At 46.6% G+C, this 71,059-nt stretch overlaps 5 protein-coding genes across 5 annotated transcripts in view; 2 read left to right on the plus strand and 3 right to left on the minus strand.

Moving 5' to 3' along the window:
• LOC117855655 (acyl transferase 9) overlaps window positions 1-52 on the minus strand; it is a 2,606-nt gene extending 2,554 nt beyond the window's left edge. Inside the window, exon 1 of the mRNA XM_034738038.2 lies at window positions 1-52. This exon is cut by the window's left edge and continues 507 nt beyond it. The gene's annotated coding sequence lies outside the window, so the exon portion shown is untranslated.
• A 6,652-nt stretch (window positions 53-6,704) lies between these two features.
• LOC117855480 (ABC transporter G family member 10) lies at window positions 6,705-9,127 on the minus strand. Its single transcript, XM_034737848.2, has one exon. The coding sequence runs from the start codon at window positions 8,898-8,900 to the stop codon at window positions 7,059-7,061; it is 1,842 nt and encodes a 613-aa protein (XP_034593739.1). The 5' UTR covers window positions 8,901-9,127; the 3' UTR covers window positions 6,705-7,058.
• A 7,375-nt stretch (window positions 9,128-16,502) lies between these two features.
• Window positions 16,503-18,504, minus strand: LOC140222871 (protein ALP1-like). The gene is made up of 3 exons (XM_072293997.1): window positions 18,227-18,504; window positions 17,016-17,806; window positions 16,503-16,936 (listed from the first exon to the last, which is right to left on the minus strand). The coding sequence occupies exons 1-3, from the start codon at window positions 18,502-18,504 to the stop codon at window positions 16,503-16,505; spliced, it is 1,503 nt and encodes a 500-aa protein (XP_072150098.1).
• Window positions 18,505-32,233: 13,729 nt separating this feature from the next.
• On the plus strand, window positions 32,234-40,200 carry LOC117857038 (SCY1-like protein 2 A). The gene is made up of 14 exons (XM_034739509.2): window positions 32,234-32,880; window positions 33,653-33,757; window positions 34,045-34,155; window positions 34,715-34,897; window positions 35,067-35,193; window positions 35,326-35,387; window positions 35,633-35,719; window positions 36,480-36,566; window positions 36,909-37,022; window positions 37,190-37,318; window positions 37,514-37,576; window positions 38,121-38,282; window positions 38,395-38,513; window positions 38,590-40,200. The coding sequence occupies exons 1-14, from the start codon at window positions 32,389-32,391 to the stop codon at window positions 39,629-39,631; spliced, it is 2,883 nt and encodes a 960-aa protein (XP_034595400.1). The 5' UTR covers window positions 32,234-32,388; the 3' UTR covers window positions 39,632-40,200.
• A 17,581-nt stretch (window positions 40,201-57,781) lies between these two features.
• On the plus strand, window positions 57,782-62,272 carry LOC117857635 (TPR repeat-containing thioredoxin TTL1). Its single transcript, XM_034740410.2, has 7 exons — window positions 57,782-58,932; window positions 59,700-59,901; window positions 60,007-60,194; window positions 60,286-60,619; window positions 60,703-60,907; window positions 61,090-61,196; window positions 61,306-62,272. The coding sequence occupies exons 1-7, from the start codon at window positions 58,076-58,078 to the stop codon at window positions 61,465-61,467; spliced, it is 2,055 nt and encodes a 684-aa protein (XP_034596301.1). The 5' UTR covers window positions 57,782-58,075; the 3' UTR covers window positions 61,468-62,272.
• The last annotated feature ends 8,787 nt before the right edge of the window (window positions 62,273-71,059 follow it).

Consider the following 71,059-nt stretch of genomic DNA (forward strand, 5'->3'; position numbering starts at 1 on the left):
AGGGATTAGTTTGGTTTGGTGCGGGAGTGGTGGCGGTGTCCCAGTTTATTTCTCGCTTGACTTTGAGCTGGTTGATCAGCAGCAGCAGCCAGCAGGTTGGTAGCTGACAACAACCGACGACTACGTTAGTTGGGCTTGGGCTTTGCTTGCCTGTTGCCTGATTGCCTCTCTACCTCCCACTCCTCGAGTTAACGTTACCGTTGTTTACTCGAGGTGATTCGGAAGCGGCTAAATTCTGATGTTGCTGTTTGCAACGCGCGAAAATTTTCCACTTAGTACTGTACTGTACAGGACAAGAGTTAATTAAACGGAAAAAACTAAAGCGTTGTTTAGGTGTTTTAGCCTTTCACCAGCGTCTCATGTTCGACTTCGACAGGTCACACGCTTGACGCTCATCCTCTCTTCTGCATCCTCCGTCCCAAATTGTACGTGTATATATATCAAGGTGCGTACAAACATTTATAAATTTAGAAAGTAAAAATGACTTAAAATTTGAAAATTTGAAATAGAGGAAGTAGCTCCGAAGACCTGGTTAGAATTTGGGTACCAAAAAGTTAAGATGGCAATGATGCCACCGGCCGGAGTGGTGGTGGATGTCGATTGAATAGCTGGAATTGCACTACCAAAAAATCAGGTGTTTTTTCTTATAAAAAAGTGATGTGCATCCAAGACAGCTACAAATTCTACTTAAACGCTTTACTAAACTCTTGTAACATTAAAAAAGTATTATCAGAGTTTTCGTGGACTAATATGATATTTTTTTTATGGTTTCGGTCACGTCAGTAATCTTGAACTATGAAGAATTCGTGATGCTCTCGCAACTTGCAAGCTTCAACCCTGGAATTTGGGTCAAAATCGGCCCAAAACAGATCGATCAAACGGGCTGATCCACGAAATCGGTGTATATAAAAAAAAAAAATCGACTGGGTTCACAGGCCCGATTTTGTATGAAATTGACTCGCACTCGCGGTGGTGGTGAGTGGTGACTGCCGCTGGTTGGGGGCGGGCGGGCACGACTGCACGAGCAGAGCATTCCAGCGTTTCCAGTTTCGCTAGTGTTACCGATGCGATGCGTATGAACGCACGCCACTATTTTAAGATGTTTGATACAGAACTAATTTGAGATACGGCGCAGGTACCAGTATGTATCATTATCTTCTTTCCCTGTCAGTGTCAGGGTTTCACGGTCGTCAGGTCGTTTTCCGGCCAGATAAATGTACGTAGCTCGATGACTGGTTTTGTGGGCTGGTAATTAGTACCAATTACATACTGTACTGCCAAGCTAACCATGCATAAATACTAGTGAGGAGCAGTGCCGAAGATTCTGATCATGTAGATACGTTTTCCCTTCTGCAAATGCACTGGCAGCAGCATGACCTCCATTAACCTGGCGGGTAGCTCTGCTAATTGGTTTGAGTTTAATGGTTTTAATGGATTAGATTTCTTTTGAAAATTGTTTAGCTTTGTTATTAATAGTCTGATTCATCAAATGGTTGTTTGGTTTGGATTTCTCATAAGAGAAAATAGTTTGGGAGTGGTTTAGAGTGGGTTGCATTAATTTGATTCACAAAACAATTTAAGGATTAGATTCTCGATGTGGGTCCATGTATAAGTCCAACGATACTTTTTCGCATGAAGTAGCTAATTATTAAACTAAATCATCTCCAACAATTTCGATCAATTTCGTTAAATTTTAAAGTGTGAAAGGGAGGTTTTAGTTTGAGGGTTTAACTCTTGACGTGGGGCCCATATATATGTCCAGCTATACTATTTTGCACAAAGTAGCAGACACTTAAATTGAGTCATCTCCAACAAATTTCGATCAATTTTGCTAAAAATTTAAAGTGTGAATGCGAGATTTTAATCCTAGGGTCCGGCTCTTGATGCGGGATCCACATGTATGTTTAGCCAAACTATTTTACACAAAATAGTGGGTAGTCAAATTGAGTCATCTCCAATAAAATTTTGATGAATTTCGCTAAAATTTTAAGGTGTGAACACGATGTTTTAATTCTAGTGTCCAACTCTTGACGCAGGGCTCACATGTATGTTTAACCATATTAATTTGCACAAAGTAGTGGGCAGTCAAATTGAGTCATTCCAACAAATTTCGATCAATTTTGTTAAAATTTTATGGTGTGAACGCGGGGTTTTAATTCTAGGGTTCGGCCCAAATGTATGTTTAGCCATACTATTTAGCACAAAGTAGCGGGCAGTCAGACTCTGTCATCTCCAACAAATTTTGATCAATTTCACTAAAATTTTAAGGTGTGAACACGAAGTTTTAGTTTTAGAGTTCGGCTCTTGACGTAGGACCCACATGTCAGACTCACGTTTATTTCAAATATATAAGAGTTTTTTATACGAGCCCATAGGTTTATATAGCAAACTCATATGTTCTATCAACTAGTAGATTATCTTGGGTTTAGATAATATAAATATGAGGTGCGTTGGGTTGAAAAAATAAATTAACTTGATATGGATTGGTGTCCAATTAGCATGCTACTGGCGAGCGCGCAGTCCGGCAGAACTTTTGACCTCCACATGATGCGTGCACTCATCGCGCTCTGCTGACTGACCGGTACGTAGCGCACTCGCTCATTGCGCGGCACTACGCAGTGATCTGCCCAAGGAGTGAAGGATCTAGCCAATCAGATTATATTTAGATGGGTCGGGCCGGCGTCGTGATCAGAGGAAGAAGGATGCTGGCCAATCAGATTTACCAGTTCCCGTCCCAATTATCTCCCGGCCATCGTTCGCTCATCATGCCGACCCGGCGAAAAAAGAGGAGATACGCGCCGCCGCAAGCGCAACGTACCGCATCCAGCCCACGAAAAAGCGAAGAGAAACCGGCCAATCGGCAAGCTCGACAGCAACGTATGTGTATCGCTGATTCGCTCCTCGACCGGTCCTCATCACTAGCCTAGTGATTAGCATCGGCCTCCGTCGCGTACGTCCACTCCACTCCCCTGCTGCGCGCACGCCGGCCGGCCGCTGCCGTGCATGCATGGCGATGGTGGTCACCGAACCGACCTGGCCTGCGCGGGCGCAGGCGCAGCAGCTAGTGGCGGACACGGCCGGACGGGGCACCGCCGCAAAGCCAAAGCGCTCCGCTGCTCTTTATCCCTTTTTCCCCTGTCCAGATCGCAGCCGACGTACAGGGTGCGTTTAGTAGTGCTCCCACCGCTCCGCTCCGCCCGCCCGATTCTCAAGTCAATCGAGTCGGAGCGCTCCGTTGGCTTCCACATCGAGGAGGGAGTGGAAAAGACATGCTCCTCCGATTCCTTTCCGTTCATATTCATATATGATTTTGAACTCAAAAAATAGATAGAGCTGAGTTGTATTGTGAAGAAGCCATGAGGATCACGATCCATTATCACCCCTACGTGTGTCCGCCGCCGGTAGCTTGCCCCCATCGACATGTCGGTTCGCTGGCAGTCGCCCCCATCCGCCCGCCGTCAGCTTACCCCCGTTCACCCTTCCGTTTGCCGGCAGCTCGCCCCCGTCCGCCCGTCCACACGCCGGTCGCCTGTCCACGCTCTCCCGTTCGTCCCCGGCCGCTCCTCCCCACCCGTCCGTCCCTTAGCCGCTCCTCTCCGCCCGCACGCCGAAGTTTGATTGAAGGTCGGTTCACACGATTCGTGGCCGTCGGAGCTCGGCCGGAGGTCCATTCGCGACTGCTGGTAGGAATGGCAATGGGGCGGGTCGGGGCCGGGTGAAGCTTCCATGGACCCGCCCCCGAAACCCGAACAGTAAACCCGCCCTGAATCCGAAACCCTATTCGGGAGGAAATCCTACCCCAATCCCGAAACCTGACGGGTCCCCCGACACCCGAGCCATCGGCCCGTGGGGGCCACACCACCGCCGCCGCGCCCCATCACAGGCGTTGCCCCCCAAGCACTGCCGGCTGCCGCCCGTGGCCGTGGGGTTCGCTCTCGGGCGGCCGGCGGCGCTCGGGGTCGGGGTCGAGGGCGAGGGGCTCGGGCGGCTGGCGGTCGGAGGGGCGGCGGGGGTGGTCAGCGACGCTCGCGGGCAGCGGTGGGGGCGACCGGCGGCGCACTCAAGGGTGACGGGGAGAGTGGAAGACTCACTGAGATGAGATTCGGAGTTATATACCTAGGGTTGTTGTTGTTGTTGTTGGGCTGGGTAGTTTTTGGGCCGAATTGTGTACTTCAGGGTCCCGTGGGTCACCCGCGGGGGGAGTATAAACCCGCCCCCGCACCCGTCATGTGTCGGGTCCCCGAACCCGAGATCCACGGGGGGGATTCCGGACCCGCTCCCACCCCCGTTGGGTCTGAAACCCGCGGGTCTCGGGTCTAGACCCGCCCGATTGCCATCCCTAACTGCTGGAGGTCGCTGCCCTTCTTGATTCGTGGCCGCGCTCGCTGCATGGTCGCTGGAGCTCGATGGTACTACCGGAGGTTGATTCGCTACACTGAAGCTCAATTCGCATCACCAGAGGTTGATTTGTGGTGTCGGACTATGTATCACCGATATGGCGATACAATACGGCGATACAGCGATACACGATTTTGGAAAACAACACAGTGGTGATACAGAGAGAGTATCAGAGTATCGAAGTATAAGATACGCAAGTATTGGATACCGGTACGGCAGGGTCAGTGAAGTATCGATGATTCATAAGTGTCGGAGCTCGATTCGTGGCCGCGGATCAAACGAGCATCCTCGTCGCTAGGAGCCGGAGCTTGGGGGGCAGGGGCAGCGGAGTGCAAGGTGCTAAGCATTCATACCCGCAATAGCGGCAGGTACCGCTACAAGGTAGCGGATCTAAGATAGCATGTTTGGACTTAGCAGCCGCTATTGACTGCTATTGTGGCCGCTATTACTAATGTTAAACCGCCATTCACTACATTTATGGTTGACATATATTTATGGTTGACATATGAATATGAATCAAATGGTAATAATAATGTTTAAAATGATTATTTAGATAATGATGAAGAATTATGGGATGACAAATGAATTTTTTAGTCATTCATATAAGAATTTAATGGTAATATATATCCATACATCTTAATTATATCTATTTATTTATGATTCTTATCATGAAATGTAATGGCTAACTTAAATACTTTAACTTTTTTAAGTAAACTAAAAAAGTGTAAACTAGATGTTAATATTCATATATGCTCTAAATTTGTCATTATTTTTTTGAATTCCACGATTTGAATATAGCGTCCGCTATAGCATCCACTGTCCGCGATCCGCTATATCAGCACTAATCCGCTACCATACCGCTAAACGCTATTTAGTACTCGACGGAGTATTATTTGAAGCGCCACCAAACGCACCCTACGAAATATCTCCCAGTCCACGCGAGCTATCCGCCCGGCGGGTGGGCGGGGGCGCACGCACGGACGGCATCGTCTACAGCCGGGGTGCGACTAGGGTCGCCGATCAGTGGAGTGGAGCACGACTGCTGTGTCGCGTCCGCGCGCCTGCTCCGCGATCGGGCGTGCCGCTGCACGGCGAGCCGACGGGCTCCGCGCGCGACCGAGAGGAGCGAGTGACCACTGGCCACACTGGCCAGTCATCAGCTGATCCGCGAACGGACCGGAGCTTTGGGGGCCCCGGACCATCATCTGCCGACTTCGGTAGACAGGTTTTCCTTTGCATCGAAAGCGACCGGCACTTGCGGTGATTGTGCCGCTCCGGGAGGCACGCGCGGGGCGGTGCCTGATCCAAGCAAAGCTTTCCTCCCCCGTCGGAAGGGCATGGACATGGCCCCCATAGCCCCATGGATGAAGTCATGATACCTAAGGTCTGAGGCTCAGTAGCCACTAGCCAGGATCAGGAGGACGTGATTCATGACATTATACCTGGGAAAATGCTGACTGGGCCTTTTTTCTCTCTCCCGTTTCCTTCATCGTACCAGGATGGGCATTAGGTTACCGAGCTGTAATCCGCTTTCACTAACATATATAATACATCGATTAATCTATACTTTGCGCTCGTTCTATTCCAAATTATAAGTCGTTTTAACTTTTTCTAGAATTATAGATTTTATAAATAGTAAAACTATGACATTAGAAAAGACAAAACGGTCTACAATTTGAAAAGTTATATGCAGAATGCGGTTGCATGTTGCCAAATGCCTAACCCAAAGATCATGCGCAGATATCGCACCTATTTGTGGCAAATGAAAGTGCCTTTTGGTACTGGAGGAAGGGTACCTCTCCTCCCGTGCGTGAAGTGCTTTTTGCAAAAATAAAATTGGACTTTTGCCGACTGAATTCACCCGACAGCCGGGCTGAGATTTTAGCAATGGTTGTTACACGGATGCAGATTTTAGAAACCAGCGGCTCCACCTTCTTTTCCACTGTTTCCAGATTATTCAAGCCAACGCTCGAAATTTCTCAACTTTGCGAAGGTCTTGACCATAGTCATATCTTGCTCAACTAATGGTCCTATATGGCAATGAACAAAACGATCATCTTCGTCTTTAGCATAAAAAAGGATGGTCAACTTACAGTTGAATTTGTGGTGAAAAAAGTACAATTTTTTTCTTGCCTATAAACTGGTGCAAATTAGGCAAGTTTCCCAGCTGTTGCCCGTACTTTATCGCTTTTGTCTCACCCTCACCTCAGATGATTGGCAACTTAATCCTGTCTTTCTCAACCACCTCATTCCGGCAAAGGCGAGGCCTACCAAATGGCAAATCCGGCACGAATGCGACACCTCCCTGGAACTGGCAAAGGAGCAGAAACCCCCTGTCATCAATCTTTTATTCTCCATTAGTATCATCCATCAACGGATCAACCCCACTGTTTGTTGATACAAGAAGAACATCACCATCCACTGACCACTACAACTCGATCCCAAACATATACATATATTCGTATCCACCCTAATCGAGATCAAGACTAGAATGTCTTGTGAAGTAAAATCACAACAAAAAGAAGAAGAAGAAGAAGAAAATGAGAAGAAGGTGATGAGATGAAATTTAAACGAGCGATTAATATTTGCAGTTGCTTTGCTTGCCAATGGCCAAATGCCCGCCATTGGCGTCGCTTACCGCCTTTCCCTGTACGTCGTCCTCACCTCCTCATGCGGTGGCACCTGAACCAGAGGAAGGCGAAGCAGAGCACCCTGTAGCCGACGACGAACCCCAGCATGACGCCGAGGTTGCTCCACCGCATGCCCTCCCGCATCCCCTGCTGCCGCAGCAGCCCCGCGCCGTCGAGCACGCAGATGCCCCCCGCGCCGCCGGCCGAGGCGAGGCACTCCCTGGCGCCGCGCGCGCCGCCGTACTCGTTCACCACTAGTGCCTCGAACGGGTACTTGAACAGGCTCGCGTAGTGCATGAACACCCAGTAGCGCGGGATGTTCTTGCTGGCCACGAAGTAGCCGGAGAATAGGAAGAAGCAGCCGATGAGCCCCGCCACGACGGAGTTGCCGACGATGTAGTTGGGCGCTAGCGCGCTGAGGCACGCCACGAAGGAGTTGGCGGTGAGCATGACGAGCCAGACGACGAGGGCGAAGTAGGCGAAGGCGGCGGGCTCGCGCGCCAGGCCGACGAGCCAGTACACGGGCGCCGCGTAGAGGAGCGCGGCGGCGAGGAGGAACGGGAGGAAGACGGCGGCGTTGGAGGCTACGTAGGAGGAGACGCGGTAGGCGCCGCGGGAGGTCTCGCGCTCCAGGATGCGGCGCTCGTGGAGGAATACGGGTAGGGCCTCGGTGGTGGAGGAGAGCAGGTAGGTGAGGTTGAAGGCGAAGAAGCCCAGGCGGGACTGCAGGTCGGTGGCGCCCAGGAAGATGCTGCCGAGGAACGCGCCGGCCAGCACCGACTGCGCCATCCTCGCCGCGAACAGCTGCGGCGACCGGAGCACCGTCTTCGTGAACCGCCCCGCCAGGATGCGCACCTCGGCCGCCGGCGCGTTCGCGTACCCCGCGCGCCGCGCGGACGCCAGCCCCGGGCCGACCGGCGCGACGTTGTTCTCTCGGTTTGCCGACGCGGTGGTGATCGTGGTGGCGACGGCGACGTCGGGCTTGAGGGAGTCGATGGTCTCCATGGCGTACTCGAGGACGTTGACGTGGGCGGGGATGGCGTGGCCGGTGGCGATGAGGCGCGACTGGAGGAAGTCGAGGGAGCCGTGGTGGCGGACGGCGCCGTCGGCGAGGAGCACGGCGCGGTCGATGAGCTCGAGGATGCGGAATCCGGGCTGGTGGATGGTGAGCACGACGGTCTTGCCGTGCGCGGCGGCCATGTCCCTGAGCATCTTGACAATGTGGAGCGCGGAGCCGGAGTCGAGGCCGGACGTGGGCTCGTCCAGAAGCAGCACGGCCGGGTCGTGCACGAGGTCCATTCCGATGGACACCCGCCGCCGCTCGCCGCCGGACACGTCGGCGACGCGGGACGCCGCGACGTGACGCAGGCCGAGCTCTACCATCAGCTCCCGCGCCCGCTCCGCGGCGGCCGCCCCGCCGGCAGCGCGCAGGCGCAGGCGCGCGCTGTACACGAGCGACTCCTCGACGGTGAGCGCCGGGAACAGCGCGTCGTCCTGCGGCACGTACCCGGACGCCCGGCGGAAGCGCGCGGCGTCCATGGGGAGGCCGTTCACGAGCACCTCCCCGGCCGCCACCCGCGCCGGGTCCGCCGACCCGGCCAGCACCGTCAGCAGCGTGGTCTTGCCCGCCCCGCTCGGCCCCACGATCGCCACCAGCTCCCCCGGCGGCGCCTCGCACGTGACGCCCCGCAGCAGCAGCCGCCCCTCCTCCGCCTTCGTCTTGGCACCGCCCCACAGGAACGAGGCGCCGCGCGGAGGGAGCACGTACGAGAGGGCCCTGGTCTCGATACGGTACCGCGGCCTGATCCGGCGCCCGCCGCCACCGCCATTGGTGTCCACCTTGCTGCCCTGCGACATCACCGTCGCCTCCATCGGAGACGCCGCGGCGCGCGCGAGTGGTATAAGGCCGCGCGGGGGTGGTACGTGCGTGCGTGGTCGGGGAGAGAGGATTACTCTAGAGACAGAGAGGGAGGGAGAGCAGGAGCTAGCGCTCGCAGTCGCAGAGGAGGGTGAGTGAGGTGAGGAGGGTTGAGCTACCGGCACCAACCTCGCCGCGGCTTATGTACTCGGGCGGCCGCGTGGTGCGCGTCTGTGTGTGTGCGCGCTCGTTGGCGGCTTGGCGCGGACGCGCGCACGCTCTTAACACTGGGCGGGGCGTGCGGGGCCGGGCGACGCTGTCGGGGTGGCCACCGCACGGGCGTTGTTTAGGGGGTGGGTTGCTTGTGTCCCGGGCGGACGTGCCGGTTTGGGGGCGGAACGAACGACCATGCTTGCGCCACTGGTGTACCGAGACTGTTCAACTCGCGTGCATTTTTTCTCTCTCGATTCTGTGTGTTTTTCGCAAGGAAATGGGTGTTCGCGCGGGTCACGAAACTGGCTGGACTGGGGATCTTTGCTCGATGTCGTGTGGGGAAGTTAGTTGGGTTGATACACTTGTTTATCTTCTTCTGCTACTACCAATCAGCATACGACTATCTACTAACTGGGAGAAAAACAATGGAACTCCTGTTGAAGGCATCATCGGGCCTGTTTGAATCAGCCATAATAAAAGCAGTAGCAGCTGTTCAGCGAGCTTTTTTTTTTATTTCTCTCTGTTTTTACTGTTCAAATAAGCGGCGCAGCCGAACACCCCATCATCATCGGATCATCGTCTCCTTTTCTTGCGAGGAGGGGAGTGGTGCACAGAACGAATTTCGATGTCGGTATAGTCTGGAAAAGGAAGAGAGGTCATGGAAATCAAATTCTTTCTCGTCGATCAAGACTCACTAACCTCAACGGTAATCACTGGATCATGGACTCACTAACCTCAACTAGTCGTCCTCAGTCTGAAACCTGCATGGTTGGAAAACTTGCTGGAACCCGGAGTCTGGCCGCGGTCGTCCAAGCCGCGAGCACCCGGCGTGGCCGTCGGACCAGGCCGGACCCGGCGGATCCACCACGGATCACCTAACGCAGCAGTAACGCCACGCCCGGCGGCCCGGGTGTTCTCCCGTAGGCGTAGCTAGGGCGGTTGGTGCGTTCCTGGCTCGTGACTTGCGTGGCAGGCGAAGCAACCATCATCGCGGTCGCACAGCCTCCTCCTGCTGCTGCTGCTGGGTCTCAGGGTCTGGGTGGTAACAGCAGCAAAAGCAGCATGCCTACGGAGGGGAGACGTGGGAGGCTGGGAGCCGAGCACGACGGATCACAGGTGAAGCGACGAAGGCGTTTCTGAATTCTGATGACCTGCACCGTTGACCGGGGATCGTCTCGTCCGTCGCACCCGGTTGGTTGGGGTTTGCCGGTTTGGCCTGGCTACCCATGGCATGACGCGCGCAGCCGTACGAGTTCGGAGCTCTAAAACCGACCAAAGGACACGGAGATGCGTGTGCTTTTCCAGCTAGTTCTCTCCTACTCCATTTCCACTTCGCACATTAAGAGTAGCATGCATCTTCTCTTGTAAGAACTGGTTTACGAGTTACGACCGCTTCACGCAGTTTCTTGACCTATCTGAATCTTGAGATGTTTGAGCTCCAGGCTCCAGCTGATCTGAGGGAGCGCCGCGCTGCGTCATGCATCATGCGTGTGCGGTCAAAGCAGCCGTTCTTTTTGTTCAAAAAGAGAGCAGAGACCGGAGGAGCAGAGAGAGCAGTCGCTCGATCGAGCTGCTGCAACCTGCAGGCCACTTGAGCCGGCGACTGAGGGGGTGTTTTGATCTTTAGTCCTGATTAAAATTTATGTCACATCGAATATTTAGAGGCTAATTAGGAGGACTAAACATGAGCTAATTATAAAACTAATTACACAGATGGAGGCTAATTCACGAGACGAATCTATTAAGCCTAATTAATCCATCATTAGCACATGTTTACTGTAGCATCACATTGTCAAATCATGGACTAATTAGACTTAATAGATTCATCTCGCAAATTAGTCTCCATCTGTGCAATTAGTTTTATAGTTAGTCTATGTTTAATACTCCTAATTAGTATCTAAACATTCGATGTGACAGAAATTTTAGGAGACGCTAAAGAAACAAACACCCCCTGACTGCGATAGGATGCCTGCGCAGCTGCGCTGCATGATGTATTTCCGAACAGCACGACAGTACATGGTACATGCTCCTGCACTCTGCAGGTCGAATTGGCTTGCTTTGTTTCCCAAACCATACACCTGGTCAGCACTCAGCACAGCACCCCGCCCCCGCAGCCCTGCAGGGATCCTGACAAACGTACAGCATCAAGAATCTCTGACACTTCAGTGAGAAGGGACAAGGTAGATAGTTAGATCTGTTTAGTTGTCAAAATTAGAAGTGTCAAAATTACTGTGCCGGCACTGTAGCACACTGTAGCGTTTCGTTTGTATTTGTGAATTATTGTCCAAACATTGACTAATTAGGCTCAAAAGATTCGTCTCGCAAAGTACAACAAAACTGTGCAATTAATTTTTAATTTCATCTACATTTAGTACTCCATGCATGTACCGCAAGTTTGATGTGATGAGGAATCTTCTTTTTGCATAGTGCCAAAGTTAGGAGTTGGGGATGAAGTAAACATGCCATTAGTCACAGCGAGACGCATTGCGTATCTCAACAAGCACCACGGGAAACCGATGCCAGAAGGTGCTAACAACTGTCAGTAGTTGCAGAGAGTCGCATGCAGCCCCAAAACAGCTGCCTTTTGAGCTTTCAACAAGCTAGTTGCCACTAGTACACTGTTCTTTTTTTTTGTTTAATGTAAACTGCTGGTACATGATTCAGCCGGAGTAGGCTTCTCAGAAGCGTGTCACGAGACCGTAGGTAGCATTTGGTACTCCGCAAGACCGATCGAGCAAGAGTGGTGCAGTGCACGGCGATGCAAGCAACAACCGCGCCTTGTTAAAACGCATGGTGGTTTTGCCGATCGGTTGTTCCGGCAGCGGCCAGCCATTTTGCTCGACATTTTCACCTGCGCTGCAAGGCCGAGAGCCACTAAAAGGCGTAGCAGGTGTGAGTTAGTTCGATGCTTGGATGATGCATGTTGCCCCAGGCAAGCTCTAACTGCCACTTTGTGTGCTGCCGCGCATGCTAAGACTTGCAGGTAATCTCTGGTGCAGCTGGAGCTGGATGGCCGGGCTTCAGATCCGGAGGCAGAGGAGTATAATGCGAGCGGGTGACTGGCGTGCACCGAGCACCGGGTTTCAACTTTCATCCACCAAAGGCTCCGCCGGATTTTATTTCGTCCAAGGAAAGAAACACCCTCGGTTTCTTGGGCCAGTCACGGATGCCAAAGGTTTGTCAATCTTTTTATAGCCTGCGGTTGCATTTGCAGTTATTGGAATCAAGCAACGTGAGATCGATCGACCAGGTCGTACTGAAACTGGTTCTGGACGATGCACATGATGCTACTATTTCCCAATGGGTTAAACCACACCTCATCAATGCTCTTGTTCATACTCTTGTTGCACAGATAGAATGGTTCAACAGGTTGTTTGAAGCAAGATTGGACCGTATACCATGCGGTTTACTACTCAAAATTGACTTTTGCGGCACCATTTGTAGCGTGTGATTTGTAGTAAGAGTCATTTTGCAGTACCTTGTACTAGACTCTATTGTTTTAAAAAAATAGTATAAAAAATAAGGGTACTATGGGAAAATAATATAAACGACATCACTGTATTTATTTTGACAATAAGGATCAATCATGTAAATGAATCAACTGATAACTAGATAATAACTAATCCATCAACTCTATCTAATCCATCAACTCGTGGTCCCGCACGAGCTAATATTTTTAAAAACTATTATATTTAAAAATTAAACTTCTAGCTAATAATCAAAATCTTTTACTACTGCTCTCTTATTTTTTTTCAATATTTCAACATAATACTCATATAGATATGTACTTATCTTTGTCCAGTTATGATTGATTTTGAATTAGTAATTACTCTATACACCTTTTTATCCACATTCATACTTTTTTATCATTTTGTATCACACCTCCATAGCATAAAAATTAATATTTTTAACACTTCCTCACATACATGTATAAATATTCTACATGATGACACTCATCATGCGTATATATCTTAACTTATTATTTCTACATTAACAATAAAATCATACTTTTAACATTTATATATGATGCAGATAATTAGATTAAGATTTATGTTTCTACTTAAGGTAATGTTTAATAATGACAAACGTGGGTAACTTAGATACAAATTTAGAATGGTATTTTAAGTATACTTTTTATAATGATATGCATGGGTAAATTGGATGAAAATTATGGGATTACTTTAGATTATTTTTTATAATAGTAGAGCTCGGTAATTTAGATATAGGTTTAAGGTTTATTTTACAATTTTTCATAATGATAGTGGTGAGTAACTTTTTAGAAAATATAATAGATAAATGAATATGATTATAGAGTTTACACGATTGATGTTTGATGTTTCTTATTTTTTGTGAGAATTTCTAGAATTTGTATTTTTTTAGCATGCCTTGTGAGAACTAATGCGGAGCCTCCAATGAAAAAAAATAAGGTCACATTGCTACAAAACTATTACCTTGAGGTACCTCTCATTTGTTAAATATTCGAACACAATACTTATATAGATATATACTTATTATCTTCATCCGTTTGTGATAGATTTTAGGTAGTAATTACTATGTAACATTTTGATCCACATTTATGATCTTTTACCTTTCACTTTGTATCACGGGTATGTGCTTGAATTTGTTTAATATAACCTAAGTTAGAGCTATAATTTGAACATAGGAATCTATATTATCATCACTTCCTCTATATCTTCATAAATGGTGACACACATCATGCATATATACCCTTAATTATTATATTATATACCGGTAGTGTAGTAAGAAATAGAAGATTTAGAATCATATATTGGTGTATATTTTTAATTAAGGTGATTTGGATTAAAACTAGGGTTACGTGATGTTATTTTTAATAATAGCATATGTGGGTAATATAAATGAAAATTTAAGGGTTACTTTAAGTTATATTTTAAGTTTTAGTGGTGAGTAATTTAGTTGCAAATTTAGGGGGGGTTTAAATTATTTTTATAATGAAGCGGGTAATTTCGATGAAGATTAGGTGGTTACTTTATTTTATTTAATACAACAACATAGGTGGGTAATTTAGATATAGATTTATGGGTTACTTTAGGCTATTTTCATAATGACATAGGTGGGTAATTTTTTAGAATAGATAATAGATCCAATGGCTACGATGATTTGAGTCTACCAATAAATGACCAGATGTTTTGCTTTTTGGTGAGAATTTCTAGGATTTCTCTCTTCTTATAGAGTGTCCACCTAGGATCCTTGGTGGCTTCACCTGGAGACTTTAAAAGGAGCCTCCAATCCTCCAATTAGTAATAGTAAGATATAAATGCGTGGGGACTATACTTTTATAACCGTTGAGTATGAATTCCCATATGTCACATATGTCGCTGCAATTGTAGGTCTTTCAATATCCCTTGATAACTATTTTTCTCTAGGTCTATCTACTCGGCTCACTTTTTCTTGTTTTTTCAGCTAGCGTTGGGATGACAATGGAGCGAGGGCCTGGTCCTACCAAAGATCATGCTCGTGTGCTAGTAGATTTTGATGAGACCACTTTATGTCCTCATCCTTCTCCCAAATAAGAATCAGTTGCCTTTATCAAAAAAAGAAGAAAGAAAAATCATTTGCATGTTTAAGGGAGCTCTCGTGTTCGTAGCCTTTCGCACGTCTGCCTGTTCTTCAAGTTTTAGAGCAATCCTATGAGAGAGGCAGAAACTTAGTTGCACTATTTTTTTCACACCTTATGATTTCTGTTTTAGAGAAATTTAATGATAGGGACAAAAAATGGTAGTTAGGGGCGGATCCAGCTCCATAAAATAGGGGGGCTCAGCTACCCTTTCTTCTTCCTCCCTTCTCTCTTTCCCTTCTTCTTCATCATTTTCTTTTTCTCCTCTTCATCTATGGCTAGGGGGCTTTGAGGGGGGTGTTGACGCTAGTTATTGACATACTTTTAGTGCCATTTAACTAGTGTTTTCATTCATATTCTTATACTAACCCGTCACTTGGCACTTGAAATAACTCCATTTTCGCATACGCAAGATATTTTTGAGGATATTCTGTTTTCGCAAGAAATTGGCCTAAATACACATGATGGTGATGTCAATCTAATATTGTATTTACTTTGATCTACTATGATGCATACTTATTCTCATATGTTCAGCTGGCATATGTTCTTAGTAGGAATAGATGGAATCACCATAGATGTAATCTTGGTGATTAGTCTATGTCTTGCGGATACATCTTAGTAGTGCGTAGGAAGTCGGTGTGATTACTCCTGTATGGTGATGGCATGCAGCAAGAAAAGGTCGAACGATTGTCTAATGTTGAGTAGGATCGATGGCGAGTATTGTGGGAGTCATTGCAGCAGCTATCAAGAAGGAGCGCTTCGGATAAGAGCACTTGATGGTTGTTTGAGATGAGCTTTGGGAAATCGGAGGCGTCAACACGCACCTCGCAGTGGCGTTCATAAGAAAGTAGGCCGCTTGCGAGCCACCTTTCTGAGAGATGACTCTTCATCAAGGTACGAGATAGATTGGTTACCACTTTGGCTGGAGCTACAACAACAAGACGATAGGCACATCCTACCCTTGGTTGTATTACCACATATATACATGGATGCGATCTATTTACCCTATCTATAATGCTTATCTCATGATTGGGTTACCTTTATATGCAATTCGTGCTTCTTGATAGGATTAGATCCGTTTAGCTGGATAGAGAACCCTAGTTAGTTCATTGTCGATCCACGGATTGATAAACCTTGGATGGAATACTCTAAGAGAAAAGCTACAACTGATTCGTGCGCTTGCGGTTCAAACTGGCGTGCTAACCTCGGGCGATCTATCTAATTTTTCAGACTAACCCTAATTTTTATTGTTGCATATATCCTATTTTTCTTATTTGCATCTTTCAAAGCTGGAAAATACTAGACACCAGATAATGGAGGAAGTGGATTAAACTTCAAGTTCATCAAATCCGAAATCACTCCAACACGAAGATTATGACATCAAGATCAGCTCTGTAGTAGTAGGTGCTAACTTTGTTAGTGGTCCAGCATCTACTATCAAGTCCACACTAATGAAGACAATACAACTGATGATAAACAAGGGCCCTGTTTGTATACGCTTTTCTGGAACTCGCTTATCTGGCAAGCAAGCTTATCTGATAAGCCTGCTGCCTGGAGAATCTGCTGTCTGAATAAACAGGGTGTTTGGCAATCCTAATTATTTTGTGTCGATTGTCTGTCCAGGTTGGTAAATTGACCTGAATGCCCCTAAGGCTGATAATAGCTCATTTTTATTGTGAATCTGAGGAGAAGGCAATAATTCTAATGCCTTTGGAGTATGTTAAATAGAAATTACATTACAATAATATGAAATTCATATGATAGATCGGTCTAGTATGGAAACATCCATCATGGGTACAACAACGAATCATGAAACCATAGCGACAGCAATAGCATCACGCAATTCAGCCATATCAATGTCGTCTCCTAAAGCACCACCACCACCATCTATGCTAGGTTGGGTTGGATTACCATCATCTTCCTCAAAATCCTCTTCAAAATGCACGTCATGTACGGCACTATCTCTGATGAAATTGTGAAGGGCCATACAAGCAACTATAATTTTCGACTGTTTGTTAACCGGATAACTGGGCAAATTCAAGAGAATGCGCCACTTCATCTTTAGAACTCCAAATTGTTCAATCACATTTCTAAGGGATGAATGTGCATGATTAAACACTTCTTTCAATCCTACTGGATGCTGACCATGCTGCCATTCAGAAACATGATACCTCTGTCCCTTGTAGGGTGCAAGAAATCCTTTTCTATTAGGATATCCAGAGTCAACAAGATAGTACTTACCTGCATGTTATATTTATATGTTATATCACAATGAGCAAATATTTCTTGAAAAATAAATTGCAACATAACTCGTCCTTACCATCGGGAGGATGTGGAAATTGATCCTTGTATTTGAGAAGCGTGTCCAATAATACACGAGTATCATGAACAGAACCAGGCCAACCAGTGATAGCAAATGTGAACCGCATATCAAAGTCACATACCACCATGAAATTTTGTGAAGGATACCCATGCCGACCAATGTATTTCGGTTGATCAGCTAATGGCACAGTTACGGGTATATGGGTACCATCTATTGCTCCTATGCAATCTTTGAAATGAGGCCAAAACCTTGGTTCTTGTAGTTTAGGATGAATAGTAGAAAATTGTGGATCCTTAGGCCTCACAATGTCAACAGCTAATCTCATGATAGATTCAAGAAGCTTTTCAAATTTTCTACTCACAGTTTCTAATGAGCGATGGAAATTATTCTTGCATTGCCTAAAAGATTGAGGTGCACCACAAGCCCATAGAAATATTCCTAGTGCTTCCTTACTACAAAATTGTCTACTTGATCTCAATCCATAATCTTGCACCAAAGTGTCATGAAGGCTTAAGAAAACTGACCTCCTCATTCTAAACATGTTAAAGCACTCCACTGGATCTTGTAGTTGCAACTCAACCCACTGTATTCCAGTCATCCTTGCTATCGTAGTAGTAATCTTCTTCTTGTTTATACCAGATGATGCCATGTAGTCCAGACCAAGCATTGCCACTATGTAATCATCATCAGTGTCATCAGATTCATCAACATCCATGGTATGAATAGAATCACTATTGCCTTCACATTCACTAGTTGCACTAGAGGTACTCATCAAAACAAATGCAAGCCTGTCAAAAAGCACTAACCAAGTCATCAGATGAATTTTTATTGTTACAACACAACTAATAAAAGGTTCATAGTCTCACACAGCATACTTAGAATAGTGAAATTATGTCTCACACAACATAAGAGAAATGAAAGAGAAATGGCACACTAATGCAACACCCAATGCTTCTTCCTTATCTCCTAAGCCCTCCTCAGCCAATTCAACCTCCCATTTGGTGTCTTCAATGTAATGAACACATCACGGTTTTCCTTTTTTTTGAAGAAGTTGTGTGGCATAGAAGCGTTCATCACTCCCCTCCTCAACCCCATCCTTAGTGACTTGCTCCAACACACTTCCAATCTCATCTCTAACATGATCAACAACTTGTGAAGTAGCTGAATGTTTACTACTTTGAGCTTTCAACTCATATGCATCGACCAACCGCTTCATGCACTGGTCTCTAAAAGTCTTCTTCTTTCCCTTAGGGGAACTAGGAGCTGGCCTTTTTGAAGCCCTCCGCTCAGAACTGGATGGGGCCTTATGTGCCTCCCTATCATTGTTGCCCTCAACATCAACAACATCATGTTCATCAACATCAACGTTTCCATCACCACTTGGAACATATGAAGTTTCATTTGTAACAATGACCAATTCAAACATGATTCGCATCTGATCCTCATATTCAAGCGGAGCTGTTCTGAACCGGATACAACCTGGCATAGCCTGTAAAATATCATCAAAACAGCATGCTATTATACTCCAATTCAAAAAAAAAAAACAACGTGTATATGAACTATATCTCTAGTATGATTGTTAGTGGGCTCACCATATTTTGTTCTTCCCACCATTCATCGTCAGCCACAATACAACCAGTAACAGGATCTCTTCTCAATCCGGTTGATCTCAAGTTCAAAGTCTTCCATTGGGTATACATTTTTTTCAATATATCCCACCTATTCTTCATTTGACTCTCACCGTATGGCCCCTTGGTACGCTCATAAAACTTTCAAAGAAGGTTTGCATATCCCACCGCATTCAAACATTGCTGCTGCCGATTGAAAGCAAGTACTTCTTCCACACAAATGTCATTGAAAGCTTTCGCGGCAAATGAATCCCATTTTGCCACAATCTTTGACGACTTTTCCATCTAAAATTTGATTACAGTATTGTAGAATTAAATACAAATCTACGAGCTTGTTCACTAATCATACAACCCACAATCTATCATTTTAGCAATCCATCAAGAAGTGACACAAATTTTACCTTGCTATTTGTTGGCGGCCTTGCAGTCGTAACAGCTACAGCTGTCCAGATCCTTCGCAGCAACTGCACGCATGCATAAAATTGTTATGAGCTACTCCATCATCATATAGCTCCAAAGAGACTCCAATGCAAAATGAAAAAAGAATTAATGACTTTATTTAAACCACCGAGTAGAAAGGTTACGCATAAGTCGTGAAAAAGAAATGTAGTTAATTGAATTAATGGACAGGTTTGGCAAATTGCAAGTACTCTAACTTTGATATGCCATTGAGCAGAGTTGGTTGCCATTAGGTGGTTAACAGAGTCAACTTTGCACCCTCTATGATACTCCATATTTAATTATACCCCATAGTTGTGACTTCATGCAATAACCGTGATGGTTTTATCACCGTATATGTACAGGATCCTGCACAACCCCTGTCAAGGGACAAAAGGAAGCTACATTGGGGGTATGTTTTCATTATTGTATCATACTGTGTAATAACTTCTATTTTTTTGCACCCTTATGTTATTCTTAACTTGTTTAGTATTCAGTATTAACTCCATCGCTTTACCTTTCATTATTCAAAAGATTGTTTTTAAATTGCACAACTCCTTGTGGTAATGGAAACCTTTCTTATTTTTCAAAAACAGCGCCCAACTTCTGAATTTTGCTATGTGGGAAAAGTAGTACACAAAGGCTTTAAGCTGCAATTTGGTAATAGATAGTCTGAATTTTGCCCAACTTCTGAATGTTGCTAACCTTTGCTTTCTATCAACTTTCACAAGGCTCCAGGAGAGGCGGCTCTGGCGTCCGGCGGCGGGGGCGTCCGGCGGCGGGGGCAGCGCCCAGGCGGCCCGCGGCGGGGGCGTCCGGCGGCGGGGCGGCCCGCGGCGGGGGCCTGGCACGGGCGGCTGGCGGAGGTAGGAAGGCAGGCCGGCCAACCCCAGGGGCGGCACCGGGATCTGCAGGGGGGCGGCGCCGGGATCTGCAGGAGAGGCGACGGTGGGATCTGCAAGAGAGGCGACGGCGGTTGCGGGAGGCGCGGTGGGGGCCAAGCCCGGCGAAGGTAGGGAGGCGGGCCGGGCGACCCGAGCGGCGGCGGCGGGATCTGGAGCGGCGGCGGTTGCGGGAGGAGCGGCGGCGGTCGCCTGGAGGCGTCATTGCCCGAGGGTACCCGGGGGAAAAATGCTCCGCTTGCCCCAGAAGCGTCTCCAGACCCGCGTACGAGATAAGCTGGGTGCTAGTTCTATTCCAGATTTTCCACTAAGCGGCTTACGTGACAAGCGGGGAATAAGCAAGGCGTTTGGGTGGGTTTATGGCTTATTTTCACCAATAAGCGGGAAATAAGCGACTCCAAACAGGCCCAAGGTATGCCGCTGTGTCAATTATTTTTTAGACTAATGTTTCTTGGAGATTTTGTTTGTTTAAGTAACAGGTGTTGGAAGCAACCGTGTCAAGCAAAGAGGAACAATTGGATGGCCTCTCTATGCAGAAGGCGGCGATTTGGAGATGATCAAGTCTGGAGGTGAGAATATTCATAGCACCATGACACCACCAAACTTATATAGTGAGATACTCAAGACGATCTATGATGATTGAGTGATGCAACCAAGGAAGACAACCGCTCAGATCGTCGATACAAAGCGCAGGAGCATCCTCTAATCCCGTCACTTTGGGTAAAGCAAAAATTATGGAGAAGATGCATCATTGCCACCATGCTACTCGCTGGTGTAGCAATGGTGATGACCTTGAAGCTAAATGATGTGTGACATCATGCCCCAAAGACCACAAGATCAAGATCATCAACATCTCCAGATCAATTTACGAGAAGCTACTATTGTCATCAAGATTTTGCACAACCTCAAATGAAAACAACAGAATATGTTTTGAATATTTAGAAGCCCCATGAAATCTACGTTCCAACGAATCAAGAAGCAAGGCAATCGGAGGTTACAAGCAATTATGGCCAAATCATCGAACGTCGCGCGTCCTGAAATCAGTTCTGGACAGCACACAGTGCTAAATTAAAACGGGCATAACTCTCTTATTTGAACTCCATTTTAGATGAATAACCACTCATCGGAAACGTAGTTACATAAACTTTTCAATATAACTATATTTCAGTATATGTTCTATTCTGTACACAGGGGAAAATTCATGAAGAAGAGGCAGTAGCAAGATGATGAGAACAAGACGGAGAAGATGAAGATGGCAACAATGAAGAGGAGCTTGTGCAATACTTTCATTGAGCGTACATAGTCAAATTTAGAGACTTTGAACAGAAGAAAAACTTCTGGAGCATTGGCACATGAAGACACAAGTAGGCATCATTCAACACATGAAGATGTTAGAAGCGAACCACGAAAGATTACAAAAGATGACATCAAGCTGCATGGACACTTTGAATTCTCGCACAAAGGACCATGGCTTCACATAAACATGAGCAAGATGAGGAGTCTATGAAGCGTCCCCACATAAGTAGAGACTAAATGTGATACAAATATCAGTCCCAGGAGGCTGATAACACATTTATTCGACAGATAATTCAGTTACCATACAACTCCCGAGGGAGTGGGCGTGAGAGCCACGCAGCGATAAGAAGTAAATAAACAACAGCGGCTAACCAAGCGACTGCCAAAAGACAGCACTCGGGACTACACGGCAGCGGCAGCATCCTGGAAAGGTCAACACCACAGGCAGCGTTGGGTGCGAACACAACCTCTACTCAAGGTCTTCGGCGATGAAGTCGGGGTTTTCCTCTGTAGTAACGAAGCAAGGGTGAGTACGAACGTACTCAACAAGTCCAACCCCATCCACGGAGGGGGATACAATCAAGTATATGCACAGGATATATCAAGGATAGGCTAGGGTTTATTTGCGGTAAAGCTAAATTTCCAACACATGCATAGGCTCGTTTTCAAACAAGTTTTCGCAAAGCTTTTCTTTAGTAATCGAATCATTGAGTGGGGTTGATCCTACACCAAGGATCCAAGTTTTATTGCTATCGGACTCCCCGTCCGTCATAGCTCACGGTACAACCGCCGAACTCTTCCAAAATCCAATACACACACACACACACACACCCAAACATGCCCATGTGCTAGTTATGTGACCAAGCCGTAACTCGTCCAATGCCGTGCACACGGCTACCCGGATAGGTTTTAACTCTGCAGAGGTTGTACACTTTTCCCACAAGTAGGGTACCGCAGCACGATCACCTTAATGCCGGTGTGGATCCTAACAAAGCCATTACCCACCTTAGCTAAGACTGGCTAGTCCTCACGGAAGCACCCAAGGGGTTCATGGCTCATCCACGAGACTGTAACCGGGACCTAAGTCACCAAAATCTTACTCCTTTTTCATGGGCTCCTGTTGCTCACCAGCACCCCTGAAGACTAACAGTTTAGCTAGTGGGATTTATGCTAAGCTGTTGCCCATACAACGGTCGAGTGGTTGCACGATGGTGGAATTAGGCAAGATGACACATCAACTCGGTCCTTAATCATGACAAGATGGATATCTCCCGACATTGCTCAACCACTAAGGTACGAGCACAACATCCTGGCATTTCACACAAGAAACACCCATCCATCTCGTCTACACATTCCTTTCCTTTGAACCCGAAAAACCATTTTCCCAATTGCACACACACACACATTTATTTTCCAAATAAACTATTGTAATAATGATTGTAGTCGAGTAGCTATTTCCTAAGCATTCTAGCAGTGGTTATCGCCTAAATAGAGCGGGTCATATTTAGAGACAACCATAGGACAACAAGGAACGTTCATAACAATCAAGGGGTGGCTATCCAACCATGTCTTGCAATAAAACAATATGCATTTTACAAAACAGGCCAATAGGTTGTGTTTGAAAAACTAGGTATTAAGTATGCATCAAAGGGTGAGATTGGACTTGCCGTCTTCAAAGCCTTACGGGAGTTTCGGCTTGTGCTGTTGGTCCTCGGGCTCGGGCTCGCGGTCAAACTCCTCCTCGGGCTCCTCCTCGGGTAATCCGTGATCTACGGCACACACAAACGGGCACACAAATAAATAAAAGAAAATCGGTTTTTATCTGTTGAGCTCCGAACAGAAAACGCGAACGGAAAATAGGTAGAAAGATTATTTTTGGGAAATTTGGATATGGATCGGTGGAAGTATTCTGGAGGATGACGTGGTAAAATTTGGGATTAATTGGAGGAAGTTTGGCGCATGAAATGACGAGTTAAACATGGATTAAGGGCTTAAAAAGGAGGTTTAGGACTGTTCAGCGATAAACCAGGGACCTTTTCGTAATTATTTCTGGAGGTGGAGGGGCTTATCCGTGAGGTTTCTTTTGAGAGAGGTGGAGGGACTATTTCGCGAATAGTGGATTTTAGGGGGTTAGATCGAAATTTGGGCTTTCTTCTTCCTCTTGTGCGCACAGTACACAGGGAGAGAGAGGGAGGGGCACGGCCGGCCTAGGGGTGGCGGCCTAGGCTCGCCGGCGGCGAGGGGAGGCAGCGGGAGAAGGCGGAGGGGTTCGTGGAGGCCTCATTTTGCTACTCACCTTGGGGATTTGGATAGGGAAGGGGTGCGGCCGGTGGTGGATCTTGGCGGCGGCGGTGGCGGCGGCTCGGCACGGGTGGCACACGGGTGGCGGCGGTGGTGGTTAGCGCAGGAGGATGGGGTGGGCGTGGAGGAGGTGGCCGGGGCGTCACCCTTTTATAGGCCGGCGAGGGAACTGGGCCGGCGACGTGGAAGGCAGGGGCCGGGACCGGCGGGCGGCGGTGGGGGTCTGGCAGGAGGTGGCGCCGACAGTATGGGACGGAGGCTGGGTCCGGCAGGCGCGGCGGTCTCGGGGTTGCGTGCAGCTTGGGGGCCGGCGAGCGGCGGTGGCCGGCACGGCACCGGTGGCGTGGCCAGGCCGGAGGCGGCGCAAGGGAGGTAGGGGGGCCGGCGGCGGGGTCCTGGCGCGGGGCTGGTCGACAGGCGACGCGCCTCCTAAGGGCGCCGGTGCGGCCGGTGGGGCCGGGTCGAGCGGCGCGGGCCCGAGTGTGCAGGGGCCGGGGGTATGGTGCCAGGAGGCCGGGCGCCTGGAGTAAATGCGCCAGGCACCAGGAGGAAGAAGGAGGAGGAGAGAGAAGGAGGAAGGAGGAAGGAGGAAGAAGAAAGAAGAAGAAGAAATGAAGATGGGAAAAGAAAAAGAAAAGAGGAGGGGAAAAAGAGAAAGAAAAAGAGGGGGACCAGCGGTGTTCGCGGCACGCGGTCGGAGCACGCGCGCGACGCCTGACGACGGCACGCGGCGAAAATTACGGGCACGGATAAAATGATGGAGGTCGGCTTGGGTGCCGGGACGGCGAAATCGCCGGGAAGATTTTTGATTTCCGGGAGCTCAGCGTTAAAAAGATTTTAAAAACGATTTTTAACGGGTGATTTTAGGTTGGTGATTTTGCGGATGTTACAGTCTAACTATATGACTATAACTAAAGTGCTTTGCGGGAGGCAACCCGTCTTTTTATTTTATTTATCTTTATTAAGATGATGTTCTATATTGTGCTCTTCAATCAAAAACACCAAGTAACATTGTACCATTGCTCTAACAAATTCTGCAACAACGTTTTGTATGCTTTAAATAATATTGAGGGAGCACTTTATTATTTGATTGTGGAAAACTTATAGACCCCTTTTGTGTGCTATTAGTGTCCTTTTAGAGAGGAATATGAAGCATGGCACCACCCCTTTGATTCTAAACTTGTGGCTAATTGATTTAGGCTAACTTTTGTTTTTTAGACCACCTCCATATCATGTCATGTCATTTTGTTCTTCCACCTCTTGTTGCATTGCATTTTCTTGCTAACCCTTGTGCATTTGCATTTGTTGCATCATTCATGTGTTAGCTTGATTTTCTCTAAAACTTTATGATGAATGCTTTCATATCTATGTTAATGCTTGATGGCATTTTTCTTTTGCAATCTTTTATAAACATATTGTTTAGACATGATCAAAGACCATCATCATTCAGTTTAACAGACCTTGCTAACTGTTCATATTGCATTGGTTGGTTTATAAGCTTTGCAATGCACTTTATTATTCCTGTGCTGTACAGAGTTCTTGGTCTTGGTATAAGCATGGTGTTTGACCTCGATGTACAGAGTTCTTGGTCTTGGTATAAGCATGGTGTTTGACCTCGATTTACAATTTTTATAGCTATGGAGAATTTCAGCAACCTAGTTGTAAGTATGGTGCTTAGAACTTAGTGTAAACATTATCTTTGTTTATGTTCCTACCTATCATTTGCATTCCCACTTGCACTCATGTACACTCGTTAGATGATTGTTTTTATTTCACTAAATTAGCTATGCCACAAGTTAAGGTTTTAGGGATGTCTTTGATTTGTTGGAAACTGTTTCTACTCCCAGCAGTCACCCCGGGGGTAGTATGTGGATTTGAATTATTTTGCAGGCATAGCGCAGCGCTTTTATGAAAGGAAAAGAGAAGAAATTGAAGGATAATAAATGTGACAAAAGTGAAGAAGTATAAAGACAAGCTCCAGACGCTGAGACCAAGGATTTCAACAATCATAAAATGCTTCATCTTCTTCTTACATGCCTAGCACAATGCTAAGCATGGGGGAGGACTTGGCGGACCAAGATAAAAATGCTATTTGGAATACAAGGATCACGGTCGTCAGAAGATGCTCATTTTTTCTTCTTCCATGCTAAGCACAATGCTTAAGTATGGAGGAGGCTGCGCTACATTTCATTACAAGCATCAAAAGGATGGTAAATTTTTCCTATACCTTCTCTTTTTCGATTTCTTTATAAAGCCTGTGTATATAAACCTTCAACTATAGACTTGATGCAACATTTGTATATCTCTCGCTAATAACGTGGCTACTAGGAGTACAACCTAGTTTTTTTTTCAATAAATTATGATCACCATCACCTTGTGCTCACCACGATGTTATAATTTTGGATCTTTCTCAATTTAGAAGCCACAATATTTGAAGATCTGTTCCGTTTCTGGTCATGGAATATAAAATTTTATGGAAAGAGTGATGTATAGAAGCCACACCAGAAAATTTAGCAAGAAAGGAAGGAGGAAGAGGCTAGATCGATTGGCCTGGCACTCCCCAGGCTGATTGGCCTAAGGATATCCTACCTCGGTTCACGCGTGAAAAATTTTGGGAAGCTTTCGAACATTCTAAAGCTAATTTTTGTGGTGTGCTGTTGAAAGGAGGTTCGGAGAAAAGATGAAAAATATACGAAAGAAAGAAAGAAAGAAAGGAGAAAAAGGAAGAAAAGAAAAGTATAGAAAAAGAAAAGAATAAGAATGAAAAGAGGAGTTTCTACTGTCATGAAAATCAAAGAAAGTGCAAAGAAGGATTACCTTATTCACGGAATGGATTTTCATTCCAACCATATGCAATCTGATGACAGGGACATCGCTTGTGCCTCAGAGTCATTATTTTGTTTGCCTTTGCACATGTCCAGTGTTCTATATCTTCTCATCCTTGAAAACCTCACATTATACGGATATTCTTATAATTATTGGCTCAAAAGGTAAGCGACCTGGAAGAGAATTTTGTTTTCTATTCTTGTTGCGGGGAGATTGTTTTATAACAAAAGAAAAACCCTCCAAGGCAAGCTAGAAAGTAAGTGTGATTGATTCATGAAGTTACTTAGTTCTGATAAAAGTTGTGGGGTGATTTTTTCTTAGATAAATATTTGAACACCCATACTTCAATTATCTTTGCTGCTCTGATCTTTTGTTTGAAGGACCAGGTACTTGACTCGCTTGCTCAGGTTTGGTTCAAGATCTTTGCTCGACCCTTTGGAGAAGTTTGTAGTCGCCTGACTTGCTCGAGGACGAGTAAGAGCTAAGCATTAGGGGATTATTGACGTTCGTTATTGATGCACTTTTAGTACCATTTAACTAGTGTTTTTATGCATATTCATATACTAACCCGCCACTTAGCATCTGAAATAACCCCATTTTCTCATATGCAATATATTTTGGAGGATATTCTGTTTTCGCAGGAAATTGGGCTAAATATATATTTTTTGGATAAAGCCATGAACGAGCAGTGGACCAGAGAAAAATGAAGACCGGGAGGCAAAAAGGAGTCCAGGCCGGCCTGGGGTCTTCTGGCCTCCACCGACGCTCATTTTTGGCAAGCAATCCTCCAAGATGACTTAACGACTAAGTTTGTGAAGATTTTGCAAGGATCACTTCGGTATTAAGGAGGAATAAAAGAAGATCAAGCGGAAATTTGGAAAGTTATTGAAGATCAATCTCATCCCGAAGGTACCAACATGCTAGGTCCACATGCATACAAAAATAAGGTTCCAGAATATTGAAGAAGACTTGGCGACGAAGCTGGATATGAGGGGATAAAAGGAAGGGCTAGGCTGATCAGCCTAGACCCCTCCAGGCAATTCGGCCTACCCCTTTCCTTCGCTCATTCACCTTCCAATTTAACCCACGGGCTCTCCGGACTATAAATACCCTGAAAATTCACCGAGCCCGGGGATCCATCCATCAGAAGTCAGCGAAACCAAGGGGGACACACCATAGGGAGCTGAGGGCCATGCAAGTCTTCGAGGTTATTTTGGAGATGACTTAGGCTAGACCCTAGCCGCCATGGTCGTCCTTGCACGACGAAGCCATGCTGGAGTTCCGAAGCTGAGCCTTGTGATCATCAAGGCTTATGTACACATGATGGTGATATCAATCTAATCTTATCTTTGCTTTGATCTACTGTGATGCATGCTTATTCTCATATGTTCAACTGGCATATGTTCTTAGTAGGAATAGATGTAATCACCATAGATGTAATCGTAGTGATTAGTGTATGTCTTGCGGATACATCTTAGTAGTGCGTAGGAAGTCGGTGTGATTACTCATGTGTGGTGACAGCATGCAGGAGGAAAATGCCGAACGATTGTGTAATATTGAGTAGGATTGATGGTGAGTATTGTGGGAGTCATTGTAGCAGCTATCAAGGAGAGCTTCAGATAAGAGCGCTTGATGGTTGTTTGAGGTAAAGCTTTAGGAAACCAGAGGCGTCAACACGCACCTCGCAGTGGCGTCCATAAGAAAGTAGGCCACTTGCGAGTCACCTTTATGAGAAATGACTCTTCATCAAAGTACAAGATAGATTGGTTACCACTTTGGCTGGAGTTACAACAAGAAGATGATAGGCACATGATACCCTTGGTTGTGTTACCACATATATACATGGATATACGATCTATTTACTCTATCTATAATGCTTATCTCATGATTGGGTTACCTTTATATTTTCAATTCGTGCTTCTTGATAGGATTAGATCCGTTTACCTAGATAGAGAACCTTAATCAGTTCGTTGTCAATCCACGGACTGATAAACTTTGGATGGAATATTCTAAGGGAAAAGCTACAACTGATCCGTGCGCTTACAGTTCAAACTGGCATGCTAACTGTCGTCAACAAGAGGTTCCAATCCGCTTGTAGCATTTAGGGTCTAGTTGTAATGCATAAATTATCTTACATATTTTCAATGTTATAAATGCTAACTGCTCCCGAGATTTCACTCATCGGAGAAGAAATTGGTCGCGGCGTCCAGTTGTCTTCCAAGAAATCGTCGTCTGACGCATGGTCCTGTAATACTCTTTCATTTTTGCTTCGGCGATGCATCGATAGGAGCCAAATGATGAAGCTGAAGCACATGAGAAAAGCCACGTATCCAACAAAGAGCGGGGGCATGTGCCCCTTCATTTTATTTCGTCATGCATGTAATATGGATTTGTAAGGCAGGGAATAGGAAGGCAAAGGTGAATTTTATAGGATAATTTGGTAGACAATTGTAAAGGGTAGGGGATGAGTGAAACAAAAAGGTTGACATATTAGGTTCTGTTTGGCATGGCTCCAACTCCGGGTGGAGCTGCTCCACTCCTGAACTCCACATGGAGCCAGCTCCGCTCCAAAACTCCAGAACAAAAATGGGGTGTTTGGCTAGATGGGTGCTCTCAGCTCCAAAAAAGATCGATTTCAGTGTGGTGACGGGCGATGACGGGCGACGGGCGACGACAGGCGGCGGGCGGCGACGGGCAACGGGTGCAGCGACGGGAGGCAGCGACGGGCGGCGGCAGGCGGCGACGGGCGACGGGAGGCGTTTCAGTGTGGTGACGGGCGATGACGGGCGACGGGCGACGACAGGCGGCGGGCGGCGACGGGCAACGGGTGCAGCGACGGGAGGCAGCGACGGGCGGCGGCAGGCGGCGACGGGCGACGGGAGGCGGCGGGAGGCGGCGGGCGGCGACGGGCTGCGGGCTGGGCGGCGGGGTGGGCGGCGACGGGCGATGACGGGCGACGGGAGGCGACAGGCGGCGGGCGGCAGGTGCGGTGACGGGCGATGACGGGCGACGGGTGACGACAGGCGGCGGGCGGCGACGGGCAACGGGTGCGGCGACGGGAGGCAGCGACGGGCGGCGGCAGGCGGCGACGGGCGACGGGAGGCGGCGGGAGGCGGCAGGCGGCGACGGGCTGCGGGCTGGGCGGCGGGGTGGGCGGCGACGGGCGACAGGCGCGGCGACGGGCGACGACAAGCGGCGGGCGGCGACGGCGGCGGGCGGCGATGGGCGGCGACGGGTGGCGGGGACGGGGGTGGCGGCGGGCCGCGATGGGCGGCGACGGGCCGTGGCGGGCGGCGACGGGCGGCGAGGCCGGTCGGCCACGGGGGCGGCGATGGGCGAGGCTCTGGCGGCGAGTGGGGCTCGAGAGAATAGAAGGGAGAATAGAATGAAACGTTTTTTTTGTGTAATCAATGGCATTGGTGGGTAATTACCCACCAACTCCACGAGGAGGTTCAAAAGAGAGGTTTCTGGAGCAGCAAAAGAGGTGCTCCAAAACTCCACCTCCATTTGCACTACAGCTCCATGGAGTTGGCAACTCCATGGAGTTTTGGAGTTGGGGTGTTTGGCTGAATTTTTTGATGGAGTTGCTGGAGTTTAGGAGTGGAGCCGTGCCAAACAGGGTCTTAATCAAGAATTTTGTTAATGAAATTAGGTGACCCAATTTGAGCCTGGTGTGTGTAGACACACACGATCATTGCGATGCGATCTTACCGTAATATAATACAAATGCGGTTATACGTAGAAAGAATTTCTTGTGTAAATAAAGTGGAGTTGTAACGAGTGAAGTGATATTATAAAACAAAAACGAATCATATTACAGTTATTTTTTCATAACGACTACGCACGAGGCATCAATGAAAGTAAAGGAAGAGTTCAAGAGACTATTGGCACATCATTACCTCAAGCATCATGGTCTGCCATTCTTTTCTTCATAAAGAACCTATGAAATTATTTGGGAAATTGGAGTAGCATATAGCAAATACAGTGTAGAGGAAGAAACTGGGAGAGTTCATATGGAACATGTATTCGCACCTTGATCAATTGAGCTTCTAGTATATCTGCACTTTGTTCCAGATGGAAAAAAAAGCTTATCTAGCTTTGACAAATCAAGAAAAACTAAAGTTCGCTTGCAGTCACTATTTATCTAGCTCACTGCTTGCTCCAGGAAAGAGGTAGCGAATGCCTTCTGCTTATTGCCTTCATACTGAAGTCAAAAGTGACAAGAATACCAACCGTATCATGGCGGAAGAAAGAGGCTATAGAAACCAAAACAAAAGAACTACTACTAGCAGAGAACCCTGAAGACAAAGTGATTGCCAACAAAGTGCAAAGACATGGACTGCCTTCTGACGTCTTGGCTGACATTACTTTTTTTTTTGATAATGGCTGTCATTACTATTGGGCTGCATTACCTTGTGGCCTGTGGTCGATTGGGTTTCGGAGGCCCTCGGGCTGGGAGCGGCGGCAAGGAGAGAGAGATAAAGCGGGGAGGAATGCAAGCCTATGCACGGAAGGAATTTGGGCATGGCCGATGGGTAGGAGTCTACAAATAAGAAATAACCAAAGCATCGAGCAAGGGAATAGTCGTCATAAAATGAAGGATTTGATAGAAGTTAAACTGAAGGGGAGTAGGGATAGTATACTAGATCGAGCGGCAGTTTCATCAGATGGATGGGTGGAGAGGAGTACCGTACGTTCGTTTGCTAAAGGAGGCAGGGAGAGTGACGGATGCATGGACTGGGTGATCTTCTCTGGTGATCCAGGCATGAAAATGCACTAATGATGAGAATTGAGATGGAGCACCAACTAGTTGAAGGTTTGAGCAATATATAATTATTCTGTTCCATGTTGGTCATCTATTTGCACTAGTACTATACATTTTCCATCTTGACTCAAAACTCTGGCCTTAGAAGCGTCAAATCTCTATGTAGGATGAAAGCTTGTCGAGGTAGAGGCGATTTTCGTCTTCAGACACCATGTATATTTGCCTGAATTTTTGTATGAATTAAACTAGAACGAGTTCGAATCTCAACTTTTGTGATAAGTATATCACAACATGAGTTATGGATGCGTCAAGTTATCATTTTTAAAAAAAACTTTAAACTACATTTTTGGATGAATTTTTACCTTTTTGAAAAAGCAAGTTGTTTTCACCGTGCACCCAGCGCCATGGCACCTTATACTACCACTCCATATGCCTTCACCTATGTGCACCTGAAAAGAAAGTTGTTTCACTAACCACTAGCTCTAAGACATGGATAAAGTATGACTCAAATCTCCAATTCTCCATAACCGTTAACGAACGATTACTCTAAGCCATGACTTGTGACTTGTGAGAATTTTAGCTCAATAGATCTTATGCAACTTCTCACTTCATTTGCACTCAATACCTCCCTCCTAAGTGGCAGCTTGGCATAAAGATCAGAAAAATACAACTACTTCATCAGGATCTACATGGAGAACGCGGAAAAGAGGAGGCATTTCGCCTCTTACGTCAAGAGCCGTCCTTCGTTGCAGGAGTTCTGCACCTGAAAGTGAAAAGTCGTGTTGTAATTAATCAATTAATCACTTAAATTAACCCCTTATAATTACTCATTGACCAAGCTCCCCCCGACCGGACCAGGACAACGCACCTAACTCGAGTTAATCATCCATACGCCGCATCCCAGCCGCCCATCCTGCCCAACCACGCCCAACCAACGGCTCAGATCGAACCAACGATATCGGTCCCCTCCCCTTCGCGACGAAGCATCCTCCGCTCGCGGTCTCACATGGCACGAGCCGCTTCCCCTGAAAACCCCGATTAAAAAAACAAATTCGCGGAAAATAATAAGAGGAAAAAACGCCCGCAAATTACCAAACACGCGCTGCCACCGACCGATCAGGCGACCCCTCCTCCCCGAGGAAATCCACCACCGCGGCCGGGGCCTCCCAGATCTCGCCGGAGGCAGCGGCAGCGGCGGCGGCGGCGGGGAGGCGATGGCGCTCAACATGAAGACCCTGACGCAGGCGCTGGCCAAGGCGTCGGCGGTGATCGAGAAGACGGTGTCGACGACGGTGCAGGAGGTGACGGGCCCACGCCCGCTTCAGGACTACGAGCTGCTGGACCAGGCCGGGTCCGGCGGCCCCGGGCTCGCGTGGCGGATCTACACGGCGAGGCCGCGGGACGGCGCCCCCTCGGCGCCCTACCCGGTCGTCTCCGTCTGGGTGCTCGACAAGCGCGCGCTCGCCGAGGCGCGGGCGCGGGCGGGGCTGTCCAAGGCCGCCGAGGACGCCTTCCTCGACCTCGTCCGCGCCGACGCGGCGCGGCTCGTGCGCCTGCGCCACCCGGGCGTGCTCCACGTCGTGCAGGCGCTCGACGAGACCAAGGCCGCCATGGCCATGGCCACAGAACCCGTCTTCGCCTCCGTATCCAACGCGCTCGGGTGCCTGGACAACGTCGGCAAGGTGCCCAAGGAGCTCAAGGGCATGGTACGACTTTGACATAACGTGTTTCTGTTTGATTTTGCGTGCCTGTATGTACTGCTTAGCATTGATCTTAGGCAATTAATTTGCTGCTAGGAAGGTTACAGGATTGTTGCTCATAGTTTCCTACTAGTTACTCGCTACTACTGCACTCAATACTGGCTAGGAAGTTAAGGTGAGTAGTGTTGATGTGAATGTGAAAAACCTGACGATTGTGTCTAATTAGGGTCCTTAATCCCATTATCGATTAAGGAATGCCCTAAAAGGTACAAAGACATTATCTAAGAAGATTCCATTTATGTTTCTAGTGTAGCATATGGCAGTGTTGCGTCCAGAAAATTTGCCTAATGGGTGTTGTTCTTAAAAAGTTTGCAATGATCCTTTCCTCAAATAACATCCTTGCTGTGCCAGTGTATCAAAATTTGTAATGGTTTTCTTGGCAGTTGCATAGTTTAATTAATTCCCAAGGTTTGGTGCGCTGATTTGTAAAAAATCTTGTGAGTTTAGTTAACCTCACTCGTTGCATAGAGTCCCTGCCTCTGACATTTGGTAGAACTGTAGAGACTAATTAGATTTTTTTTTTCCCAATCTTGAGGTTAAGTGTGAGATTCTAGAGATTTTCCAATTGTACGTCTTTTAGTTTACCATGTGGTGTCTCTTGGAGTTGGAATTTGTCAGGAGATTTTATATTCGTCACATTTCTGTGTGTGAAATGGTGCGCTAGTCATGACAGTTAATTTGACATCCAAAGCATGATCATATTTTTCTCGTGTTTCAGGAAATGGGGCTACTTGAGATTAAACATGGACTGCTACAAGTCGCAGAGACATTGGATTTTCTTCATAACAATGCCCATCTTGCCCATCGAGCTATATCGCCCGAGGTTACTACACATCACTATGCTTCTTCTTATTGTTTGCTCCTGTTCATTTTCTGTCATTGATAATTAATTTGCTCTGTCACACATGTGCCTATTACAATCCTGTAGTTTTGGTGTTCCCTTGTCATTTTATTGTAGTTATCCTTGCTGTCTGAACTGTTGGCTTAGTACCACATGGGATCTGCAACCGTGTCTAAAGAATACCTAATTAGTTTTATTTTACATGCTTGTTATCATTATGCCAACATTTAGTTCTACAGTACACTGTATTAATTTTGGTTCTTTTGCAGACGGTCTTTATAACTTCCAGCGGGTCATGGAAGCTTGGTGGGTTTGGTTTTGCTCTTTCGGTCGATCAAGCCACAGGTCGTTTGACTTCATCACAGCAATTCCATTATTCGGTTAGTAAGTAATCAAGATTTAGTTTGTCATTTTGGTGGCTTTTAATTTGCAGATTTGTTTTACCATATTTTGGGAACATTAACTAATCGGTATCCTCCTTTCAAAGCTTTAAGCCTGTTACAGAAACATTCTTCTAGAAAATCTAATAATTTTTCTTAAGTAATTAAGTTCTAAATTTGCCGCTTAGGTTTGCATGATACATTTTTTTCTGGCATAGAGTTTAATTTAGACATGATCTGATCTTTTCTGTATTAGTTTTAAAAAATGTAACACTACTGTCATATGTGGTGATTGCATGTAGCATGTTTTTACTGCTGGCCTTTGTAATGGCATACATGATAGTACCACAAACCTATGTTAATCGTTATTGCAATTTTCTGCAGTTAAGTAAGGTGAACAACTGGACATACTTTGCGTTTAATCGTACCCATTGCTAACTATTTTTTCTGGCACCTTTTCTGTGGTTGGCGACTTTAGGACCTGTTTTGTGAACCCTGCTTATTTTAGTATTCCAATGCTCTGAATCATTACCAATCTATCTGCTTGGTTTCTTTTTAGGACTATGATGTCGAGGATACAGCTTTACCTCTTCAACCATCGTTGAATTACACTGCACCAGAATTGGTCCGAAGTGGAGATTCTAAAGTCGGCTCTGCGTGTGACATGTTTAGCTTTGGTTGTCTGGCCTACCACCTGATTGCTCGCAGGCCACTTTTGGACTGCCATAACAATGTTAAAATGGTACGTGTTAACATCTGAATGATGGCATTTACCCGATATAAATTTGTTCTTTTAGGGTCTGAACTACAGACATCATATTTTCTCCCCTTCAATTTTGCAAGTAGACCATCAGTTAAGGTTGTATCTGCATTCTACTGCACCTTTGTTGATGTTCCCCCTATTCTCACAGTACATGAATGCCTTGACGTATTTAACAAGTGAAGCCTTTTCTAATATTCCTTCGGATTTGGTGTCGGATTTGCAAAGGATGCTATCAATGGATGCAGTATCGCGTCCTAGTGCTATGGCCTTTACAGGTGTGTATCGCCTTCCTTTTCCTCATTTAAGGGAATATCAGTAGAGCTTTTGTGTTGCCCACTGGTAGCGCAAATCACAATCATCACTGGTAGTTTCATGAAATGTTTTTTGAAAATATCCTTTTTCTATAGGTTCTTCTTTCTTTCGTGATGATACGAGGTTGCGCGCTCTTCGCTTCCTGGACCATTTGCTGGTATGTATATGTTATTCCCCTTCAGCTTATTTTCTTGTATGAGTTCTAAGGTTCCAGGTTTCAATTGCGTGCGTATCAATCTTGCTTCTTTGCTGTCTGAGAATCACCTTTGACTAGATTATTTTAGTGTACCTGTCACCTCAGCAGCAAGAGTATTGCCTGCTTGACTGCTATTTGGCGAATGAGACGACACACGATTTGGTACCTAGAGATGGTTCTAATTTTTAAGATGACGTTCCTTTCAGGAGAGAGATAACATGCAGAAGACAGAATTTTTGAAGGCATTATCAGATATGTGGAAGGATTTTGATTCCCGAGTTCTTCGATATAAAGTATGTTCAGTGCTGCAATTCATTCACTATCTTCTTCCAATTAATACTACTCCCATGTGTCTACTACTCTACTCTGATTTAACTGTGGGCACCATTTTCTTATCACTATGTATCGCTTCATAGAAGCTACTGGAACCTGCATTTGTTCAATTAAACATACACATTTATCTTGTTCAACTAAACGATACATTTGACTTTGCTCAATACTTTAATCAAACTGTTACGTTTATTTTTTCACCCTTGTGCATCATACTCAAATACATATATTATGTTTCCATTCCAATCCAGCATATAGTGTTCAAGTTCCTTTGCTGATATTAAGCTTTAATCAAGAACAAATATCTAATCTGAGTGTGTTTTTGTTATTCACTTTGAAAATGTTTTGGAGACTGTCAACTAAATATCTTACCATGCAAAAAAAAGAGGGGCAAGTGATAGAGTCACTTGCGTCCTTGAGGTTCTGGGTTTGAATCACCTTCCTTGCAGAAAGCATGGGACAGGCTATCTAGAAATTCCCTTTCCCGGATCTCATAATGTTTGATTGTGTTCGGCACGTGGTACTTCCTTTACGGAAATAAAGAAAAGAATATTTAAACCTCAATTTCTAGGCCTTAATTTCTTTGATTGACCCGTTCTAATATTGCAATCCTGTATTTTCTGTGTGTGCCTTTGAAACATTTTTTTTGTCCATGAAAAAGAATTGCCACCTATTTAGTTGATCCATTAGTTATTTCAAAGCTGACTTACACTTTCCAACCAGGTTCTTCCTCCTCTTTGTGCTGAGCTGCGGAACATGGTTATGCAGCCAATGATTTTGCCCATGGTTCTAACAATAGCAGAATCTCAGGTTATTTCTGTTGTTTCTCATTTATATCCTTTTATAATGCATGAATAGAGTTTCTTTCTATTCGAAGAATAGTATGAAATCCCCTCTGAGTAGCTGCTTATCTTGCTAGTACTTTCCATATAATATGCATCTTAATGTAGTAAAGTCCTAACTACATGCGATTTGTATCATTCTTTTTGCAAGATCCACAACTTATCCAGAATTGAATTATTTTAGTTGCACCATGATACCACATGTTTATAGTTTTTTTAAGCGAAATGCATCAGGATGTGTTATATAGTGACCATATTTACATGTATTCTGAACTATTTTGAAAGGTCGTTACTTTTGGCTCTTTTACAGGATAAAGGTGATTTTGAGCTTTCAACACTGCCTGCACTTGTTCCAGTGTTTACTTCAGCATCTGGCGAAACCCTTCTACTGCTTGTGAAGCATGCAGATCTCATTATTAACAAGGTAATCAGGGTTACTTTATGAAATATCAATACATTATACTATTCCTTTATGTTATCTATAATTCTATACGATTCCATGGAATGGTGATCTTAATTCACAAATGATTTTTTACTAAAATGTAATTTAGTCAGTAGTTTTTTCACTGTGCATATTTTTCTTTTGTGCAGGCTACACAGGAACATTTGATATCACATGTTCTTCCGATGCTGGTCCGTGCTTATGATGACAATGATCCCCGGCTACAGGAAGAGGTTCTGCGTCGAACAGTACCGCTGTCTCGTCAACTTGACATCAAGGTTACCCTCAACTAATTTGCTATAATGAATATTAACCATTCGATTGTGTTTTATTCCCATCATCAGTAGAAAAATGCTGTTTTTTCTTAATTGTTTGTCTTAATGGTTTCTCATTTGATGAATGAATTTCAGTATATGAACAAAGCATGCATGTCATGTATTCATATAATGTTTTTATTCCTCTCTCTCCTGCAGCTAGTAAAACAGGCTGTGCTGCCACGTGTTCATGGATTAGCTCTAAAAACTACAGTTGCCGCGGTATGCACATTATATAATTTTGTTTATTAACAATGTATTTATTATCTTTAATCACATGAAGAGCATTAAAACATGGAAATAACATTAACTTCAATAAAATGGAAAACTGCTGAAAACAAAAGGATAGGAACCATGTAATGTTGAACACTTGGTTTTCTAATGTGATTGTGAGCCTTCATGCGGCTAGTTACTGGTCCTGTGTCTCTAATCTGTTCTTACACCAAATATTGGCCAGTGGCCCTAACTTTAGTAATGCTTCATAATGATGCACTTTGGTTTTCTTAAACAATACCAGTAACATATAGCATGCAGAGTGATGTTACACCGGACCGTCTTAGTTCTAATTTGTGTTGGTGATCAAGATTGACATTTAATATTCTATCATTGCATTGCTCTCTCTTTTTTTTCTTCATCTACTCATCTGTTTGCGAATATTTACTACTTTCTTGGGTAGTGCTATACTCCTGCCTCAATTTGATGAATGCATCATTCTGCACTTTGTACTGTCACTTATCTTATGTTCTTAATTGTTCCTGCACTTTAGGTGCGTGTAAATGCCTTGCGCTGTTTAGGAGATCTTGTACCATCTGTGGACAAAGAAGGTATACTGGGTATCTTGGAGACTGTTCGGCGTTGCACAGCAGTTGATCATTCTGCGCCAACTCTTATGTGTACACTTGGTGTTGCTAATGCAGTCTATAAACAGGTTAGCTCTTGACATTTTTTTACGATAGCTGAATTATGAGCAGCTTTTTTTTCCATGCCAATTGATTTACTTCTCAATAATACTCAATTCAAGTCTTTTGTTATTGATCCAGTGTGGTGTTGAATTTGCTGCGGAACATGTGATTCCTCTCATCTTCCCATTGCTCACAGCACATCAACTGAATGTACAACAATTTGCCAAGTATATGCTGTTTGTCAAGGATATCACAAGGTACCATCTATTATCCTGCATCTTTCTCTCCATGTGTCCATCAATATATTAGCTAAACTACAACCTACTTCTACAGCAAGATTGAAGAGAAGCGTGGTGTGACTGTTACAGATAATGGGAACACAGAGGTAAAAGCATCACCTTCATTAACAAATGGAATTCATTCAGAACCTATGCCAGTACAGATACCAGCTGCAAAGAGCACCACTGCATGGGATGAAGACTGGGGTCCTACTAAGAAAACCAGTGGTCCATCTCTCTCTGTTGATTCTAGTGCGCGAACAAACCAACCTTCATCAGATCCTTTTGACTTCAGTACTCAAACAAAGCAATCCACAACACTCCCATTTGATTTCAGCACTCAGACAAAGCAGCCATCATTAGTCTCTCAGGTTACAGCTGCGACAATCCCTCCAGCACAACCACTTCCATCCCTTCAATCTCTTGCACCCAGTTCAGGACCTCAAACTTCTGGCTCATGTGTTCCTGTTGACATTGAGTGGCCTCCTCGTAGCAGCTCATCATCTGACTTCAATGCGCCGTTGTCTGTTAACAAGGAGAATGATTCCGGAAGGCTGTCTAGCGATGTGCTTGATGATGTTGACCCTTTTGCTGATTGGCCCCCAAAAACTAGCAGTGCCACTAGCATTTCAACAATTGAGCATTGGGCAAACACAAATCAAAGTATTTCTGGATTTAGCTCAGGAAACATAGGGCTTGGTGGCAGTGGAAATTCTCTGGGGCAAATGAAAAGCAACCAGATGAGCTGGTCCAACACTTCTAATCTAATGGGTATGAACTCAACTGGCAGCTATTTGAATCAGGGCAACACAACTCTAGGGTTCGGAAATCCAATTGGAGGACTGAGCACAGGTCTCTCCAATTCAAGTAGTTCCAGTGCAGGCCAGAGCATGATGCAGCCAAAATCTGATTTTGGATCACTGTCCATGTCGACCAACAATGCCGCACATGGTCCACCCAGACTTGCCCCTCCTCCATCTGCTGCTGTTGGAAGAGGGCGTGGTAGAAATCAAGGACAGTCAGCCCTCTCCCGAGCATCACGGCCCCCTCATTCCAACTCCTCATCAGGGCAACAACCTATCCTTGATTTACTTTAGTAAGGGAAGGATAGCCTCTGTCTGCCTTTCCATAATGTCAACGTGTACATCTTCAAATATTTTGTACGGTGAGCATCATACTGTTCTTTGGACATGCATGTGGGGAATGGGTATTCTCTTGTCAGTTCGAAGCTGGATGGCCTTGGTGAGTGGTCCGAAGGAAGCTGCTTCGGGGTCTTGCAGAGGTCACATTTTCTCCTGCTTAGGGTTTTGATTTCAGCATGGAGGCCATCTCCATATTGGTGAGTCAAGAAATGCTGCTGTGTATATCTTTTTCCAAACTCGGCTGTAGCTTGTAGAGGTGATGAATATAGTCAGGCATGTTTATCTGGGCTCTGAAGTTTTGAATGCCTACAGTGTACCACCATGTTTAATGGGCCTTACAGATGGACCCTGCCCGTGTAATTCATTTGTTTCTGTAAAGGCCCATGTGTATGTAGTCGTCAAAATTAAGGCTATCTGCAATTCTGCTTCGATGTTGTTGGATAACTGTTGTTGATAAAACCACATGTGTTACTGTACCCCACAACTGTGTAAAGTCAGCCTTCATGCTTGGCCTTTTCTCTTTACCATTCCTGGCTGATTAAACCAACTCGGTCACTGTTCCCTTTCTTCAGCTTGATACCTTCGGTATTGCAGACAAAAAAAGCTATCCTTGGTTGGATTGTTGCGTCCCAACATCGAATACTGACCTTGTACAGAACTGCATGCACGGGACAACACCGATCGAGCATTTCGAATCTGCTGCAGGCCTGCAGACCTGTTGTGTACCGCTACCGCGCAGATGCCATGATGAATGCGTTTCTCGTTGATGGCAGGAATGTTTCAGTTCCATGAGCACTAGGAGATCAGTGGCTCAGGGAAAATTGAATGCATGTATGGGCGCATGGCGAGCCCCCCTGGCCTTCTTCACTCAATGATGCAATACGCATCAGAAGTAAGGAGCGAGCAGGGACACAATCCCTCATCGATCATGGGATGGCCATGTTGATCTTGGAGCTATACATCCTCCTCGCTCGCAGCTCATGAGTCATGATGTCTCTCCTGCATCTTCGCTTGCCAGGGGCCCATGTACATGTATCTGGGGAAACCATGGGTCGTACGTCGCCGTCGTCGCACTCGCGCAGCAGATTCGGGGGTGTACACTATACACATAAGACCGTACGTGCACTGTGCAGCCGTCGCCTACAGCTACAGCGTGCATGCAGCGGCTACAGGGGAACGGTCTTGACCTGAACAGTGGCCAGCTAGCTAGAGCTTGGGATCCCATCATCAATAACGGGTTTGCATTTGCAGCGATGGCGCGCCATGCACCACCGGTCCACACTCCACCGCCGCCTCGGCTTGGCATGGCATCTTGCATTGTTCCTAGCTTGGTGTCTGATGCATTATATTGGATGCGTGAGGCAGTAACTGTGGTTACCGGCAGGAGCGGCGGTGAGTTAAGTTTCGATTGGACCACACACACACAGCATGAACGGATAAGAGGGGCTTCAGGTTTGACGGGGCGCTGGAACTTTCTCGTGCTCAAGGCAATCCATCCTGTATTCCTGAAAGTTGTTGATACTGTGCACAATTCATCAAGTGTCATGTCATTCTCCATCCTAATCACGACTACTTACGAGTCAGAGAAAGAGGAGGGAGGAGGGAGGGCACATAAGAAATGGATAGGGTCGCAGGACATAGGGTCCAGCAAGGCTAGGGAAATGGGGAGGGAATCCAATGCAAGCAAAAGGGCCCCTCATATCCAAATACAAATCCATGTGCTACTGTAATACTGTTACTAACCGAGCAACCAAAGCAGGAGAGAGAAAGAAGCCGATGACAGACGATGGCCATCGCATATCGGAGCGAGCAGAAGAAGGCTGCGTAGAAAAGGCGAGCGCTCACGTCACCATGTGGCGCCGCACGTGCTGGGGCGCGCCCCACTCACGTGGCGTCGTGGCGAGCTCCGAGCCGAGAGCCGAGCGGGGACCCCCGGGCTCCCGGCACCCCGCAAAGCCCGCCCACGCGTCGGGCGGGCGCTAGCCACGCCGCGCTGCCGGGCCTGACGCTGCTACCGCGAGCGAGCGTCACGGCGCGCCCCGCGCACGAGCCCCGGCGCCGGCTTTTTCAGCGCCGGTGCCGTAGGTGGTGACGTCACGGCGCCCCCCCCCCCCCCCCCCCCCCCCCCCCCCCCGGGGCTCAAGCAACCTCGGCCCGCGTGCTCTCTTCCCATCATGCCTGCCGCCTTTGATTATTGTCACGAGCAGCATCTCTCTCGCCCGCCTGGGCGTCTGGCAGCATGCTGTGTTGGAGCATCTTCACTTTACGGCGGCTTCCAAGATGCTTAACACTTCTCGCTCAACCATTATTTGTACAGCAACAAACATTGATCTCACTTTTTTTTGTTAAGGTAGTAATCTAGATACAATCATAAAAGACCACCTCGAGATTCCTATGAAGTGGTTACCTAGCTAGCGTGTCCAGGCAACCGTGAGACATGATTTCGTGTCCTCAGGTTCTTTGGTTTGCAGTGGCTCGTGCCACGGATCGAGGCTCCTGTCACCGAATGGTGGATCAAAGCAAGGAAGAGAAGTTTGGGCTTCGATCTTGGGGGCCATGCATGGCGACCATGTGGGCCTCGTTTGGGCTTTGTTCCCCTGCCTGCTGATGTGTTCTTTTGTTGGCAGCCAAACCAAACATCCCATATTGCTACCACAACCGTCGTGTGCAGCTGTACTCTTGAGCTCCATTGCTCGCAACATGTAAATAAAAGTCTTTACAATTACGGAGCTCGCTGATAGCTAGGTGCTGGCGTGCTGCCACAAGCCCTATCGTGAAAGAGAGCACTCGTGTCCTCATCAAGGAGAAAGGGACTATGCATGCAGAAACCAATCGATGGACGAGATGTCAGGCAGGTCCTGTTCTTGTGCCGTGAGGTCAGCTTCAGATCAGATCTACCGGAGACACCAGCTTTCCCCATCACACATTACATTACAACGGGTGGCTCGTCACATATGCCAAGCAGAAGAGACCAAGGCCGGCCGTAGTTGCCACGAGCTCGCAAAAGCCTTCAGCTTTTCGGTGGTTGGATCATTGGATGGGGCTCAAAGATCATGTGCAAAACCGAAGAAAGAATCTATCGCTGTGACAACAGAAAGGAACGCCATGTTTTCCCATGATGGAATCCTTCCCCGAGATGCTCTCTCGCCCTAGCTGTATGACGCCATGACCTACCTGAAAAGTTGCAATAAGGGTGTGCGCTTAACCTTTTCATAGAAAGGCTGCAGCCTTTTAGCCCCAGATGGAGCACATCATGGTACAGCTGCTCAGCCATTAGTGGCAGCATTAAGACCAAATAGTTAGATTGGGGCAGGGAAATAATGTGCCTGTCTGCCTAATGCAACTTGCGCAATTGTGCCTTGTCCGTTTTTCAGATCAGAGACGAAGAGGGGAACCAATTAAAAGTGCCATGAATTAGGATACTGGTACAAGGAAAATCTGTACAACCACAGGCTCAGCTAAAGCTACTGTCATGTTATGTTTGTTGTAATCCTTTTGTTGCTCTACAAGGTTTCTTATGGTTGTGGGCTTTTTTTAGTCACTCTGAATTCAACTTTTATGTCTGCCTGCCCATCGTAACCATCCCTAGCACCAGCCAGAACATTTTATTAAAATTAAAAAAACAATGCTTCAGTTAATAAAACTAACTCATGTGCATGGAATCTTATGTTGGCATTGAATTTAATTACTCTGAAAGTCGATATCTCACAAGAAAAAAGATGCAGCCATAAGCATGCATTTTTTTAGAGAAAAACATTCTGTCTTAATTATGCGCGCCTTTCGGATGTATTAAAAAACTCAAAAAAGTTATGACTACAATACTCTAGAATTTACCTAACTGTTGTAACTTGTAAGTGTAGCTCCAACCCCTTTAATAACGTGAGATAAAATATATGTTTCTTCTGATTATAGCTAGCTCTCCCTTCAATGCCTGACAAAATTATGTTTCTTCTGATTGAGCATAGCGATAGATCCCTTCTACATTTATAGTTGAGCTGTTGCTTGCATTCGACTACAAACCATGCACATCTCAAGGCAAATTAAGACCCTGATCAAGAGCAAAAAAAGATAAACAAACTACTACCACTACCATGGAAGACAGCCCGGTCCATGGCGGATTAAATTAACAAATGTCCAATCAATAAGTAACTCAAACCCGATCCAACATAGACCAATCACACTTCCTCAACGGGTCATGCCACTTTTTAACCAAGATCTGCATGCCCATCTCCTCTTCTTCAAATCTCCATGGTTTCATCCTTAAAAACAAAACTCTGCATGGTTTTCATTACCATATAGTACTCACTGCAGTACGGTCAAACAATTTTAACTGCACATGCCCTGCTTCACTTGCGATCTGCTAGTGTTTACTGTTCCCCTTGGATCCCCTTACCTGGCCTGGTCCTCATTGGACCTAATCAGGTTAGTTACTCGTTGCCATAATGGATAAGCTATTTATATAACAACTCTTGTTTTGGGATCTTGAGGCATTGCCACATTTGACCTATCTTGATCTTGAAGCAACCACACGTACATCTTTGAAGAGACAAAGTAAAAAAGTGCAGTTGTGTAGAAAAATTACTCAGGGTAGTCAAGTTCAATTCATTGTGACTTCGCGAATTGTCAATTTTGATGTCGGTGGATAATGGTTTCGACAGATTTACATTTAGAAAAGCCCTTGTAGAGGACAAGTAAGGTGTGTGTGCCTGTGAGTGAAAATGAAATGCACATCCTACATGCATCTTTTAAAAAAAAAAAAGAGTTTACTCCACAAAAAAAGTAAAGAAGAGTTTACCTGGTTGCAAATTTCTTTTTTGTCTAGGTTCAATTTGAGGTCAGCAAGGGTGAAGGGGAGGTGGTTGTTGGAGAGTAAGCATCACGGCTCACAAAAGTACAATCCAGTCCTTGGGTTGGAATGGCGGAATGCAGATCACACAAATCCAAACAAAATGTACTACTATAACTTATCCATTATGTGTCATTCAACAACTTTTTTCCTCCTTCCCAAAGGCACCATTCATTGGCTTATGACTCCAAGAAAGATGTGACTTGTGGCTGGACCAATCATCTTGATCATGCATCATCCATCAGGGGAGAAGGAAAGGAAAAGATAAAACAAGAACAAAGTGTGGCATCACATTCACAGGTGGAGGGTGTGATCTGCATTAACTTGGACAGGTGTGCGCCCATCTACCTTTCTCCACTCTTTAGTTCCATGGTTCACAGGAGGTGTTGCCTTGGCTCCCTCTTCTCACTCTCAACATTTATGCCTTGGCCACTCAGATCACATGCTTGGCTGCTTGCTTGTTCATGCCTTGCAACAACCACCACCACCATGGCCATAAACACCCTTGCATTGCACTGCACTGCATTGCATATGACACCTTTTATTGGCATGCATGGATGGGTGCATGTGTGCAAGTGTTTGTTATGCCCTGATGGGTGGAAGAAATTCAACAGGTTTGTTTCACCGTGGCCTGGATCTGGGTCAGGCAGACCTGCCTCCTTCCAGAATGCTTGCTGTTGCCATGCTCCAACTGATTCACCATTTGTGCCACCTTGCCCAAAACCCAGTGGCTGCTGAGTTCCCGTCTGCAGGGCCAGAAACTGCAATGGATTCAAGCTTCACACACTGCCTGCTGGAGCTCCCCCTTTTATAATAATGGGAAGCAATGATTAACAAGGGGAGGGCAAGCTTTATCTTTCCATCCATGCAGTGCAGGCCACAGTGAACTATAAATATGCTCTGCTCTGGCCAATGGGGCACAAAAGGAGAGCTTCTTCAGCTGCATACACTGAACCTTCACATGAAAAGGCCTGAAATCTTTTTCCATGACAAGCACAGATCTTGTCCCTCCTCTCAAACCACACTCCAACTAAACCCACTTTGTATAGATAATCACATGCTTTTCGCATAGTTTATCACTTCAATTCAGCCAATGGTTGCAAAGAGACAGCTCTGTTTCTTTGCCAAAACAATGATGTCTTTGTTGTTAATCAAACTCCTTTATTTTTTTTCCCTTGGCACAGTGCAATGGAATCTATGGAGCTCTCAGTTCTGGTAAGTGCACAGAATGAGGGTGCAGACCAGTTATCCTCCCCTCCCCTCACTCTGGGCGTGTCCGCTGACAGCCTGCACATGGCCTCATGGGATCAAATCTCATTGTTAAAGGCTTGCAAATCTTGCAAACATGGCTTGGCACACACTACTATACTGTTTTCCCTTATTCCATGCCCAGTTGTTCCTGGAACTAATCTGGGTTAACTGCTTGGAGGGCTTTTCAAATGCTCACAGATCAGGGAAAGGTTATAGCTATGAGGACACATGCATTACTGCTTGTTTCTTCTATTTGATCTGCCAAATGTTCAGAAGCATCAAATCTAAGATAGACGTCCATCTACACTTTCTCTACTGCAATTTCCTCTCCAAACTCACAGGAATACTTGTTGCATATGAGTGTGCAGTATACTTGAAAAACCAGGCCTTGGGACCATGTATGGGATATTGTGAAGTGTATCAGTATTCTTACCCTCTCCATCAGAGAAGGTGATTAACAAAAACAGCATGAGTTCCTTGCAGGCAACTATTCAACTGGTGTAGTTTGTTTGAATTGAGCAACCAGGGTGAGTGACAGGCATCACAAACTGCACCACCCTCCTGCGCCCAGATTTGGTAGTATATCACCACTTGTGCTAACTGCTAATCCACTGAATAAGCTGCAGACAAACTGATGAAGTAAGCACACCCATCCATACATGATTCCCCTGCGCACACTGCAGCACCAGCCATTGGCTCCTGTTGGCCTGTTCTTGCCACACGAACTGCACCCCCTCTCACTCCCACCGGCCGCACACATCTCGATGCGCGATGAACGGTGCTGGATCGCCGACGCGGCAGATTAGCATCCTGATGAACAAACTAGACCAATCACACATGCATGCATGCGCCTTGTGCAGGACTAAATAACCGCGGCAGCTGGACGGCATGCACATGAGCTGCTGATCCTGCCTGTAATATTCCATCTAGATCATGCCCGGCCAGTTTTGAGCCCTGGAATTAGCAGATTTGTCTTGGTGGGACGGCCAGCTCTCGCGTTGCTAAGACCAGAAGGATTAGGGCGCTAACTAAGCATATTATTATAACAACCGACCAAACCGAAAGGGGGTTAGGCCTAGGGCTTTGAAAATAATCTGTCTCCCCTACGCAAAACACATGCGCGGCCAAGGGGAAGGCGCAGCCGTGTCCGTGTGCGTGTGTGTACTGCCGCCACTGAGCTTGCTGCTTGCTTGTGCCTGGATCTTGATTAATTAGTACCGATGCTAGTATAATTTTATGATGCATCGTAGTTAATTCGTTCTAGGATCCATACAGTCAAAGTACTCACTACTCAATTGTACATAAAGTATCTGCCTAGATGGCTGATCACTTCAATTTTTTTTTTGCTGGGCTAGACTTGTTGTGTCTTTGCATAGTTTAATGCATACTTATGCTAGCTGAATGAGTAGCTTCTTTTTACTTAATGAAGGGTCAACTACTTAATCTTGATGCCATCTCAATGGCCTAAAACGATCCACACTAGTGGGTTCCTGTTGGCTCAAGGAAGTATACAACATATTGTCGAGTGTCTGCAGAACAAAAGTGACCTTGTACCAGATGGATTTCTTTTTAGGGCACCACACTTTCAGTTTTTAGAGCTTTTGGGCAGCAGTTTAGGTAGGCGTCTAGCAGCCCACAGAATCACAGGTAGACAAAGGCTGGAAGGAAAACCGGCAACTAACGCGAGATGATTGATCCCTAGTTTAGTGGCTCCCAGCCCCGTTCGTACTACTAAACACGCGTGTGCGTGTGTTGGTGCAGCGCGTAGCAAAGAGAAGCCTTTCAGTTAGTGGCCCGGGTGCCCTTTTAGCGAGACGTGTCGTGGTCTCAGTGGCCGGCGGCCTTCGTTGAAAAAGATTATTATAAAGAAGCGCGTGGCCGCTGGAGAGGCGCAGCAGAAACATCAAGCACCTTTATTTGGTTTAGCGCTCCCCTGAGCAAAACCGGCATGTGTCGTCTCTGCAGTCCACACGATTTGAGGTAAAAAGAAAAAGAAAAAAATGGCAGCTTGAATTCTCACTCCCATTTGTAATGGTTATTCCCAAAGTGAAAGAAATGTGCCTAGAACCATCCATCTAAATGGATGGTCGATAAAGGGGGATCGGGCTGCACACAATTTAGTGAAGGAGATCAAATGCCCACACACGCCACATGCGCCCCCCGTCGCACTCATCCATATGATCGCTGCATAATTAATCCAGCTGGTAATGTAGCCAGGATGCACACCCGTACAGAACCGGCTTTATCGCCATCACGGCGGTGCTTAGCGCAAGACGGCACGCACGCCATTGCCATCTCCCTCCCGATCGATGACCGGCGTCCCAGTCCGCGGATCCGACCGGTCACGTCGCTCGCCGCATCGGTCCAGTCCTCCCAAATGCTGCTGCCGGAGATTTGATGTGCAGCCTAGGCGACGGCTTGGCGAGTAGCCCCGATCCGCCATCAAGATCGTAGTGGCGCGGCGCGGCGCGCGGCGTGGGGGCGCACGCGACGACGCCCCGCGCGCTGCTGGCCGGGCTGCTGCCGTGTGTTGCGGGCGCGGCACGGCCGGGCCGGCGGGGCAGAGGCAATGATGCGCGGCGACCGGCGTGGCCGCGCGCGGCTGACGGAAGGAAGGAGTGAGATGTGCGTGTACTCGCTCACCTCAAGATCGGGCCGGTTGGCCGCCGCTGCATGCCCGCATTCAAGGCGCTGGTCTTTTGATTTCGTACGAGGGCTCGTGGCAGTTCCTTTTTTCCTTCCCGGCTGTTGGGTTCACCTTCGTAAACGTAACTCTCGGTTAGTTCAGTCAGCCTCGTTTACTCTCGGTGATTTAAGATGTCGTCTTCAGCCAACGAGGCATGCCATGCCACGTCGCTAGCTACCTGTTTCTCAACGTCTCCACACTTAAGGCTTATTGGTAAGATTGTGGTTGTGGCTGAAACGGTTCCGGTTGTGGCTTCTTTGATGAAGCAGTATTTTTAGTTAGAAAAACGTTTGGCAAAACAGCTTCTCAAAGCAGGTAGGTTAAAGTGGAAAGATAAGTGAAATACCCATAATATTCTTTCCTTTTTTTCATCCTATTTATTTTTTCTTCCCAAAATTTTCCTTTATTTTTCTCTCCTTCCCCTTCTCTCTCTTCCTTATCCAGCTACCGATCTATTTTCTCTTCCTCCCGCAGGTCGCTTGACATTCAACTCCTGCCTCTACCTCCAGCTGCTAGCCCGCCCCCGCCTCCCGCCGCTAGCCAGCCCCCGCATTCCGCCATCCCCCGTTGGCCCGCCCCCGCCTCCCGCCATCCCTACCCGCGCGCGCCGTCGCCACCCTCCTGCCCCCATCGCCCACGCCGTCGTGGCCTTCGGGCTCCGGCCCCCAGCGTTTGTGCCGTCACCGTCCTCCCCACACTAGGGTGACGGCGCACAAGGGCGACAGCGTCCTCCGCGCCCTGTGCCAAGGGTCATGGTGGGGATTTTTGCCCCGCAAAGGGGATGAAGCCGCGAGGAGCTATTTTTTGCTTCTCCTCTCTCAACCGGCTCCTCTCAACGGGAATTGTGGGGCTCCTCCAGTGAAGCCGTTTCCTGTTCCTCTGTTTGATAAGGCTTCGCGAGAAGCTAGCGAAGAAGTCCTGCCAAAAGGATATTACTACTCCGGTCGAAAAGCGTAAAACCTTGATGGCTCAGGAGGAAAATAGCCCAACCAAAACAAAAATGGAAATGTGTCTTTAACCGAAACTGGCCCATCCGAGGGGGTGGGCCCGCATCCCAGCTGGCGAATATTTTCCCTCCTCCGGTGTCATCCCGACGAGGGAGAGAGGGGCCACCACGCGATCCGGGAGCCGGTCCCCCGGGTCCAGCCCCAGCGCGCGACGTCAGCCGTCCGTGCCCGAACCAACGGTCCTGATCTCACCTTTCCTCCGCGCGTCGGCGAGCGCAGTGGCGCGGCCGTCGCTCGCTGTCCTTCCGGCCTCGCCGTCGCACGCGCCCGTTGGGGAGAATGAGTAGGCTGCCCGTTCCGGGAAGGTCGGGCCAGCGTGTCAGGCACTCTCGCGGGCCCCCGTCCCTTCCTCTCCTCTCGGGGGTGTGGTGAGGAATGGGAAGCGCGCGTTCGCCACCCCGTCATCATTGGACGAGGGAATTTCCCCGGCGGGCCCCACCGCTCCGTCAGCGTCGTCGAAGAGGGTGGGGCCGGCGGTACGGAATCCGTCGAGTAAAGAAAGCCGAGCCTCGTTCGGTCTCGTTTGGGCCAGCTGGCCCATCCAGCCCATTCGCTTTATCTACCGCTCGTCTTTGAGTGCCCCTTCCTCTCTCTTTTTTTTTATTGCAGAAGAATTTGGAAGATGCCAGATGCCGCTATGGAATGTGCCACGGGATGTCTCGCTAGTTTGTGTGGGGTTCGAACGCACGCCGTCCTCATTGCAAAATGGCATGTTTCCAAGCCAAGCCAGCTTTGTCGTGGCTCATCTTATGCCTGTTTTCTCCCCTAGTACGCATCTTGTACAGTGTATCGTGCTATAAAATCAGCTAAACCAACGCGTACCCTAGCATGACATTGTGTGGCAGAAAATTCCTCGCACATAAATCATGGTAAATGTTTAGCTATGGACCTGAGCCTATATGGCTAATTGGCTATATAGCATGTGGAACCAATGAGGCAATGACTGAAAAAGCATGGTATGCCAATGATGATGCAATGGTGGTGGTAATGGTTTGGATCACTCGACTGTAAAAGATTTTTTTTCGCATGGTTACTTGTGGACTCTTACTTTGTGTTTGCATTGAGATCTTTTGTGCATGTATTTAATTTCTTTGAGGCTAACGCCAGTCGAAAATTTGGTAATATACCCTCGACTATTTTTTTTTTCAATTGGAGATTCATGAATCATGACACAAGGACTAAAAACATTAAACCAGTTAGATGCGGCAAGTTGTGGCGGTAAACCAAACATAACCAATTGCGTAACCCAACTCGCATGCACATTGAAGAAAAACCAACAGGAAACCTATCTCAAGAAGACAATTCCTTCCGTACTCCGTCATTTTTTTTTTGAAACGGATTCCATACTCCATCATCTTAACAAAAGAAAAAAAAAAGAAGACGGCAACTCTCAGCCACTCGCGCATCATCGAACGGTGGAGGAGGACAGCGGAGGACCACGCTGGGCCCACACGTTCTGGTCCCGTGCATGGCGGCGTACAGCCTCGTACCTTGTGAGAAATGAACACGAACCGTGGCGGAACAATCCGCCAGCTCGCTGCGCAAGTACACCCGGATCGGAGGAGATGGACGCACACGCCACGCAGTAGGATCGGAATCTGGCCGGCCGGCCGGGCAACGGCGGCGGCGAGCACAGCTAGAAAGAGGCCGCGAGGCCAGGAGGGCTTCGTGTTGTGTGTGTGCAGCCAAAGCCGAAGCGTTTCCCGTGTCCGTGGGAGACGGTGGAATCTCTACGGCCTCCGGGCACATGACCGGTGTGATCTGCTTGAATTCTCATTCTTCCCTTCGTCTCTGTCCTTTCTGCGTTTTTTTTTTCTCACCTGCTCATTGCAATTTCAAGATTTCAATCAATATTTTTTTTAACAGTCAACTAAATAAATCACTTAGGATTTTTCTCTTTCAGGGTACCAGGTACAGGTACAAAGCAGAAGGGACGCGCAATGGAGAAGGTGATGAATATAGCACGTCGTCCTAGAATTTCTGCAGCTTCCTTTTCCTTTCCTTTAAGGCCAACCTAGAATTGCTTGTATGCTCTCAACAAAAGAAAATAATTCCTGCACAACTGTAGCAAAACCTCCAAGATAAGTGAGAGTGGTTTGTCTGAGCTAGCTTCACCTTTCGAGAGGGTGCACGAGTTGTAAAAGCATTTTTGGAAGGTCACCTACCTTTTCAAGTGTTTCAGATATGCTTTGCTACTCTCATCATGTAGCCATCTCCTCTTAATCTTGATCTCGATGCTTGGATGAATATATGAGCAAACCTTTGCATCTTAGAGTACACCGATCTTTATCCTACCTTACCCAGTTGCGCTTATTGAAATGGGAAGAAAAAAATTGACACCAAAACACAAAATGTTTACTGTGGTACAAAACCCGTGTGAGATCAATATGTGCCCGTGGAGTAGCGTAAACCGCTATCTCTCTTACTTCCATTGATATTAGGCACATTTATGGTATATCTTGCTATAACCTATATGATGTATGAGTCGGTAAGGCACGTACAATTTCTTCGTGCAAACAATAACAAAAATGTCAATACACTCAATGATACACTATTTGAAAAATCGCCCAAGACTAGATAATCTTCTTTTTGTAGCATGATCTTTATTTGGTTCAGCTCCACACGCCACCATCTTTGGGCAAAAGCTACCTTGATGTGCATCGATCTGTATCCTACTTGTGTGATTCTGTCCACCTAAGTCAATGAGTGCCCGGCTAAAAAAAACCTTGGCTTGATTTGGAGATAGCTTGTCCTCTTTGTACTCTAGTTGTCTGGATGGATTACTAAAACTCCAGAGCACATAACAACCATTGTTTCGTGTCTGATACTTGCCCCAACTTGAGTCTTGTACTCTAATGCTGCGTTTTAGACAAGCTACTTACTGAAAATGAGCTCTCACCACAATCAGCAGCACATGGCACGGATTAAAAATACAACCGTCGTAATGTGTTGTTGGTGCATTTAGTATGCAAAGTAGGCCTGCTCATTCTTAATTAGGGTTTAAGCTATAGCATGCAGCTGCACGGCACGGTACCACAGCGTAAACATCTCTCTCAGATGTGTGTGAGATTCTTCTGCTCTCTACAACACCCTGCACGTCCTAGCTAATCGCATTTGTTTTTGGCCATGTCTCGGTCACCATCACCCTACTGGCTGGCCCTGACAGATCACTTGACGCCCTGCCGCTGCGTGCTGCCACTACTATATCCTTGCATGGCCTTTGGGAGGCTTTTTAATTAGGATCCAATGGTTGTTGGCTGGCTTGGCAATATAGGGTGGTCCGGCCGTGTCCTTGTTGGAGGGATCAAATCAAAAGCCATGGAAGAGAAGACAAGTGCTTGAGGCTTTTGCTTGTTTCTGGGTTGCAGTGGATTCCTTCAAAGGAAAGGAAGTGGAATCGAAGCAAGGGTAGGAGCCACCGCTATTACAGTGCACATCCTAGGGAGAATATTATTATGCTGCTGCAAACTTTTTTTTTTGTTCCACTAAGAATTAAAGCTGGGATGGCTCGACCTTTTATTTGTATTTGTATAATGTGAAAGGTATCTTTGCTTTCTTTTTTTATCCATCCATCTTAGTGTGCAGGGATCAATAATGCCATTCGACCAATAGCATATTGTGACTGTTGTTGTCCATTTTGTGTCTAGCTTGATTTGAACAATTGATGTATCTTGAAATAGCCAATGTATCCCTAGAATCACAATCACCTCGTATAAATGGAAGTGCATCTTGCAAGTGGAAGACTATTACTCATGATAAGAGACTAAATGAGAACAGCACTATGTATAAGAGTTATAGTAACAAAACATCGGGAAACCATTTATATTTTTTAGGAAGAAATCGCACTCATTACTATCTTTATTTTTATTTTTCTTCATAAGTTGTAGTGCTATACCTTTACTATTTTCAACCACTATCTCTACCATGTAGATATCCACATTAAACTGCCTCACCATACACCTCAACAAAGTAACAAGAGGACATATATAAAAAAAGTCAATATACTTACCACGTTGGGAATAGATTCTTAGGAGTGGGAAGGGAGTTATGTATGGTCGAGTTTTTTCAACAAATTTTAGCTAAAAATGAGAAATTGACTTGATTTAATGTTTTTGCTCTTGAGTTGTACCTAGATATTTGACTTAAAAGTTTGGCTTTCTCAATTGTGAAGTTAAATTTTCCAGCGGAAGTCTTATAGTTAATTTATAGAGACCTTTTGATTTGTAACCCTTCAATTTTGATTACCAAATGATAATAGTCAATAGGTACCTAGGTGATTTTAGCCCTTCGATATTGACTAGCTAAGCAAATGACTAGAAGTAGCAAGTGTTAGTAAGGAAAAAGAAAGACGGCCATTAGATAGCCGCACCTATTGTCAACATTCGATAATTTCAAACATGTCACTCACTAATTACCAAAGTTGAACATCAACCATTCAGACTCTCAAACAAGTGATGTGTTACAAAAGTACAAAACCATGTCACTGTACGGATGTAATCTTCACTGAAGGATGACCCTACACTGCGTAGCAAAAAAAAAAAAAGACAACATGGATTAGTAGCTAATTGTGTCCATTTAAAGCTCTCCCATAGTATATACTAGACTTCTGCATAGCCTACTGATAGATATACATGTAACAAGTGTATGTGCAGGTGCCAATTTAATTTTTCAAATCTGGCAGGGTTGTACTCTGCGGCACTATGTTTGACCCATAGGAGTGCATGCCAACTGCCATCGAGCTGAGGAAGAAGGGACGGCATCAAGTCAACCATTAAGCCCCAGTCAAACTACTTTAGTTAATGAGCCCAAGTAGAGGAACGGATCCCGTTAAAGTGGGGGCTAATTGAGCTTCATTCTCACAGTTGTCACACACGTTCTAAAACGGGAAGAAATAAAGAGTCTCAAAGTTTCAAAGAAATTTCACCCAAATTAAGTGTTGGATAGGTTCATCACATTCTGAGATATACTTGGAGATTTCAACTAAACCTAAATTACTGTGCACGAAGTCTTCATACTCGATTTAAATATTTAGTATTATTTTAGAGGGGTCTCCTATGGAAACAAATCCAAATTTCATCTGTGTCACTATAGTTAAATGTTCATAGGCAGTTTGGTTTAGCATGTTCGTGAGAGACAAACACATTTGCCTATATACATTGACCGTTCAAGTTTTGGGTGTAATGTCACTAGTAGCGCACTTCGTTAGATCAGAAAGTTTCCTGTTAAGCTTCTCTTATCCTGCAAAGAAAGGATCAGCTCAACTCCCTTATTCAAACGTACATGTCAAAGTTGAGAACCAAAGAGATACAGTACATTATTTGATTGTAATATTGAATATACAATATACTATTGGTACATGGGCTCCAAAATAAACGTACATATTGATTACTAATAAATTCTGATGAAATTAGACTGTTGGACTGCTCCATCAAGCTTAAAAGCTGAAAAAAAATACTTGAAAGCGTATTTAACCACATCATAAGCAAATAAGCACCACTAAAAGGCAGCTTAATACGGCGATGATGCACCACGTAGCACAATGTCGGAGTTGGAGCTACTGGCTTGGCCATGCTAGCTTAAGGTTACAATGATGCCTCACGAAGTCGATCTGGCAATTTGAGGTGGGCGCTTAAGGTTTCGTGAATGGGGGCCAGCTAGCTTGGTTACATCACACATGTCTAGTTGCTCTGTCTTGTGGGGACACCAAATTGATAGTTCTACTATCGTTCCATTTCAATTGTACAATTGTGGTTTTAGCCTCAGTGATGCTTGCCCATTTTCACTATTTCCTATGCATTTTCTAGTCAATTGTCTTGGTACTAGCGGCAGGTGGATATGGGAACGGTAGAAGATTTTGTCAGGGATAGCGTATAAACCAAACCCATATATATACATCGTAATGGTGAAGATAGTACTATATCACCACGCACGTAACGGTAAAAGTAACTAACGTGACGGTTATTTCTCTATATCCATATGCATGTAGTGAAGCCATTTTAAGAAATCGAATGAGAATGATTTATCATAGAAATCAACTTGCCTAGCATTATATAATCTGCATTGATTTGTCCATAAAGGCTGCCCGAACATTATAAATTTTAAAACAACTTCCGTTAAACAGGGTTATGATATTTCACCTTAATGCCATACTGGTATATGATATGATGTCAGTCTGCATAATTTATCTAAAGATCATAACCTGTTAATTGTGGAATGCAATTCATTTTCTCAATGTTAAGAGTCTGTTGCAATCCCTGTGCATAGCCTAAAAATGAAGATGGGAAGTGTGTGTTTGTTGGGGGTAGTATAGTCATTGAAGCATTTGTGGAAACCCATGTATAGTGAATTTCTCTCTCTATCTTGCATGACAATGTTAGAGAGGTTAGGAAACTTTGGAATCTAACTCTAGCCCCTCATAAAGTTTTCTACCTCAAAGACTGCAATACCGTGATAGAAAAAGCATTGAAGAAATATATAAACTTGTTTTGATTTCCCAAAAAAATGGCTAAACCGTGCATTCCGTTTAGCACCTCACATATCTTTTCTAAAGAATTACAATTTATATATGGTGAAATGTAAAAGATAGAATTTCGACTTGTATAGCACATGTAATGTATCATTGCATAATTATATACTAAGAACTTATTTATGTAAGTAATTTTTTCGCTCACTTGCTGACGTATCAAGATAGTAGTACTTAAGATAGGGATAGAAATATAGAGATACCAATGATACACATAACAGAGAAGTGTTCTAATCGACACAAAAAAATATAGTAAAATTTAGTAATTCATTTTTTGGTTCACTTGCCAAGATATCTTGAAATAAAAGGATGACAGGTATTGAGGCTTACTCCTGAAGGAGATGTCATGACTCTTAAGGATAGATAATGCGTGTAGAAAATGTTGTGTATATAGCTAGAAAGAAATCATATATCTTTAACATTTTCAAAAGTTTGACGGCACCGTTTCTTCTATATGTAGGAGATGTGTATCACAAGCTATGCGTACGTGTGAATACTTATCGCTATATCATTTGATATAACTTTCTAAAAGTTTGGTCTGACCTCCCTTTCTAGTTCATGGAGACGTCATCATGTCGAGAGTCGTAGACAAAATACACACATATCAAAGCACAGCTACCAGAAAGATCACATTTATCTTGAGTAATAAAGATTCAAAATTTTGAGAACCGGCGATGTAGCTTGAAGTGTCCGCCAACTTTTATAGATATTAGACGTGTTTATAGTCTATCTATAGCCAATACGTTGGACATGTCGACAAGCCATGCGTCAACAATGAATTGAATATACGATGCATATATTAGCAGGACGATTCGAACATGTAGAAAGAATCTATCACTTTGAAAGAATTGGATCACAAGCATTAAAGCTTACTCCTTGAAGATGTCGTGACTGTAGGGATAGACAATATGTGTAAGAAAAGATTGCGTATATAACTAGAAAGACATCAATATCTCTTTAGATATAAAATTTTTAAAAGTTTGATGGCGCCGTTTCGACAGTCTGCAGGAGATGTCTATCACAAGCTATGCGTATGTGGGAATGCTTATCTCTATATCATTTGATATAAAATTTTAAATGTTTGGTGTGACCACCTTTTCTGGTTCATGGAGACGTTGTGACGTCAAGTGGAGAGCCGCATACAGAGGACATGCGTATTAAAGCATACTCACCAAAAAGATTACATCTATCTTGTGTAATAAAGGACTTGGAATCCTTGTAAGAAGCCAGCGATGTAACTTAAAGCACGAACCAACTCTTACATATATTAGACGTGTCTATGTTCTATCTATTGTCGACACGCTGCATGTGTCAGTGAGCCATGTGCAATTCAAGATGTTAACGATGGCAACAAATAAAATTTGTTAGAACATAGACGTATCTTTTGAAGATATGGGCACGAACTATACACTAATTAGAAAAATAAAACATAAATATACCAGATGCTTATTTGCTAAAATAACCGATGACACCTTAATCTTCTAAACAAATTACTAAATAATGAAAATAACTATAAATAATGAAAATAACTATGCTACATCATCACAATAGAAAACCATCATGAACTAGGAGAGAGAAAAAGAGAAACCCCACTAAAAACATAAAAAAGCAGTGGGAAAACAGAAAAACCCTAAATTCCAAGGCACAAGAAACAAAAACCTACAAAACCCATCCTGCAACCCAAATAACCCCACAGAAAAAAAGGTACTGTTTTTCACTTTCAACCCCGGAATATCCGCAGCTTCTCAAGGCCGCCCCTCCCACCCACTATTTCTTCCCCTCGCTCCCACTCCTCCCCTTTCTTCTTCCTTCCTTCTCTCCTCCCCTGAGGGCTGAGGATATCCTCCCTCCAACCCATCCACCTCACGAGGAATCCGCACTCGCTTTTGCTCGGCAATTTATTGCTCAGGGTTCTTGCTGGGTGGTGGTGGTGGGTGGTGGGAGCAGTAGTTCACAAGAGCGAGTTGTTCTTGTGTGCGTGGTTCTATGCCTGGTTGCTTGGCGAGGTGGGGAGGAGGAGGCGGACCAGTGGGAGTTGAGGGGTGCAGGTACCGGCATTGCTGAGGAGGCACGGGGAGATCAGGTGATGTCGGAGGCCGACCGGGTACGCCTCCGCGCGGCGGCGCTGGCGCTGCAGGACGATGGGGTAAGGGACAAGCCAGACGCCAAGGCGAACGTCTTCGCGGATCTTGGCTCGCCGGTGTCGCCGCTCCGACCGCGGGCGAGCGTGGCGACGTCGTCGTCCTCGTCGTCCGGGTCGGCCAAGTCGCCGGTGCCGTCGAATGCTGGGATGGCGGGTGGGAGGAGGCACTCCGGCGAGCTGATGGCGGAGTGCAACCCGCCACGGATGACGGGGCACCGGCGGTGCGGATCTGGGCCGTTGATATTCTCCGGCGGCAGCAGCGGGGGAAGCGGCGGCGGCGGCGGGGACCGTGGGAGCACGGCGAGCTCGCCGATGCTGAATGCGCTCCCCGCCGGGAACATCTGTTCGTCCGGGCGCGTCCCGGCGGCGGCGGCGGCGCCGCCTCCGCCGCGCTCCCGTCCGGACGTGCTCGGATCCGGCACCGGCCACTACGGCCACGGGAGCATCATGCGCGGCGCGGGCATGGCCCCCGCCAGGAGCAGCATTGATGCCCCTTCGTTCCTCGGGCACTCCTCGAGGTCGCCGGCGAGCTCCCCGGCAAGCGGCGGCGGCGGGAGCCTCCAGGAGGTGACCCGCTTGGGGAACGAGTGGTACAAGAAGGGCAAGTACGCGGAGGCGCTCCGCTACTACGAGCGCGCCGTGTCGCTTTGCCCCGAGAGCGCCGCGTGTCGCGGCAACCGAGCCGCCGCGCTCATAGGACTTGGCCGGCTCGCCGACGCGCTCCGCGAATGCGAGGAGGCCGTCCGGCTCGACCCGGCCAGCGGTCGCGCCCACAGCCGCCTCGCCGGCGTCTGCCTGCGGTAAGCCTCCTGCAGTTTTCCGGCCTCCTCCATTGTGCTGCAATCTGTACTAGATTCCGGAAGCTGATATGCATCATAGATCCCTAGTTCTTGCTTCGATTTTGTTCGCTCGAGTTCATGGTTGCATCGGCATGTTGCTGTTGCTTTCTTGGATAGCTTTCCCTGAGAGCGAGACCAAGGGGAAAGCAACATGAGTGTTGCGCCTTTCACTTTTCCTTTACATTGAGGCAGTCAGATTTAGTTCTGGGATTGCTACTATGCTTGATCTTCGCACTCAGTATTCATTTTATTCACCTTGCCCTCGCGGGATGGGAAAAATGATTTTTTTTTCCTTAGGCAATTCAAGGAGCGCAGTTATTTGTTGATTGACCTAAATGCGTGAGGAAAGCTACAATGTTGTCTTGCTTTGATTGTGGGTAAATTTGACGTTAAAGGCTCCCATCACACAATGCTGATGGAAGGGTGGCTGCTTAGCTGTACTTTGTAAGGTTGCTTGGTGACGATTTTGTCAGGTTCATTGGATTTAGACCACACAATCCTGAAGCATGCTGAATTTCTGTTCCTAATTTTCTTTAAACTATACATTGTCCTTACTCACCCCTGGAAGACCACACAATGCTGAAGCATCCTGAATTTCTGTTCCTAATTCTGTTTAAGCTGTACATTGTCCTTACTCTCCCCTGGAATTAGGAATTTAATTCTGACAGATGTTATGCTACAATTCTTGCATGGTTGCTGAAATGCTGCGAGGGCTTGCATTGTTGCAGGTTGGGGATGATTGATAAGGCCCGGAGGAACTTCACCCAGGCAGGTCATCTTCAGCAGTCTGATCCCGCTGAGTGGCAGAAGCTGCAGGAGGTGGAGATGCATCTGGGAAGAAGCACTGATGCACGGAAAATTGGGGATTGGAAGAGTGCACTGAGGGAAGCTGATGCTGCCATTGCCTCTGGCGCTGACTCCTCTCAGTTGGTAATGACTTCTTCATAGTTTATGTTTTTTATGGAGCGCTCAAAATGTTGCTATATTGATATTTTTGGTTGTGGATTTCACACTGACATCGTCCTTTCCATGTAGCTTCTTGCCTTGAGATCAGAAGCACTCCTCCGACTTCACAAGCTGGATGAGGCTGAGTCGACTCTTGCAAGTTTGCTGAAATTGGATGGCACATTGCCCTCATCATTGACAGCAGCGAAACTCTCAGGCATGCTCGCTGAGTCCTATGTACATATTGTCCGAGCCCAAGTTGACATGGCTTTGGGGAGGTATGATTATCTAAATTGTATGCAATATTTGATTTTCGACGATGCTGCATCAAAGCAGATTAGCATTTAAACTTATGATTGGTCTATGCAGGTTTGATACTGCTGTTGCTGCAGCTGAAAAGGCTAGAGATCTTGATCCTGGGAATGCAGAAGTGGGGATGATTCTGAATAATGTGAGACTAGTTGCAAAAGCCCGAGCCCAAGGAAATGATCTCTTTAAGGTTGGCAAGTTTTCAGATGCATCAATAGCCTATGGTGAAGGGCTCAAGTATGATCCCTCAAATTCAGTGCTTCACTGCAATCGAGCTGCTTGCTGGTCAAAGCTAGAAAAGTGGGAGAAAGCTGTTAACGACTGCAATGAGGCTCTAAGAATACAACCAAATTATACAAAGGCTCTCTTAAGGAGGGCTGCGTCCTACGCTAAGGTAAGCAATGTGCATGGATAGGGATGTTTTTGGTTCTTTGAATGTACTATTTCATTGACCCTGTATTGTATAATTTTATTCAGCTTGAGCGTTGGGCTGATTGCGTGCGGGATTATGAGGTGCTTCGGAAAGAGCTTCCTAGCGATAAGGAGGTTGCAGAAGCTCTGTTCCATGCCCAAATTGCTTTGAAGGCGACTCGTGGTGAGGATGTGTCAAATATGAAGTTTGGAGGAGAGGTAGAGATAGTAACCAATGTAGAGCAACTCCATGCTGCCATAGGCTCACCAGGTGAGTTATTCTCTGCTACCTTTCTCTGTTGTAGTTCGCTCGTTCTCATATCAGTTGATATTGACACAGATTATAATGAGTTTGACTTGGTTTGTAGTATGCTAGAAATGCTTGCATTGCCTTGTTTATAATGTTATTTATTATCATATTCATTGTGTAATTGGTCACTCGTGTTTCTTTAGGGGTATCTGTTGTCTACTTCATGTCGGCAATGAACCAGCAATGCACACAAATCACACCTTCGGTGAACACTCTCTGCACTGAATGCCCCTCAGTAAATTTTCTGAAGGTATGCTACTGAATATGTTTCTCTTTGAGAACTCTAGTAGTCAGATACAAATTAGGAAAGCATTGCTAAACGATGACTAACACGTATTCTCTTGTGTGCAACCCAACAGGTAAATGTCGACAGCAGCCCTCCGGTGGCAAAGGCAGAGAACGTGCGGATTGTCCCGACATTCAAGATATACAAAGACGGGATGAAAGTGAAGGAGATGATCTGCCCGACTTTACATGTTCTGCGCTACACCGTGCGTCACTATTCTGTATCCAGTTCTTGAGAAGCTTTAGGTACCAGTACCCCAATTTCCCATTTTCGTTGATGCATAGAGCTCCCCTTTTCCCCGTCAAACTTGCACAACATTACCAGCCTCCAGAGCATTTTCACCACCTGCATAACTATTCCCCATTGAGCCTGAGCACAATGAGCTAAGACTGTCAGTGAAAGAGCCCCACATTCCCCATCTTCTGCCGCCTTTTTTTTTTACCATTCACCCGTTCATATGCCGATCCCATTCAATTCAATACTTTTTTTTTTCATATTTCGGGCTCCTTTCACCTCATATGTATTTTGATACTCCATTTTGATTTACCTCTATCATAGTCCATAGGCCAGCACCCTGCTTCTCAAGAATGGAAAATGTCTGTAATGTTGTCTAGATTTAGCATACATCTTTTAGGGAGGGGGGCTGGGGGTTGCGATTTTCGTTACATGTAAATACCTTATAGGAAAAACATGAGAGAAATCCATTGGAAGATTGGTTTCCCTGGAGAGACAAAGAGAAATGGTGGCATCATATTGAGATGAGATTTTGGTGGTTGGGGTCAGGTACAGGGCTAGTAGCTATTTTGAGTTTCCATTAGAGTCTTTGTCTATCTATCTATGTTTAGAGAGAGAGAGAGAGGGAGAGGTTAACTGATGATGGGGAGAAAGAGGGAGAGAGAGATGTTGAGAGGGATGGTTGGTGTCCATTGAATATGATGATGACATGTCGTTTTGCTGCTTCTGCTGGCTTTGTGGCGCCGATACCATATATATGCTACCATTTCCATGAATAAAACACCGCAACATTCGTTGGTTTTTTTGTTCTTTTTGCAATCTGCCGGTTAATCATCTCCCTGCGCTTTATTCTTCTTTTTTCACTGTTTCTGTTGCTGGTGGTGATAATCTTTCCTTCCCATTTACTACTACATATGTTACGCTAACTTCATCCGCTCTAGCTGGGATTGCAATGGGTAATTTTCTTTGCAGCCGGATTTCGGTGGGATCCGGAAAGGAGATGAGGTGAGTTGTTCTCGGGGGTGGCATCAGCGTCAGCACCGCTGGTCCCGCCCCGCCCTGTGGTCAGGCTGTGCGCTTGTGTGGCAGGCAGCTGGCATTTGGGGGGGTGATGACTGATGAGTAAGCATCAAGAGAGAGAAAGGGAAACAGATCGCGTGGCGCGTCCCCCAACGTGCTTAGGAGTGAGAGAAAGAAGAGACTTTTTATTAGTTACCCTACCCTACGCCCATCTCTCTCTCTCTAGGCCAGGAGGCTCCAGGCCTCTAGGGTCTACTGCTGCTACAGGAGTAGTACAGGGAGAGGCCATGACTATAGGGTATCCTAGAGCTGAAAACCACCTCCTCGTCCGTTTATTTATTCGTTTTTGCGGTGGTGATGACTGCTGGATGAGAGGAGGCGATCAGATTCCGCCCCATCCCTTCCCTCCTCGTCTGGCTGGCAGCTGGCCTGGCCCCTTTTCAATGGGGGTGGGTGCGCCCTCTCATTCAATGCCCTCGACCCGATCCAAACACCACACCGGAGAGGGAGAGGGGTGCCTTGTCGTCCACCATTCGGTCCTCACCACTGTCCCGTAGACCATGCCACATTCACCCCCGTAGCATTCCACAACCAAGTTACTGGATACCCGTAGCATTCCAAGTTTTCAACCTGCCAAGGGAAGAACATGGACTGACCCCTGCTGCACTGCCAGTTCTGTCTCGTGACGTCTCTTGTTTGGAACACGACACGGAGATTTTTTTTTCCCCTCGCGTTCCCACGGGGTTCAAACATTTGTGTATCGCTGTCTCCTCTGTATCGCAGACTTGGGATTTCGTTGTGTATGGGGCCGTGGTAGAGCCAATGCACCTGTACGTTGCTCCAGGTGCCACTCTCGCTTGGGCCTTGTCGCTGCGTTGTCGATCCGGCGACCGGCGAAATGTCAAAGCTAGCTGATCGGCGGCGTGGTCCGTGTATATCGTAGGGAGGGGCGGTCGCCATTTGCTGCGGTGGAGTAGCAGTACGGGTACACGTCGGACGGTACAGTATCGGTTGGGTGTCCTGTCCGCTCCGGTCCTCCCCTTGCCGGCTCGTTTGCTCGCTGCTTTCGGCAATCGATGGTCTCCTCGAGTCCTTGTGCCCGGAGGATCCGCCGTCCCCCCAGTTTCCTTCTTGATACCACTTGTGTGGATACGTGAACGTGACTCCATGAGGCCAACGGCTTAACATAACACGCGCCCATGCCTGTATCATGTACCCGTGCGATGCCCCCGGTGCCTCATGTTTAACTTCATTGTAGGATCCCGGCTAGGTACCTCGTGGACCACGCACATAAGCAAGATTTCGTGCTCCACGCTCACGAGTCACGAATAGACAAAGGCTACGAGAGTAAGCGTGTCACGGGTATACCTCTCCGTGCCTGTTTATAGACTCCCCAAGGGAGCAAATTTCAGGTTAGAGTTAAAAAAAAATCCCCTAGTCTATCTTACACCAAAGCATGAGTGGGGCAGACGGGTTACGGTGTCGCTACATAAGAGTGGGATAGGAGTTCGGGAATTTTCTCGACCTATGTGAGAAGTTCTTCTCAGCAAAATGCTCGGTTGATGTCTTATCCCCCACAGGTCAAGTATAGGACGTGGTATGATATGTCACAATCTTTCTAACCATTCATTTATATTATATAATTTATTGCTATAAACTTGTAATCATTGAAGGCCATATCAAGTTTACATTAAAAAAATAAAAAATTATTGATCAAAGATCGTAAAGTTTGAATATGATATGCGTGTGCGCCGTATAAACAGGAATGACGAGAGTATGTGTATATATATCCATACATACAAATGCATATACTAACAGCATGTGTTAGATTGATTGACCCCATCAAGATTAACTCCACTCCAAAACCTCCAACACAAATATTATTAGGGAATAGCAAATTTACGGACGACCGAACAAAGACTTCCATACTTTTCCTTTTCTAACTTCCATATCGTCCGCGTCATTCTATTTTTGTGACCTCTTCCCGACGCAAGCGCACGCACCAAACATGTTTTGCTGCTACAGCAACCTGTGTGGGCCCACCACAATAGGTAGTAAAAAATTATATGAACAATATTTTGGGAAAAATTCAGAACAAAAAGTTTAGGAAAAAAATTTACACAAAAAATTCAAAAAAGAGTTATATAATATTTTTCAAAAAATAAGAACAAAAGTTTTCAATAAACAACGAAGTAATAGTTTTTCTTGCAAAATTTTGTTTAATTTTTTTTAAAAGATAAAATACACCGGGGTCCATTAACTTCTAAGAGAATGTCACTGAAGTACACAAACTCTGAAAGTGCATTTATAGATCCTCAACATGTTAAATTGTGTCACTTAGGTCCATACCCCTCCACGTGAGCATCAAACGCTGACATGGCATGTGACTGTGTATCTACTATGCCACCTCCTCTCCTTCTTCCTCTCTTCCTGTGGTGCCTGACTGGGGCATTTCACCGAATAGGTTGTGGGCGAGATAAGCTCCAGTGTGCACCTTCGCTAACTGTTGATGGCCAGGGCGCACAAGCTGCCGTTCGCCGCCACCGAGCGCCTCCGTGATGACCTGATGGACCAACCTCGCGGAGGGCAATGTTTAGTACTCGGCAGCCGAGAGCCGCTGCCCGGTTCCTCATGGCAAGTGGAGGCGGAGGGTAGGACAATGCGCAATGGTGGCGAAGGGCAAGCGCTGTGGCATGGGATGCAGGGCGAGCGGTGGCGGTGGCGGTGTCGGCGCTTGTCGAAGCTGCCCGCGTGGTTGAGCGCCCCAGCCACTACGCCATGTTGGACATAGACCATGCTACAGTTCGAAACGGAGATGGAGGGTACATGGAACGTGCGCTGCTTCAATGGATGATGACGACCGCCAATGTTCGCTCTCAGATTTCCCTTCCAATCTCTTTCTTGGATGAAATATTGTGACACGCGTGCATGGGTGCTTGTTTTCGCCTCCAATCCATCGGGAATTTAGTAGTAAATCATGGAACTCAAGAGCTATCGGACCTCAAGCGGCGCTATGATAGGGACCCAACTGTCATCCGCCGTAGCCCGAAGCGCCGCCGCACGCTGACAAGCAGCGCCACCGTTCTCCGGGCCAATGAAATCACGACGCACAGGATGAGCTCTGGCACGGTCGGTGTCCCGCGCCCGCGCCGTGGATCTCTACGACGCGCGGGCTCTGGAGAAGCGCGCCCACGTGGGCCGCACCCTAGCCGCCGCTCACCCGGGCGCCAAGCTGCACGACCTGGTACAGGATGCCAGGTTCGTACTCGAGTCCTGCGCCGTGCTGAAGATGCTCGCCGCCTTCCACCGGAAGGACCTCGGCCTAACCTCCTTGCACGGGCGAGGCTCCCACGGCCGGTGCTACTTCTTCGACGAGTTCGCGCCCCCGGCGGAGTCCCGGCGCGCTTCTTCTCCGTTGAGGTATTGAACAGCTATAGGACCCAGAGGCGGCGCGAATCCAGTTGGCTCGAGCTCATCCGACGGAGATCACCTCGCGCTCAACTTGTTCGATGAAATGACCAAGGCAGACACACCGTGGGGATAGAGGAAGATAAGGGCATGTTTGGCAGCAGGGCTAAACTTTAGCTCCTGTCACATTGGATGTTTGATACTGTTGACGTCGGATTTCGTCACCAGTAGAATCGGCGCCAAGAAGAAAGGAAATCGGAGAAGCACAGTTGGGAATCGGCCAAATGGTGCTATAGTGCGGAATCGGCTGGCGACTTTTGTCTCGCTTCAGGACGAATGCACCAGAATTCCAATCGGTAATCTTTTGCCGATGAGAAATTGGCCGATTAGGAGGATGGACTAATTGGGCCTGTATGGGCTTGGAAAGGGATGGAAGGATAAGGTGGAGGTTAGCCCACGAAGCGTGGAATAACTAACCTAGCACGAATTGTGCTTGTAGATATTCGTTTTCTGTTTGAATTAGAGATAGGATTCTAATCGGTTAAGAAGTTATCTGTACGGGGCTATAAATAGCTACCTTTGTAAATCTGTAATCATCAACCAATCAATACAACAAGCTACTTTTTCTTCGTACTTACTTTCGAGCAGGCGACTTCGCCATTACTTTCTCTTCTCACGAGTTCGTGCGGGTTGGCAGGGCTGCATCATCTTGATCTCCGGCCGATTCTGTAAGTTCCGTTTATCGAGTAATATCTAAGCTTTAACTTCCAGCGCATCGCTGTTGTTTCGTTTAGATTTATTCATTAGTTATCGATATTTGCTAGATTCATAGGTTTTTACCTGTTTTTCTAGTTTTTATCACCAGTTATCCAGCTAGGAATCGGTAGTGTCGGCTTTCTTTATTTTCTATCGTTAGATTCATCTATTGCCGATTAAATCTGTTCCTAGTATTGTTATCACAAGCTTTGTTCCGATTACTTTAGCAATTTCCTGTCTACAAGGCTATAGAGATCAGGCTGTCTTATAGCCGATTTCATTATCACAGTAAATCGGCCGATTCGCCGATAAACTCTCTCGATCGAAAACTTAGCCGATCGTAATTTCTGAACCTGACACGCGTTCTTCCTTGCCAATCAACAGGTCAGATTGGCTGGCACGCCGCGCGAACCGCACCAGGGCATTCACCCGAACAGGAGCTAAGCAGATTCTCCCGGGTCGTGTGTCGGTCGCAGGGATTCGGTTGACCGATTTCTAGCACCAACACACTTTTGGCACGCCCGGTGGGACCAATACAACCGCTATCATGTTGAAAGCTGCTGAAGTCTCTGAAGATAACGTCATCGAAGTGACGGAAGCAGATCTAAAGGACGACCAAAAGGAAGATCTGAATAAGTATATGGAACAAGTCCGGAAAACTTGCTTGAAATCCTTCAGTCGTTCCAGGAGCGGGGAGACTGTTAAGAAGACTCCTTTCCCTACTCCCCGTCAGATCACAATTTCTGAGGATTCGGATAAAATGTCCGATATGATTCAACAATCTCTTCATCACGCCTTCATCAATCAATCCCCGGTGCTTTCAAACATGGTGCACAATGCCGTTGTCAACTCCTTCGCCGGAGGCATACCTCAAGGATACAGGGGACCGACGTATTTTCAGCCGATTCCACCAAATCAGGCTTATCCGGCTTCACAGCCGATCCAATCTTCTGTTGGAGGATCCGGTGCTTCTGCGTCATCGACTCCTTTGGGATATGGTTCCATCCAACTGTCCTCTGCACCATTCCCACCAGTCAGCCCTTCACCCTGGGGGGCACCTTTAAACACGGCCGGTCTGAATCAATCGGCCAGTCAAGGAAACCCTCCGTTCCAGGCATCCTCCCAAGCGGCCACCCGGCCGACCATACCACCATACCAGCCTGTCGCTCCGGAGGTCAACAAGACGGCAGAGCTCATGCTATATGATGAAACGAGTGGTTCATTCAAACAGCCAACCTTTACTACACCGCCGGCTTATACTCAGATACCACCTTTTCATCAGTCTCCTTTTATTCAGCCTTCGATTTATCAGCACGTGCCGATACCGCAGCCAACTATTCCCCAGCAACAACCAGATTAGTCGGCGCAAATTGCGGAGGTGATGCAAGAACAATTCGGCTTGAAGCCGAAAATGCAAACTTATACCTATAGAACACCATACCCATCTACATATGACTTGTTGCCGTTCCCCCATCGGTACAAAGTTCCTGATTTCACCAAATTTTCGGGGATGGATGACACTTCGACCGTAGAGCATGTGAATAGATTCATCATCCAATGCGGGGAGGCAGCTACGCAAGATGCCCTGCGGGTACGGTTGTTCTCGTCATCCTTGTCTGGATCGGCCTTCCAATGGTTCACGACTTTGCCACCAAACTCAATTATCACATGGGCCGATCTAGAAAGACAGTTCCACAAGTACTTCTATGCTGGGGTCCATGAAATGAAGCTGTCCGATTTGACTAGCCTCCGGCAAAGAAGTGATGAGCCGATACCCTCGTATATACAGAGGTTTCGGGAAATCAGAAACAAATGCTACTCCCTGGCTCTAACCGATGCGCAGTTGGCCGATATAGCTTTCCAAGGCCTTCTGCCACACATTAAAGAGAAATATGCCTCACAAGAGTTCGAGAGCCTGAGCCAGATTGTTCACCGATTGTCCGGACAGGAAGTGCGTCCATTCGATCCGCGAAGGAATTTCCAGAAGAAAGTGGCATTCCTAGAAGAATTAGAGGATGAGGAAGATGTCGAAATCGGACTTGCGGAGTGGATTAAGGGAAAGAAGCCGATATCATGCCCATTCGGCAAAAAGGAGCCGGAAGCATTCGGTTTCGATACAACTAAAGCCGATAAAATCTTCGATCTTCTACTCCAGGAAGGGCAGATTAAACTCTCGCCTTACCATACAATACCCTCTGCCGAACAATTAAAAAAGATGAAGTATTGCAAGTGGCACAATGCCACCTCACATGATACCAACGAGTGCAAAATCTTCAGGCAACAAATACAGTCGGCCATTGAGCAAGGCAGACTCAAATTTGAAGTGCCGGCAAAATCGGCCAAACCAATGAAGATCGACCAGCACCCCTTTCCTACCAACATGGTTGATACGGGAAAGAATTCTCTCCAAACAAAAGTGCTGACGTCCGAGTCGGCCAAAAAGAGTGGCGCTGTCGATCCCAGAAATCAAGCTACGTCTGAAGATGTCAAGGGAAAGCGGCGAATGGAGGACGATGATGGTGAGTCAGAAGGGCCACGCATTACTTCCCAGTTCTTGCTCCAGAAGTACCAACGACAACATGAACGCTCAAGGTCCCGAGAAGAAGCGATGCGTCGGCACGAGGAGCACTGGAGATGCCCGTTCTTCATTCATTGTTGGGAAAATAACCTCAGGTTACCATCGGCCGATACTTGCCCAGAGTGCAACGGTCCCTATCGAGGCAATCGGCCGTTCAACAGGTCTCGCTCCAGGGACGGAAAGCCAGAACCGATCAGCAGGAATTGGCGCAACCAAGATGACCAGCGCCCTCTTGTGCGTCATCGGCTGGGGGGCAGAAGTGACCGATATGATCGGTCGGAAGATAGACACCATGATAGGCAGGGGGGCAGGGCTGATCGACATGATCAGTCAAACAACAAAGCCAGCGTTCACAGCCGGCTCGAAGACATGGCCGATGCTCGGGTGACGGACGAGAACCCGTTAGGACGCGAACCGGAGTGGGAACGCGCCAGGAAAGAAGGGAGGCCAATAAATCCCAGGTGGTGCCCCGATGGTTTGACCAAATGACAAAAACGGAGGATCCAACGTCTCCGCCAATGGGAACAGCAAGAAGAAGAGAGCGCGACGGACAAGAAGGAAGGGAGGCCTCGGGTGTGGCGCCCCAAAAGAAACGACAAGGGGAACAATGAGTCGGCGGGTGATGAATCGGCAGCTGAGATCGGTATGGTTTTCATACTGCCGATGGAGTTCATGACCCCCGCCGATCAACAGGACGTATCGGCGATAGAGGAACAGACAGCACTGTTGGCTTTAGAGCCAATGATGGCCACGTTCGAAAAGCCCGAAGACGACGAACGACAACATATGAAGGCGTTGTTCCTTAAAGGGCATGTTGACGGTCGCCCCCTCACTAGATTGATGGTCGACGGAGGAGCTGCTGTCAATATCATGCCGTATGCCGTACTCCAGAAGCTGGGGAAGAGCGACGACGACCTAACCAGGACGGACATGATGCTCAAGGACTTCGAAGGCAAGGTGTCAAACGCTCGCGGTGCTCTCTGCGTCGACCTCACCATCGGCAGTAAGACCCTTCCTACCACGTTTTTCGTTATTAATGGCAAAGGATCCTATAATATGCTTCTGGGCCGAGACTGGATACACGCAAACTGCTGCATCCCGTCAACTATGCATCAGTGCCTCGTACAATGGGTCGGCGATAACATCGAGGTGGTCAAAGCTGACTCCGCGTACAGCATCGCAGCAGCCGACGCACAGCAATGGAGCTGCGAAACCGTCAGGTGCATATCAGGAAGGATGTGGGAGACCGATTTCCTGAAGGTCACCGATTTTGGCCTGCAGCCGATCCGAGCAGTCGGCTCCGAAGACTCAGAATAGATGGATCAGTTCGCCCGAGAAGATGGGAAGCTAGGGCACGGATTCACGTCGGCCGATTCATTAGAAATGATAGACTTAGGTGACAGGACCAAACCAAGGCCGACTTTTATTAGTGCAAATTTAGATCCAGAGTATAAGTGTAATTTGACAAATTTATTAAGAGAATTCAAGGATTGTTTTGCTTGGGAGTATCACGAGATGCCCGGTTTAGATCGATCTATTGTTGAACATCGGCTACCCATAAAGCCAGGGTATCGGCCGTACCAACAACCCGCACGGCGTTGCAATCCTAAAATTTTACCAGACATAAAAGCTGAAATAACTCGGCTAATTGAAGCAAAATTTATTCGGCAATGTCGTTATGCCGAGTGGATTTCTAATATCGTGCCGGTGTACAAGAAAAATGGGAAGTTGCGCGTTTGCGTTGATTTCAGGAATCTTAATCAGGCCACACCGATGGATGGTTACCCCATGCCTAGGGCCGATGTACTGATCGACGCCGCCGCGGGACACA

This window comes from Setaria viridis, chromosome 5 (assembly GCF_005286985.2).
Source record: "Setaria viridis chromosome 5, Setaria_viridis_v4.0, whole genome shotgun sequence".
Taxonomy (NCBI): Eukaryota; Viridiplantae; Streptophyta; class Magnoliopsida; order Poales; family Poaceae; genus Setaria; species Setaria viridis.

What these genes read in the sequence shown, in the direction of transcription:
- LOC117857635 (XM_034740410.2), top strand. Translation starts at nt 58,076, where the DNA reads ATGTCGGAGGCCGACCGGGTACGCCTCCGCGCGGCGGCGCTGGCGCTG. An exon ending in CTCGCCGGCGTCTGCCTGCG is followed by an intron (nt 58,933 to 59,699) that starts GTAAGCCTCCTG and finishes GCATTGTTGCAG; the next exon opens with GTTGGGGATGATTGATAAGG. An exon ending in GCGCTGACTCCTCTCAGTTG is followed by an intron (nt 59,902 to 60,006) that starts GTAATGACTTCT and finishes CTTTCCATGTAG; the next exon opens with CTTCTTGCCTTGAGATCAGA.
- LOC140222871 (XM_072293997.1), bottom strand. Translation starts at nt 18,504, where the DNA reads ATGCCAGGTTGTATCCGGTTCAGAACAGCTCCGCTTGAATATGAGGAT. An exon ending in AGAGACCAGTGCATGAAGCG is followed by an intron (nt 17,807 to 18,226) that starts GTTGGTCGATGC and finishes GCTTTTTGACAG; the next exon opens with GCTTGCATTTGTTTTGATGA. An exon ending in ATTTCCACATCCTCCCGATG is followed by an intron (nt 16,937 to 17,015) that starts GTAAGGACGAGT and finishes TATAACATGCAG; the next exon opens with GTAAGTACTATCTTGTTGAC.
- LOC117857038 (XM_034739509.2), top strand. Translation starts at nt 32,389, where the DNA reads ATGGCGCTCAACATGAAGACCCTGACGCAGGCGCTGGCCAAGGCGTCG. An exon ending in CCCGAGTTCTTCGATATAAA is followed by an intron (nt 35,720 to 36,479) that starts GTATGTTCAGTG and finishes CTTTCCAACCAG; the next exon opens with GTTCTTCCTCCTCTTTGTGC. An exon ending in TAAAAACTACAGTTGCCGCG is followed by an intron (nt 37,577 to 38,120) that starts GTATGCACATTA and finishes CCTGCACTTTAG; the next exon opens with GTGCGTGTAAATGCCTTGCG.
- LOC117855480 (XM_034737848.2), bottom strand. Translation starts at nt 8,900, where the DNA reads ATGGAGGCGACGGTGATGTCGCAGGGCAGCAAGGTGGACACCAATGGC.